General features: G+C 46.8%; 1 protein-coding gene across 1 annotated transcript; it reads left to right on the plus strand.

Moving 5' to 3' along the window:
* The first annotated feature begins 14,038 nt into the window (after window positions 1-14,038).
* LOC146194804 (chymotrypsinogen A-like) lies at window positions 14,039-33,135 on the plus strand. Its single transcript, XM_084596643.1, has 5 exons — window positions 14,039-14,337; window positions 14,627-14,741; window positions 20,679-20,814; window positions 22,586-22,725; window positions 32,902-33,135. The coding sequence occupies exons 1-5, from the start codon at window positions 14,039-14,041 to the stop codon at window positions 33,133-33,135; spliced, it is 924 nt and encodes a 307-aa protein (XP_084452769.1).
* Window positions 33,136-72,089: the final 38,954 nt, after the last annotated feature.

Genomic DNA, 72,089 nt, shown 5'->3' on the forward strand with positions numbered 1-72,089 from the left:
CTAATTAGGAATAAAATTGACCAGGGATAATAACGAGTAAGACAGTATAAAACGATACTAACTGAAAAAGCTAAGCGAACAAAGAGGAAAGAAATATTGAGAAATACTTTATACAAATAATAATGCGAAAGAAAGTTATCAAAATCGTTATTGCACTCATCAAGAATATAAAAGTGAAGTTAAAGAGGTGATTTGATTTGCATCTGCTTCCCATCCTTCCAGTTGATGGCCTCTATTGTTTTCTCATAATCGACGGACAATGCGTTCTGTGCAGCCATTGCTCTTTTTTTTTTAACTCATTTTACGTAGTTTCACACATGTTCACCTTCAGTGATTTCGCAGACAAGACTATTTCTGCGGGAAACAGAAGTTTGCTTTCTTTTCTTTCACATTTTTTTCTCGACTGCTGCCTGTGAGTTTTGTTACGTTGGAGTACTCAGTGATAAAAAAGACTAAAAAAATATGAGTACGACATGCTAGTTATTTGAAACGCGATTGGGGGAGACGAACATCGGGAGCACTGTTCTCGCAACTTGCAGTGATTTTTTCCAGAAAATATACAAACTATCGGAAACCTGCATTGATGGCCTAATGGAAAGTAGCACGCAGAAAAGTGTCACGACGAAAAGAGGTGTGTTGTTCTAGCTCGTAGCAGTCTTAACACATATTCACCATTCTTGTTGTCACGATCAGGGACACCAAGTTTCCTTGCAATAACTGATCCTTAAGCAAGTGATTTTTAAATCTCGAAATTCTCATAGGCGCTCAAGCGTGTTACTTTGGTCTTACTTTGGAAGTTCGTTATTTTTTTCAGACTCTGTGTGGTGGACAGAAATCGTCATATTTACCTGAGTTGACAGTTGATAGTATTTACTGTAATCGCCTCCGCTGTATTGCTTTCTGTTGGTGTGTATGAGCTCGCTCAATAAGCTGCTTTTACAGTCGATCCAACCCGGCTTGTCGCCTTTGTGCCCTTAATGACGAAACTACTACGTAACACAAGCCAGCAACAACTGGTGCAGTTATTGATATTGGGTATTGCAACTTCAAAAATTGTACCCAATGGGTAAATTAACCCTCCATAAGTAGCGTCCTTGTTTGCCTTCTGGGCATATTCATTCTGTAATATCAATTAAAGCTCTCAATTCAATATGCCCGTTGCGTATTTTAAAGTGCTTAGATTCGGGGGAGACATGTTTTGATATAGTCTATGCGGTTTAGCCTCCCAAGGAGACTCAGGATATGGAGGGGCTCCGTATGGAGGGCCCGGAGAATTTTCAGCACCTGAGGGTTTTAATGTTCACTGATGTCGAACAGCACAGGGGCGCCTTGCTTTTCGCCTCCATCCAAAAGCGGCCGCCGTGGCCAGGATTTGATCGCGCATCCTTGGGAACAGTAGTGGAGCACCCTAACCTGTGAGCCGCCACGGTGTGCGGTCAAACATGCAGTATAGAGTGCAGTTAAACTGGATTCATTTCATTTCCCTTCGTGGTACAATTGATGGAGGAAGCTCGTAGTAAAAGCTACCATTTGGAAGCTTGGCACACCATGGGCCCCCAGCTTGGAAGGAGAACAGTAGTCAGGGATATGAAAACAAAATTGAATGGCATGACTATATTAAGGGACGAAACAAGAAACAGGCGTGACAAAAGTGCTCTGCTCAGTTTAAGTTCAGCACCGTGACAACAATTTCGCAATAAAAACAAGCATAAAGAAGCAGTTATGACGCGTAAAACAAGAAGCAGGTTAAATCAGTCACGAACAAAAGCAAAAAGTTTTCTTTACTGTTTTCAATACCAATTGACATTAACATGCAAGCATAAACCGCCCTTTTCACTTCGTCCCTTCTTTACCAAGCTAAATTAGGGCGGGGAAAAGTTACGGCAAAGTTTCATCGTACCTAGACAAGATGCTGCACAAATAAAGTAGAATAATTTATGCATCAATTGAAGTCGTCAGCTTTAAACGATGTGTGTTCTCTATTGAAATCTAAATTTTTTGAGTAAGAGCGCAGTTCCGGGCTAGATTAGTGTGAAAATAAGCGTCATTGTCTTGATTTACCTTCGGATGATATATGCGGTTGTCAGCCGCTGATAAACAATTTCAAAATTACTATCTGACGTTCTGTGTACCTTTGCTTCTCTTGAACATCCCCTGCCTTTTAACTCTCTCAAACGGGCTCTCATTTCAGCGTATATCAGCGGCCAGCGTTGGTTTACGACGCGGCTCGAATGCTAGCTCGGTTTTCTAACTACTGCTTTCGCACGTTATGTCATGCGAATTCATCGGGGCAACCAGTAATTTTGAACTAATCTCACTTTTGCTGACAACTGAAGTGGTAGCGCATGTTACTCAGGAAGATTTATTTACGCTGAACTTTTGTTAGCCTCTAAAATGTTGTGATGCCAATGCTTAACGTCACATATAATTTTAGACACTCATTCAGGAGTGTCAACCTAGAAAGTAGAGAGACTGATGTCTTGGGTTTTGAGACAAAAGCGAGTGGTTGACCGCCGCCGGTAGCCGGAAAGTATATTTGGTCATGCAAATGCGACCTCACCAAAGCGTGGTGGGTGGTGAGAAAAGTTTATATTCAAAGACCATACAAAAGTTCTCTATTCTCTTGACCCCAAACGGCCAGGATGGGGCTACAGCGATGTCGAACGGACCACTTGGTTATAGCCCTTAGAGAGAGATGAAAGCTGTGCTCTTTTCGCCAACAATGTGCGCCGCATCAGTGACCGACCTTCCGGAACTACTAAACTGCGGATACAACTGTTGCACCTTGCAGAGATATGAGTAGCAGTTACAAAATAATTCAAAGGAAAATCTTCGAAGAACAGATTCATCCCGAACAGCGGCAAAAGAATTTTACGAATGTAAGTGTTATCTAAGCCGCGCACTCTACAAATATGGTTGAAACGTGAGTGAACGAACAAGTGTAATGAACGGCAAGGAGCGTTGAACGCCTGCCATTGATGCATTTTCTCGCGCAGTTGCTTGTGTATTCGAGGTATGAAGAACTCACTTAAAGGAGAAATATGCGGAACACGAACCAAAACTGCAAGTCGTGCCTTCAGTTTAGTAGCACCCCGAAATATGTGTGCAATATGAAGCTATGAGAAAATTGCTTAGGAATGTTATGCTGGTGTACAAAACGTAGGTTGCTGTTAGCGTCAAATGTCATTTGCTTCAGATCTACTCTAAGAAAGAGCAGCAAAAATAACTAAAACATAGATTTCCTCCCTTTTAACACCGCTACTCAAACGAAGCAGTGCTACGATTTCAGTGCACTACAGATTTGCACACGGAAGTGAACTCGCACTTGCTGATGCACTATGAAGGAACGCTAGGAAAGGAAAAGAGCAAGGTCTACCTGATTATATTAGAAGTCAAACAGATTGGGCGGATGTTCTTACTCTAGAGCATCACCAAACATGAAAAATTGACGATAAAAGCATTTCTGTGGATTTCTTGAGATGGCACATGTCCCACAAAACAATTCCCACTGATTGCAATGCATTGCATAGTTTTAAAGGTCATATTCAGGAGCTTGACTTTGGCACTTTTTGAAATGCAGCCTTCTGAAAGACACTACTTGATTCCTTTGCTCAAATTAATATAACAGGGTTTAAAGGGCTGAAGTCTCTTTTATTCTCATTTTTTTTGAGCAAAATGTTTTCAGCATTTTTGAGTTGCCTTCGCATTTTTAACGGATTAGCGTTTATACAAATGTTCGCCCTCTCTACCTTCCCTTCCTTCCCTCCGGTTAGAGATAAAGACAAGAGGTGACAGTAAAGCTACCGGTGACGCTACGGTGGGAACGAAGTGATGTCTCGCAGGACACGCGTCCAAACGCTAGCCTTTGTCGGAAAACCTATTATGGCTCCATTGCAATTACTCCAGACAAGCACTTCTTTTGCGGAGAGCATCTATTTTTCGCTGATTCCCAAGAAAGGTACTTCATTCGTGTGTGCTTCACGTGCGTTGAAAAATATGCAACTGTGGTGCACAAATAAAACGCATACAATGAATAAGGCTTATCTCTCACTCTTTGGATCCTACCTCAAAGCATCCCCGTCATTGTTATCTCTGAAAGCATGTGCCAGCAGTGAGGAGTCATTGGCGCACATTGTTCGAATGACCGTGTTCTTGAACATCTTATCACCTATCACATTCATGCGGCGTTGGTAAAGGGAGGGCTGCAAAGGTGGCGCATATAATCGGGCTGGACATTTTTTGTATATAATGGCGGGAGCTCCTGAACGAAAGGACTTCGAAATTTTCCACCTTGTGACACAGGCTGCTGTCAAGATACGTGGCACCAGGTAAGTAGAATTCGTCCGCTGAAAGTCTGGTCCTTTCATATTTTGGCAGTGCCGTTCCGACAAACACCGCGAATACCTGACGACGCTAAGAATTAAAAAAAAATGCATTTTATGCAAAAAAAAAGGCGAAATAGAGATCATCTTTTAATTACGTTTATTGAAAAAAGACATTCCTGACAAGTATTTAAATGGAAACCTTAATCGCAGAAGAACCAGTTGAATGTCATGTATTCCGAATCTAGTGCTAATTTGATTGCTATGTGGTGTCAGCGTATAGTTTAGCTTTTTGCTGTTAAAGAAATGTGCGAAGTCCATTTATACACGCTTTTGCACAGTAAAGGCAAGTGATAAAACGAGAGTCTAAGCATTCGTTTTTGTCGCACAATCTTGAAGGAACGTTCTGTCAAGCCAGGCTTCAAGTAGTGGCGTCGCGTACAGGCAAGACACGTCAATAGCAGGAACTTTCCATATGACAGTTGACAGCTCATATTAGATGTGACAGAGGTTTGGAATTCTAGCTATGGGGGTGATTTGAACTCATCTTTTCTAGCGCTTTTTTAACACACAAGGGACATTAGATGAAGGAGGAACACATAAGAACAGGACGGATCTCCATGTGTTCCTCCTTCATCTAATGTCCCTTGTGTGTTAAAAAAGCGCTAGAAAAGATGAGTTCAAATGCTTTCCAACTCGCCCAAGTTTCCGCCTTATTAGGGGGTGATTTGGTTTTGCATGTGACTGCTTCATTTGGATGAACTTATCCGAAACTAAATTAACTTCGAAGGAAAGCCTTTTTTGTTCCTAAGTTTGCTTTAGTAGCTTCAGTGCACTTCTACCAAATGTAATTCCTAATGTAGCTTTAATAATATGTGATTTTAACAAAAAGAATATAGTTTGACGCATTAATCTACGGTCAGTTTAAACTGTAGAGCACAGGGGGTCTGCTTCTGAGCCATTTTAGTGGGGCTTGGTTAACATTACTGAAGGTCCTTCCCATTGAAGAAGGTGGGAAAAAATTCGTACCATCAAAATATTCGGAACACTGGAAATGTATTACAAGCCGCACGAATGTGCTAAGAAACAGACCCTATGAATTCTACACTTTTGACAATGAATGAACGTTTCGCGCTAGGGACACCCCGAGTTTATGCGCTGATGTTTCAACTATAAAATGCGAGACATAAGATTATCAATGGTTAACTCAGCCCAGCTTTGTCCAAACTATTTATTTACCATTTATTGAAATTGTGAGTTAAATTAAAGGTAAGCACAATATCGGTACGCTGAGATAGGCAGTTACTGTATTACATAACAGGAAACTACGTTAATAAACTGTTGTTTGGAAATGAGTGATATAAAGGTGCAATTCATAACCTATTTGATAAGTGCGTCTCTATTGTCTTTCCAACTTCTATGACAATCTCAATATCAGTTTTAATTGAGGTCAGAGCAATATCATTTCTTAAAATTAAAAGATCTTAATATCTTCCACGTAGTACTGCGGATTTTTGTTGTTATTTATTTATCCCAAATTATACTTCCATACCTGGTGAATAGGGTAGTGCGGAAGAGTACACACATGGCAAGGGAGAATATATTATATGTTACAAATAAACACATAACTATATTGAGACAGCACGTAAAAAAATTGCTGAAACAAACACAGCCACTTGAAAATAAAGTTGAATGATCTTACAGGTGGCTTTCACAAGCTTGGAGGTGGTTGATATCCTTAAGAAATTTGTAAATAATTTAAGTGTAAGTATATTCCACGGATCATTGAACACGGGTAAAACGTAAATGCTTAGATCTTTTCAAAAGCATTTCGTCCTTTCAGGGACCTTCACGCGTTAACTTTTATCATTCATGGCCGGCTCAAACGCGTTTTCTGGAATGAAAAAGTTAAGTACATCACACGAGAAATATTTTCAGCGCCTTTACAATCTAAAACTACAAATATTACACAAGGTTACAGTAAACGATAAGCTCCGCTACATCAGGCATACCGTTCTGAGCTACTGATGCTTCAGGATATTTTTCACCGGACAGATGCACATAAAAAGACAAAGCAAGTTTGCATGAAATGAACTCTCCTCGATGGCTGATATGCACTCCTTCGTTTATGATTAAATATTTCTACGTAGATTTAACAAGTTATTGGAGATAAACTTGTGTATAGAAAAAGAACTGCGCGAACTACAAAACAATGCACTCGAATAGCAGCACGAGAAAAAATTGGTGGTGGCTTAGCTTGGTTGGGCCTGGATATCAGAAGCGAAAAGTTTTGGCGATGCCATGGCTTAGCTTGTGGTTCCTTGACGTAGTTGTGGCTTACCTTGTTGCTCACAGTTGCACCTTATAGATATTATATGGCTTATCATCACGGTGAAACATTGATTGCAACCGTACATCACATAAGAGAAGCGCGCGGCAGCGGCTGAAGGTCAACCGGCGGAGTCACGTTAGCGGTTGCGGCGGCAGTGGCGGCTCCAACCACCTGCGCCTCTCTTGTGACGTCCCGTAGTTTGCGCATGCGCAGCTGTGTCTTTTTCTAACGACGCATCACACGCGAGACTCGGAGGTGACTAGCCTAGTGAAGCTTTTCGCTTCAAAATTTACAAGTATCAAAAGAAATAGTTAAAATGAACAAAACCATCAGTACATAAGTATGAAAAATAAAAAGCAAATGTGCAGTCTGAATAAAGATCTCTGTCGTTGGTACTAGTTTAGATATGAGAAAAGAGATATCAGGTTTGGCAGGAACGTGACACCTTCAGCACGGCTACTGGAAGCATTATTCTCATAGCGAATAAAATCGCAGAACAATTGTGTTACTTGACAAAGCATTATTACAGCGTAGCAGTTGTGGGGTTTCTGGCAGTGGAATAAACAAATCTCTTAAAAGAAATCTAACCCAATACTATTAAGTAGGTTTATCCTCAAGATAGAAATGATTTTCTGCTTATTTTTTAATATTATTACGCGGTGGCATGACAAGCGATGGAACACGGCGACACAACAGAAACAGTACGACGTGATGACATGACGATGGAATATGCTTTAATGGCCAGCGGGCCTGGCGCGAGCGCTCCGTCCTGTGCCACTGCCCGCTTTGTCATCTTCGTAGCAATATATTTGTCATGGTTTAAATCATGCCTTCTTTTTGAAGAATGTTCTCTAAACTGAGAAAAACCGCCCTCTATATTGTGAATAAACGCATATGTTCTCCAAATGAAACAAGGGTACTTGCTGACTCCAAGGTAAAAAAAAAAAAATGTGCATCGAAATGCCCATGTTGCCCCTCTTGTGCGCCGCTGATGACGAGTAAAAATTTTGGAGAACCGACATTAGTTTAGGATAGTAACTTGAGTGACTACCTACAGCTTTCAAAACAATTTATAAGCTTCATTTCATTCATGAGGCCACCGAAGTATTGGTCTTCAGGATCCGTCAGAGGCGTCAGCAATCTCACGTGATCGTGCCCACGGTCACACTGCCTTGGTCGTACAGTCGACAAAGGAGGGATAGTTGCTCGGTTAAAATAAAGTTTATAAGAACTACTATGTGAGCATTATGCTAAAACAGTGCTAGAACACGAACAGATGGGAATAGACTAACGCACATTGCGCCGTTCGTGTTCAAGCACTGTTTTTATATATTGTTCAGCCAACTCGCCCAACAAGCCACTCCGCATAATTAACTTTTGTGAGTGCAAGAATGTTATAACTTATCCTGGCCTTTGCCTTCTGGCATGCGCAGATGAGGAGGGGCTTACTTTAGGGAGGCCTAGCTTGAATGTCCGACTGTTACCTGAAACAAGTGATGCGAAAAGTCATGATACAAACTTAGAACATATACAGCTCCAAATGTTAAGACGAAACTTTTCCCCTTTCTCGTGTTTTGCGTGCATCAACGTATAAAGGTGATTTGTCACTATCGCTTTAAAATCAGCGCTCCGGCTCAAGCAATTTAGACAGATGTCCTCGCCATCGTTTTGCACGATTGCTTATTGTAGCTGGCGCGTTCGCGTTATGGCGCAATCGTTGTGAGAATACCTTCTCGAGCCGGTGCCCACGTGTGCTTTTCCGTTTTTTGGAGTGTTACGAAAAGTGATTGTAAGCTTTTGGGATGAGGAAATTTTAGGGCGGAAGCTTTATTGCCTCATTGTTGTCGACAGAAGGTTGTCAGCAGAAGATTGTCAACAGAGGTGTCACGCTTTCGACAGCGAGAGTCAAAAATAAATTAATAAACCTTGTCTTCACTGCGAATAATATCTACATCCCTTGGATCGCCAGCCAAGCTCTTTACCAATCGCGCCACGCCCCGGATCGTGAAGCGCTCTTCATAATTCCTCTTGTCTACAGTGAGAATGATAGCGGGATTCCACGAGTGACAGATACTGCGGCTTTCCTTTCCTGTACACAAATTATAGAACGCCGGTGAACTTTCACGCGTTCAATAAAATGATGGTTGTGTTCGATCAGGGGCGTGCTTTGTACCGTCACGGCAGGTCATGACGTCACCAGGCGAGTCATGCATATACGAAGCTGACCCCGCCGGGCGTCCGATGCAGACGTGCGTGCGGCGCCTTTCATTTGGCATTTCCTCGAACGCCGCACCAAACAGCAAATTGAAGCAGACCCCGATGTCTTGGAGGCGTTAGTACAGCAGGCATCAGCGGCGTTTGAAATTAATTTACAGAATAGAAAAGGCGGACTATCGGTCACAATTCTCCGCTGAAACTGATTTATTTATAGGAAGGGGAAAGGCACGGTAACTGTCTCACTTGTTTTTCTGTGGACACCGCAACCGCGCCGTAAGGGAAGGGAGGAAGATGGGAGAGAAAGTGGAAAGAGAGAAAGAGGAGCCGTAGTGGAGGGCTACGGAGTAATTTCGACCACCTGGGGATCTTTAGCGTGCGCTGACATCTCCGCTGAAACGCTGAAACATGTACCGTGCCATAAAAGAAGGGAGGAAGGTGGGAGTTAAAGAAGAGAGTAAGATGGAGGTGCCTTAGGGGAGGGCTACAATCCACCGCGCTATAATGGCTTTTGCCTCACCGCACTTTAGTTGTCCAAAGTGCCCCCTATAAAATTTCTACCTTGGGGAGCGAAAGTTCCTTCCTCAATGATCTTGGCCTTTTGTTGCCATGTCGGACGCACTTGTCCGGTTGGTTTTAACTCACCTTGCTACATGTAACTTAATCTAAATATCTATGTCACTTCACAGCTGTAACATCACGCCACAGCTGTGCAAATTACGATACACTGTGTATACCTTCATGAACATTGCCATTTAAAACTGTATATTGCTATCATCATCACCATCGCCAGCTTGAATTTGTCTTTTCTATGTAATAGCCATTTGTGACGTGTTTCCTCGTTATGAGGGGCGTTATGTGTGCGGTTCCCTGTTATTAACCATGTGCGTTTTCGGCTTTATCATTTGTCACCGCTTATGTCAGTGCCTAATGTCTAAAAAAACGTTTTCTAAACTCAAGCGAGAAGAAGCTGCAGACGTTAAGTATAGATACGGGAGATCGTATGAAACCCTTCAAAGGGCAAAGCATGCTTCCCGAGCACCCCTCCTTCCGCCTCCACATCCGTGATGCGGAAAGCCTTGCCCTTGTTTGCCATGGAATGATGATGTTTGCTGTGAGGTCTTTATCGGTGTGGATTTCCGTTTTACACGAGAAGCGAAGTAAGGCGGCCATGACAAGTGCCGTAGAATGCCTATTCCATAGAGCTGCTACCTTGTACACGCGGTTTTCTTCGCCTGAATACGATATCGTACTCATACAACGCGTCCGAATTTTCTGGATTTTGCGTTTCCTTCATTCTGCTGTGAGTTAGGCTTTTGCGGAGGTCGCAGGGAAATGGTGTGTAGGAGCTTTCCGCAACAGGTAGCCCCCATGTGTAAACACTGCTCAACTCCGGCCACTCTCATACACATGGCGTGGACTTGTAAACACTACAACACAGACAACTCAAACACCCCAGAGACATGAGAGTCTCTCCTGCGTACTTCCGAGCGCGTGTTGAAGGCCGCGACATCTCAAGGGATCCCCGCAGACCTCCTTGGGTAATTTTTGTTGACTTTGTTCTCGTGAAATGTAATGTGTCAAGACCAGGTAATATAAAAAAAAACCAGTACAACCGGCACTTTTACTGGTCCCCTGTTTTTGGATGTACCGTGGACCACCGTGGATGCTTTTGGACCACCGTGAGCCATTCGGCCAGCCTGGTTGGAAGGGTGTGGTCGCTTCGGCGACCACCCAGCTTGTAGGAAAATTGGAAAGAAAAAGCAAAACAAAAGTGCCAAGTGGCTCACGAGCAAGTTTGTAAGATAATGTGACACAAAATCTCTGAAGTGAACTTGTAGGATAACCTGACACCACAGAACAAGCGCCTGCTTTGTTGGCACGTGCACGCACTGAAGAGATGGGTTATCAGTTCACACGGCAAAACGACGGTAGAGTGTTTGTTCGAAGGGCTCCCGGTGGATTGACATTGCCCATCGCCAGTGAAGCTGACTTATCTAAGGTGCGCCCGCTATCTGTAGCTCCGGATGCCATTCAGAATGTAGGAGTTGCGTAGGACACTTGTTGAAAGTAAATCCGCAATTCGTGCACAAAATGGAAATGCGCCATCATAGCCTGCCTTTAAATAAAATGTATTATAGCGTCGATGATTTTAAACCCTTTTACTACCGGTTGCTTCAAAAGAAGGACGCTATTCCATATTTTGCATTAATTCTCTAAGCCTAAGGAACAAAGTTGATGTCTCCACCTGCATAAATCTTCTTGAACACAAATTTGATGTTTTAGCCTTTACTGAAACTTTGTTCACAAACAGCTTAGAAAGAATTAATACAGATGACTACTCTGAATTCTCCATTTACAGAAAGAACAAGAAAGGGGATGGTGTGTCATTGTATTTTCGCCATGGGATGCCCTATGCTTTATTGAAAAAATAATGATACGTTCACGAGAATTACGAAATTCCGGTCGTGCATTCATAATGTGGATTCATAATGTGTTCTAACCCCGCAATTGTGCAGGAATTAGAGAAAATCGGGAAGGTACGATCTAGCCACCACAGGATGGTAAGGTCTCGAATTAGTCTAAATCTGAAAAAGCAACGAAACAGATTAGTAAGAAAAAAGTTCGTCAACGAATTAGCGCTGAGGGGGAGGGCAGAAGAGTTGAAAATCTCGCTACAGAATAGATATTTAGCTCTAACCGAGGATGAAGACATTAGCCTAGAAGCAGTGAACAATAATTTCAGAGATACCATTACGGAGCGCGCAGTAGAAGTAGGTGGCACGACAGTTACAGAGGATATCGGTACGCTGTCCAAGCGGACGAAGGATTTGAATAAGAAACGCCAAAGTGTAAAAGTTTCAAATCCTACAGATCAGATAGAATTGACAGAGATAACAAATCTAATCAATAAGAGCAAAGTTGCCGATATAAGAAAGTATAACATGGAGAAAATTGAGCATGCTGTAAAGAACAGGGAAAGCCTTAAAGCAACGAAGAAGAAATTGGGCACAGGCAAAATCAGATGAATTCGTTAAGGGACAAGGCAGGCAATGTCCTCACGAATATGGATAATAGTCTAAAAAACCGAGGTTTTCTATACTGATCTCTACAGTAGCCAAAGAAGCCAGGACAATAATGAGATTGGTGGCCGGGAAATGCAGTCAGACTTTCCGCCAGTGACGAAGGATGAAGTTAAGCAAGCATTAGAAACTATGAAAGGGGGAAAGCAGCTGGAGAGGATCAGGTAACTATAAATTTGTTGAAGGACGATGGGATTATCGTGCTAAAAAAACCGGCCACCTGTATACGCAGTGCCTGGTGTCATCGACGGTACCGGAACAATGGAAGAACACAAAAATTATCTTAATTCATAAGAAAGATGACACTAAGAACTTGAAAAATTACAGACCAATCGGCTTACTTTTCGTTACGTATAAGGTATTTACTAAGGTAATCGCTAATAAAATCAGGACACCCTTAGACTGCAATCAAGTAAAAGACCAAGCAGGTTTTCAGACAGGGTACTCTATATCAATTATATCCCTACCGTCAACCATGTGATAGAAAAAGTCTCGGAATATAACCAGCCCTCATACATAGCATTCATTGATTACAAAAAAGCATTGGACTCAGTAGAAACCTCGGCGGTCATGCAAGCATTGCGAAATCAGGGTGTAGACGAGCCGTACGGGAAAGTGCTTGAAGATATATATAGAGGCTGCACAGCAGTCATAGTTCTGCAGAAAGAAAGCAACACAATTCCTATAAACAAAGGAATTAAGCAAGGAGATACGATCTCCTCACTATTATTCACAGCTTGCTTAGAAGAAGTATTCAGAGACTTGGAATAAGAGCATTTAGGGGCAAGCGTAGATGGAGAATACCTCCGTAATCTGCGATTTGCTGATGGCATTGCCTTGTTAGGTAACTCAGGGGATTAATTTCAAAGAATGTTTGATGACCAAGACAAGAAACGTAAACAGGGAGGCTTGAAAATCAATATGCACAAATATAAGGTAATGTTCAATAGCCTAGGGAAGGAACAGAAGTTTACGTTACGTAGCGAAGAACTGGAAATAGTAGGCGATGACGTCTACTTAGGACAGATAGTAACGGCAGACCCAGACCATGAAAGGGAAATAACAAGGAGAATAAGATTGAGATGGAGAGAATTTGGCAGTCACTCGCAGATTATGATTAGCAGCTTACCGGTAGTGCTAAAGAGGAAAGTATAAGATAGTTGCGTCCTAACAGTACTTAGCTATGGGGCTGAAACGTGGAGGCTAACAAAGAGAATTCTACTTAAGTTGAGAACAACGCAGAGGGCTACGGAAAGAAAAATGGTAGGGATAACGTTACGAGATCGGAAACGTGCAGGAAGGGCCGGAGAAATAACTCAAGTCACTGACAGTCTAGTAGAAATCAAGAAGAAATGGGCATGGGTAGGACACGTAGCACGAAGAAAGGATAACCGACGGTTGTTTAGGGTAACAAAATGATTTCGAAGGAAAGGAAAGCGTAGCAGGGAGTGGAAGAAAGTTAGGTCGGCGGATAAGGTTAAGAAGTTCGCAGTGCTCAAGTGGATGCAGCTAGCACAGGTCCGGGTTAATTGGAAGAATATGGGAGAGACCTTCACCCTGCAGTGTGCATTGTCAGGCGGATGATGATGAGGCTAATGAAGTGGGTGCAGCAGCTAGCACAAGACTTGGTTAGTATAAGTAATATCGGATAGGGCTTCGCCCTGCAGTGAGTATAACCCCACTGATGAGGGCGATGATGATGCTAACCATTTGATATAGCCTTTTACGAGCGCACTGCGCGCCAACAAACGTGATTTCAAGAGATATAGGTACAAAAAGCACCACTGGCTTTATGTTCTGTCCTTTGTTAAAAGTGGGTTGATATAGATAAGCAGTGAAGTAGGGAGGTGTTGGATAATAATGGTTTTAGGGCTAGACATGCTAAAGCGACTAAGGCTATGAGCGTCGCCTTAGTGAAGGGCTGCGTTAATTTCAGCAACCTTGGACTTTTGAACGTGCAGTCACATCGCAGTGTATGCGGGTGCCTTGCTTTTCGAGATATGTGAGAGAGAAGTCTGTCATGGAGTGTGAGTTAGGCAAGTGCGGCTTCTGATGATGATATTGTTCTTCCAAGCAACGCTTTAGCGATGACCGCTAGCAGACGTCGTGGGTGCTCTGCAATCAGCGCTACAACAGCTGCCATCATTGTCCTGTTGACGACGAATGACGTGTTTGCGTGGACCAATCCTGAGGAGTGCGGTAGGACGCCAATAGCGCCCGTGCTGGAGAGCAAGGAAGACCGTGTGCTGGGCGGCAAGGAAGCCGTGCCGGGAAGCTGGCCGTGGCACGCCGGTTTGCACGAGAGCCCCTTTTATGAAAGGATGTACTTCTGCGGTGGCGTGCTCATCTCAGACCGGCTCGTGCTCACCGCTGCACACTGCATCATGTGAGCAACGGGAGTCTTGTGTTGTACTCACTTTGAACTATGCAATCATCTAGCGTTGAGGTAAAGCCGGTGTAGGGAAACGGAAAGCAAGCACGCAAAATGAACAAAAGTATAAAACGAAATGTCATTACGAACTGAAGCTGCATTATATGTGTTGTCAATGTGTATAATGAGAAGGATTGATGTTGAGCACGTAAAAAATGACCTGCCCGCGTTTTATTCTTCTTGTCGAAATTGTACATGATTGTAAGGTCTGCTGTCAAACATTTTAGTTTGGATCATATTGCAGGTTCTACCGTCCAAATGCAACATACGTCCACTTGGGTTCACACAGCCGAGTGAGCCGTGAGTATACAGAGCAGTACGTGCAGGCCGAACATCTCTGCATGAACACCGATGCCACGGTGAGTATGAATATTAGAAACTTCTTCTAGGCATGGCCAAGAGTAAACAAGCTATGGCGAAAGTTGAGTCTGCATTCTGTGACCGGCGGTCATGAGGGTTCCACACTACTGCAGCGTGAAAAAACACCGGTACAAAGAGAGGAAAAACACACACGACACGGTCAATAATTTCCGCTGTTAGTTTATGCTCGTCCGTTTTTAGCGCCGCAGTAATGTGAAAGCAATGTAACCAAATTGCTCAAAAGCTCATTTTATTAAAGTCATGAGGACGCACCTTAAAAGGTGTGAAAAACTTGCACCTCTTCGTGTAGAGGATAGAGATCTGTATATATTCTGTTAGTTACAAAAAAGGCTCACGCCGTATGTAAAAGCAAAAAAACAACAAACTTTTACTTTTGGCAATAAAAGGCAGCACAATGAATGAAATGAAAGAAAGGACAGAAGCTGTACCCTCTCTTGATGTGCGCCATCATTTACTACAATTCATCAACTAGGCTAATTGCCATTTGGGGCACATAGTTGCACAAGGTGCCATAAAACCATGACCCTACTTGCGTGCGAGAGCTGAATGATCTTAAGGCAGAAACTAAGAAAAACGCTTCAGAGCTAGGCATAGCTGAAGATGGGCCGAGAAGTAAAGAGTTTCGAAAATTGGCCGTTGAAGTGTCGTAATAAAAACTGTTTGATGGAAATTAGCTGGCAGCGTATTAAATGGATTCAGCTTGAAGTGAAACGGAAAATCTGAATGGAATTTTGCATACTACTTGCGATTAGTTTTTTATTTGGGCAAGCATGCATTCTCTTCGCAAAGTGGACTGGATGCAGGGTCCGAAAATTCAGTTTTGAGAGTACAATTGGTAATGATGCCCTGCGAGCACAGTTGCTTTGTTCAAAAGGTTATAATTTCTTAGCTATTTTGTTTGTTTTTGTTGCAATATAGTTGCCACCTAGGAACGGTCTTTATAAAATCTCAGTGAATCTAGGAGCTTCAGTGTAGTTATGCCTATGCAAAAGGCATTGACATCTGCGGAACATTTTATTTTGGTTTCACTTTATAGTCACTGAGAACACTGTATATACACCGAACGATGCTTTACAGACAAGGAATATAACGTCACCGGAAACTTCTATATTTTATGTAGAAGTGACCAGGACAAAAGAGAAAAAAAAGAGTCATTTTCAAACCCGCTGATACTAAAATAAGGCTTATTTTCTTAAAATTCCTCTATGAACAGTCTAGAAATGAAATATTGACTTGCACAGAAAATGTTAAAAATCGAGCCCTGAACGCTACCAAGTTTAGGTTAACCATGGTCAGAAACAATGATTCAGGAGTTCGCGAATACCTAAATGTAAATATTTTCTCAAAGGGTAGTTTAAAACTATAACAACTTACTTTTTGACTTTGTAAGCATTACCTTCATTTAGGAGGACTTTAAAACACCTTATGAATATACTGCAAAACTTGTGAAGTATACACCGTTACCAATAAGGAAATGCACTAGAGGATGTAGCTTTCGATTTGTTTTCCCTTATTAGGTTATCTGTGTTTACAGACTATGGGGTCATAAAGGTGCCATTGTCGACACAAGCAAACAATTTGATCTTTTTAATATACAGGCTACTCGTATTTCGTGGCCAGATTTTGTTTGGCAGCTTAAAATCAATCGACAAAAAACTAGGGACCGTGTAATTGATACCATACAGCATCAGATATTACAAGTTAGGTTAGTTTTCAGAATCGCTTGCCGTGGTGTTATAGCGGAAGACGAAGAATGAAGAAAAATGAAGCTGCCAGTGTTTATGCTGGTACTGTTTGTTATCTAGAGCGTGGCTGTGGTCTCGTTTAATTTATGCTTCTAAGTATCATTTGGACGCAGCATTTCGGGAGATTACAAACTGTGTTTGTTTCACCTTCATATCCCGTTTCAACTTTATGTCTAGTTTATGATAATTTTGGGCGTAGTTTGACAAAAATAGGAGAAAAAGCATTGCCATGGTTACTATAAAACGACTGAGATTTGTTAGACGTTTACTTGTGTACCAAGTAGTGAACCTCATGGTGGAACACTAAGCTTTCCAATCCTGACTTGCAATAAGGATTTGCTCTGCAGGGATTTTGCAGGGACATCAAGAACTGTTGGAAGAAAACCTTTTAATTTAAATTCATGATTCTTTCTTGATCACAAACACATTATTGGTGTGCGAATTAATGCTTGTCAGAGAAGTTGATTTTTCGACTGATTAGATAAGATTTGCAATAAACTATTTATACAGGCACATCGGCACTTGGTTCCTACTCGAGAAACGTAGAAACGCCAAAAATGGAATAATCATTGATATAGGATAAAATACAATCGCCCTTGGCGCTAGCCGGTAGAAATTTGCATTGTCGTGACGCATCGAAGGCGTAAGCGGTGGCTACATGGTGGCTACAGAGGCAATGTGGCCCCAGCCACAATGTGACGCACTTATGAGGGGACACTGTGGAGAATTTTGACTTTTTGCCTCTGGCTCCTGAAGAGATTATACGCGGCTCTTGAACAGACTAGAGAGTGAGTGAGTGAACTTTAATAATTGCTCGGAGATCTTTTTCTTCGCCTTTTCAACCGAGGCTGACGAGCGGTTGGCGCCCCCAGTCCAGGGCACCACTGGCTTTCGCCAGTTTGCGAGCTCTTGTGACCAGGTAGAGCTGAGCCTCCGGGTCAGAGCTGGCCAGCAAAGCCTCCCACTGTCTTTCATTTGGGTCTTAAATTTTTTGCAGTTGATGTGAGCTGCATTCCCATGTTATGTGGTACAGGGTAGGGGTCTTCCCGCCCCACGGGCACTCGTCTCTGAATGTTGTGGGATGCATCATGTGTAATATGTGTAAATTAATGAAGGTGCCCATCTGTAGCCGCCTCAGATCTATGGCCTCCTCGTTGCTGAGCTTTTTATGCGGCTCCGGATATACTTTCCGCAAGCCTCTGTAGTGTTGTAGTATTGTGGTGTAGTCAGGGTCAAGCGGAATCAGGTCCTCTGTCCCGAGACTGTTGGGCGCACGGTAGGTTGCATGTCCTCGTGCTACCCTGTCTGCGTACAAATTCCCCGTGATCCCTGCATGCCCCGGAATCCACACTAGTGTTTGAGTGTATTGTTTTGTTGGCTCGCTTGTGGAAGAAAGGATTTGGTGCGCTACCTTAGATAATTTACCCCGTTGAAAATTTCTGCATGCGGATTGAGAGTCTGACAGTATCGTCAGACTCTCTCCAGTTTCTTTTCCTTGCCTAATGGCCAGTGCGATAGCCACTTCCTCTGCCTCCGTGACTGTACAGTTTTGGATCGAGGCGCAAACTACCTCCCGGCCTTCGCAGTCTGTGACCGTGGCTATCGCCCTCTTTGCGTTGGTTTCGTATAAGGCTGCGTCGGTGAACCTTGACGTGTCTTGTTGGCCGAATGTTTTTTCATAATACTCTGCCCTTGCCTGCCTTCTTCCCAGGTGTAGGCGGGGGTCCATGTTTCTTGGTATGGGCCGAACTCGGTACCAATTTCTGACTTCCGTGATACCTCTCTTGTCTTGTTATAAGCCTGTAGGTGTGTGCTATATCCCAGTGTTTCCAACACCCGTCTTCCCGTCCTCGTTTGTAGAAGTCTGTTTAGCTGTGACTTGATTTGGGCTTCTGCTCATTCTTGTATTGTATTGTGCAGACCCAGAGCTGCTAGTTTGTGGTTCGGTGTGTTCTTGGGGAGCTTGAGTGCGGTCTTGATAGCCATTTTGATGATGGCGTCCGCTCTGTCTTCCTCTCCTTTGGTCATATTGAAGTAGGGTAGAGCATACGCTACTCTGCTAATAACGAGGCTCCGGACCAGTTTGAGTGTGTCGGGCTCCTTCATCCCCATCTGTTTGCTGGTCACCCGTGCTATCATTCGGGCGACCTGCTGGGTCGAGGTCTTGAGCAGATTAAGTGTGTGTTGACACCTTTGATTCGATTGGAGCCACATCCCCAGGATCCTCACGGTTGTCATTTCGGGTACTGTCTCCCCTTGCAGCCGGATCTCGAGCTTGTGGCCTTGATCTGTGGGAGCAGAGCGGTTGCCCTTCCCTCGCCAGAATCTGATCAGTTCTGATTTTCTTGATGAGCACTCCAAGCCCCTTTGCTTTAGATATTCTTCGATGACAGATGCTGCTTCTTGCAATTTCGCTTCCTTCTCCCCGAGTGATCCTGTGGTCGTCCAGATGGTGACGTCATCAGCATACATAGCGTGCTGTATGCCCTCCACCTTCTCGAGGCGCCTGGCCAGGCCAATCATTGCCACGTTGAACAGCGTGGGCGAAATGACTGCTCCTTGAGGTGTCCCTTTGTCGGGCGGGGAGAAGGTCTCTGTTTCTATATTGCCAATCTTGATTTCGGCCGTCCGGTTACTCAGAAAGCTCCTAACGTACTCGTAGACTCTGGTTCCACAATTCGTGTCTGCCAGACCATCTAAGATCGCCTTGTGACTAACATTATCAAATGCACCTTTAATGTCCACTGCCAAAACTACGTGTTCTGCCGAGCGTGGGATACCTGTCAAGACCTCTTCTTTAATCTGCAGGAGAACGTCCTGGGCTGATAGCTTTTCTCTGAAGCCAAACATGGTGTCCGGCATATGAGCGCTATCCTCTAAGTAATTTTTCAGTCTGTTATTGACAACCCTCTTGAAAATCTTTCCCAGGCACGAAGTTAAAGAAATGGGCCGCAAATTCTCTATTGCCAATTTTTTCCCGGGTAGGCATGACTATACTACTTTTTGGCCTGCGTGCGCTATTTTGCCTAGGTTGAAAATTCATGCAGTTTACACAACTGACTGTGGGTGCCCTGGCAACCCACGAAACAAATATTCAATTGGAACTGAGCGTCCAATCTACAGAATAAACACGAGGTAATTTATAGATTTTGAAGAAATACGTTTTGATCTCACCTCACAAGTTTGATGGCATCTGCCAGTAATGTCGCTATAGCGATCACAAAACAAGCGTCATTATATTGCAAAATAATATGTTCGCACCTGTTTTCCTTTGAACACTGAGTATTTTAATGAAACCATAGGAACGCAAGTACGAGTTTCTTCTTTTCTACTAAGGCAGTCGCAGAACTTTGAGTAAGAACGCCAAACCAAAATTCTTGTGCATGCTGATTAAAGTGTAAGAAATAGCTTCATAGGTAGATATATCACTAAAGTTTTGTATAAGAGAACAGGTAAAGAATCGATATTGAAATAGAATAAAAAATATTTTCTGTGGCACTAATTAAACCTTTCACTTAGGACTTATGACGTGACACGTCTAATTCACTTTCTTCTGCGGCTAACTCAGGCTTGTCGATCGAGGTTTGGTTGGTTGGTTGGTTGGTTGGTTGGTTGGTTGGTTGGTTCATAGGAAGGGAAAGGCGCAGTATCTGTCACACTTACTCTGTGGACACCTGAACCGCGCCGTAAGGGAAGGGATGAAGGTGGGTGTGAAAGTGGATAGAGAGAAAGGGGGGCCGTAGTGGAGGGCTACGGAGTAATTTCGACCACCTGGGGATCTTTAACGTGCGCTGACATCGCACAGCACACGGACGCCACTTCGTTTCGCCTCCATCGAAACGCAGCCGCCGAGGCCGGGATTCGATCCCGGGAACTCCGGCACAGTAGTCGGGCGTCTTACCACTGCACCACCCCGGCGGGGCTCGATCGAGGTTTGCGTATATCGTTTGGGTGCTCGCTGAAGCCTTATATCGTTTGGGTGCTCGCTGAAGCCTTATTTACAAATCTTGCTTAAAATTATATGATCGAAAGAAAGTGATATCGATGGCCGAACGCATGCATAGAATACAATTGAGGACAGTGTAAAGTAGCCTTCCTTTCGGACGCGCATTGGTCGGATAGTCCATTTGAAATGAACAAAAACATGTGGGCTTGCTTGGAAACATGCAGAGAGACATCGCAATCATCAAGCTCTCCAGCAGCGTGAACTTCACGGACGCAATTCAACCGGCTTGCCTACCGAAGCCCAATTCCGAGCTGCCAGACAATACTACCCTCTACGTCACTGGCTGGGGACAAGCGAACGGTGAGGCTGATTCCCTGTGCAGTATTAAGTCTTAGCACCTGAGTGTAGAGTACTGTACGGGGCGCAGACTGAGGCCCGAGCCCGTGCAAAGCCTACCAAATCATCGATCTACTGCAGCCGATTCAGTCTGCAGACCTCGAAATAAAGCCAAACTAGGCCAGGCTCGAGTCCGGCCCGAGCCCTTTCTCACGGCAACGTATGCGGTAGAGCTATCACCATGACCAAGTAAACTCCTACTACGCGAATAGAAAACTCGCCACCATAGAAGGTAAAATATCAGTATCGCTTGAGGAAATGTGTTTTATTAAGCACGAAAGGAAGTTAATACGAGGCATATTTGACCAGTAAGTTCCTTGAATGCAGACGTAAATGCGCAAAGAAAAAAAAAATTAGCGTATTGTAACTCAGCAATTAAAAGAGCATTAGGAAATTATTTTCACACGTAAGACACTATATTGCATTGGCTAGGTTTTTAATCAGTCGTAATTCCTGTTCTGCAATGTCTAAAGTAGAAAACGCATTCCTAGTGAACGGAATAATTTTTTTTGTAAGGAACTCGACTTAACGGGTTGAACTGATAGATTGTGAAATGGTCACCCTTCAAAAAAACTAAGACTAAAAGGGATTGCGTATCGCCGTGCGGCTGCTGAGTGTGTGAGCTTCGTCGTAGTGGAGGGCTCCGGATTGCTGCTTTCCCCTGAGATTCGTAAGCGTTCACTGGCGCCGTACAGTACATGGGTACCATGCCCTCTGCCCTAATCAAAGCACGGCCGCCTCGGCCCTGATCAAACCCGAGTAAAGATCCTTAACCACTTAGCCACCGTGGCGGGGTGTTAAGAAAGTAAGTTCATAAACATTTGTTTCTTTTATATTTCAGCAAGCTTCTTGGCTTTGATACACTTGTGCCGCTGTTGTATGTGGCTAACTCCCGACGTCTACTTCACTGCCTAATAGTGAATTAAAAGTTAGACATTGGCCGTCTATTTATGGACCCAAGCCCGACTCGGATGACAAATATGAATCTGAGTCCCGGCCTTTTCCGCACCATCAGGCCCGGACTCGGCACTGGCCTGTTGAAACAATTCATGCCCCAGCCCAGCCCGGTCCGAGGTTGTCTCAGGCGCGTATAGGCTTTCGAGATGTGCCAGGTTGCAGGGCTCATTCTTAACCGTTAAATATTTGAGACTTCGACGTTTTAATAAGTTGTTCATGCAGGACGCGTAAAATTAAAGCCAATTCATGTGATATGTGCATGTGAAGCGCTAGGTTCGGTAGAGACTTAAAATTTACGAAGAGGACGGGACGTAAAGAAGATGCGCAAAACGAGAGCTCGCGGTGTCTATGCTTCTCCAGTCCCATACTTTGCGTGAATTTTCAGCCCTTGCCACACCTCCTAGACCAACTTGATGCTCTCGCACAGACCTTGCAGTATTTTATGAGCATCAAACATAAACTAACAAAGTGGTACAGTATTGTCATAAACCTGTTTGCCAAATATAATCGTTATTTCACACGTGTTAGCGAACTTGGAAAGCCCACTAAAAAGCAACGAATCCAAAAGTGGTACAACGGCATCTAAAATGTACGCAATCAAGTTTTGTTGCAAGCAGATCGAGTTGCACTCAGTGCGGTCGTAAGCTTTGCGTGGAAAATTTAACTCTGGGTTCAAGGTTCTAAAAAACACGACAAATCTTCGATCTATTGCGCGGCACTCTAAAATATGGAAGAGAGTGACATTTCATTTTCTGTGACATTGAGCTTACCGTTGCAGAGTTGGATGAGGAGTCGCGACCGGAACGTCTCCAGCAGCTGATGACGAGGAGTGTTTCTGACAAACGTTGTGAAAGGGAGTTCCGCCCGGTACCGGACCACCTTCTCTGCAGATCCTATGACGAAGGCACGCCCTGCCAGGTGACGTATATCCGAGGTTGCGCTTCGGTGAGATTAAGATTTTTGACGGAATATCCCATGGGTTGAATCACGGCACCTATTTGAATCTACGTATTATATTAGAAAAAATGTTCCTGACCCGCTTTGGTTATATCAGTCGGCGCGATATCCTATATGAGGCTATATTTATATCTCTCAAATACAAGGACTACCAAAGAAAACATCTTCTTACCACTTCATAACAAATTACCATATTTTCTCTCGTGTTGCCAGCTCCTTCTTAATGGCGCTTCGAGGGAAAAACTTTGAGAAGGATAGAATAGACTTTTAAATCGGATATGGCCAACCAACGCAGCTTCCGAGTGCAAAATATATTAGTAATGTAAGTGGCGCAGCGTGTTTCGTTTTGACGTTGAATCAACATCGTGGAAGACCTCTGAACACAGCGTACGAGCGCGCACTGCGCTCGTATGCTCCAGTTGTAATTCCGCTGATTTGCGATAACTATCGCGTTGTTTACAACGTTGTTGATATAAACAGCGCGAACACGAAAACAAGGGACAAGAAACACGAAAGCCACAGTACATGCGCTGACTCACAACTAAGCCTAAGCCGTTTACTGCAAGGCCCAAAAAAACAAACATGAAGAAAAACGAAACAGTCACGTGAAAAACCCCTGGGTTCACCTGCTGCATAAAAATTACTTTAAAAAATCACTTAAAAAAGACACTTTTTTCCTTGAAAGAGCAAGAGACGTCTTGCTGATACACTTATTGTCCGTTGAAATAAAATACGCTTCCACTATCTCTCTCGTTATCTTCTCTTTGTGGCGATATAAAATCTTAACACTGTCAAACTTAGGAGTGCATTTCTTCTTCTCCTTCTTCATTATTTCACATGACTGGCAATGGGATACTAGAAACGTTTTGTCCTTTCCAATTTCCAAGTTGTTACAGTGTTCCTGTAGTCTCTTATTTATACACCGTCCGGTTTGTCCTATATAACTGGCCCCACAAGAGAGTGGAAGTCTATACACGACACCTGTCTTGCATCCAACATAGGGGTTTCTATGTTTCACCCCACATTCCTTCTTCTTCTCTTCTCTTTCCCTTTGAACAGCCGGGCAGATCCTCTTCATCTTGAGCGGGGCGGTCAGTGCGACGTCCACATTATACCTCTTGCCTACATTTTTGAGGCTATGCGAAATCCTGTGCACATACGGCACCACGGCAACCTTCCTCTTCCTCTCACCCATGCTAGGCAGGGATTTCAGTCTGTGCGTTCTTTTAAGGTTCTTCAGTACCCGGCAACTGGCCTCAATAATAACTGACTCGCGATAACCGGCCTTTGCAATTCTCCTCACTTGTCTTTCAAAACTCTTGGCCATGCCGTGGTAACAAGATTTCGTCAACGCACTTAACAAGCAAGTGTTTATCATCCCATTCTTCACTAACTTGGAATGTCCTGAACTGGAGCCTAGCAACGGCTTCATCGATCTCGGGTTGTATTCTCAACAAACATGATCATCACCGAATTGAATCAAAATATTTAAATACTGTAACTGATCGTCCACTGGATTCTCAACAGTAAATTCCAGGCCGGATCCACACTCAGTAAAAACATCCATAATGTCCTTCATTCTTTGATTGAATCCCTCACGGCCTGTTAATACTAAAAAGTCGTCCACATTCCTGAAGGTGGAATAATGCAAGCCCTCCAAGTTATCCTTCAGGTGTCTGTCCACGTACATTAAGAAGATATCACTCAAGACCGGTGCAACACTCGATCCGATGCACACACCAGCCTTCTGTGTATGAAGCTTGTTCTTCCATCCTATGAAGGTGGATTCCAGGTAGAACCTCAAAAGTTCAAGGAAACTTTCAACACTAACACCTGAGGCGTCAATGAAGTCACATTCATTATTGTCTTCTGTAATGCACATTTGTACTCGCTTAAGGAGGCAGTCATGGGGAAGGCTATAATATAAATCCTTGACATCCATGCTGAAGCCGACACAATTTCTTGGGTTGTGTTCTTTGAGGAACACGACAAGGGCTTCAGAGTTAGGTAGCCTTAGAGGGTCTGATAAAGTCAACGAGGAAAGGTGCTTCTGCAAATATTTGGACACCAGGTGCTGCCACGTGCTCTTCTCAGATACGATGGCTCTGAATGGAACATCTGGTTTGTGGGTTTTTGCCGAAAAGAATACTTCCAAATGTAGTTGCTTGCATTTCTTCACCTGTTCACGTATTCGTTCAAGCCCCAGATCATCTAGAAGAGCCATAGCCCTCTCTTTTATCTTGGTCGCTTCCATAGGAAACCTTTTGAAATTCTTCTCAACAGCAGCCTCGGCTTTTTCTTGAAACTGATTCTCAGAAAAAATAGTAAAATACCCTTCTTTATCTGATAGTATAACTCTGAGGTCTCTTGAGGCCATCCATTTAGCAATATAGTTAATAGGGCACCGTTTCCCTTTTAATCCTTCTTTTGTGTGCTCTAGCACTTCCATGCACTCATGGATGCACCGCGACCTTTCAGAATCTTCAACTCTATTTGCAATACAGCGTGACATGGTCACCTGTTCAGCCTCATCAACTCTATGTTCAAAAGCATGTTTAGGACCCAGCCTCAGCATCTTATCAATACCTAGAGGTATATCTTCATCAGCGAAATTCAATACCTTGCCTTGCTGATCATTGTTCATCTTCTTCTTCCGTGGAAGCAGAGGTAGAACCACCTTCCAAAGGAATTCCGTCAATCTTTCACTCAGGGCACACCACTCTGTGTACTTGCGAAACGCACGCTGCTTGCTATACATGCACTCACACACGAGTCGTAGACAATCCTTGAAATGGCGGGCTTGCCTCCACATCTCAGACACCATTATACGGCAGAGTCTCCTGCAATGACTAGTAGACGGCCTCAGGAACCCAAAGGTCTTCAGGAACTCCGGAGGCACTGTGCCGAGCTTGAGGTACCAAGAGGCCTTTCTTGCTTGGCAGATACAAACTGCGATGGCAGGCGCTAACACCTCAGGGTCATTAAACGAAAGGTTCTGTAGGACACACGAAGAGCCCGTTGCACAAGAAATATGGCTTACCAAGATACTTTGTTGGGTGAGTTGGTACTTATTCATTATTGATATAAACAGCGCGAACACGAAAACAAGGGACAAGAAACACGAAAGCCACAGTACATGCGCTGACTCACAACTAAGCCTAAGCCGTTTACTGCAAGGCTCAAAAAAACAAACATGAAGAAAAACGAAACAGTCACGTGAAAAACCCCTGGGTTCACCTGCTGCATAAAAATTACTTTAAAAAATCACTTAAAAAAGACACTTCTTTCCTTGAAAGAGCAAGAGACGTCTTGCTGATACACTTATTGTCCGTTGAAATAAAAGACGCTTCCACTATCTCTCTCGTTATCTTCTCTTTGTGGCGATATAAAATCTTAACACTGTCAAACTTAGGAGTGCATTTCTTCTTCTCCTTCTTCATTATTTCACATGACTGGCAATGGGATACTAGAAACGTTTTGTCCTTTCCAATTTCCAAGTTGTTACAGTGTTCCTGTAGTCTCTTATTTATACACCGTCCGGTTTGTCCTATATAACTGGCCCCACAAGAGAGTGGAAGTCTATACACTTCGGGAGGTACCGGGTTCGATCCCTGGTGCCGCCGGTTACCCACCGGTTTTTAAATGGGTACAAGCTTTCCCCCGGCCTGGTGCTCGGCTCTTCTGGGGTGAAATGCTTGGGAAAAGGGGTCACGGCCCAAATAGTTGCGCCGATGTGGCAGTGATTCGTTCCGCCATCGGACAACAATAAGTCCGCCTTGCGCGGCAACAGCCCATTATGTGGCCCTTTTTTTTTTTTTTTTTTTAGGACTGCTGCAGCTGAGGCTCTAAGAGAGCACTTCAGGTGAGGGGTCAAAGGAAGTACCTTTGAAAGACAAACAGAACCACCTTTGCAGGCTGCGAGGTTCGAAACTGGGTTTGGGCCCACTGCGGAGGAGGGGCGCGCAGCGGGGTTTACGGAGCTTCTCCCAAACGCACACCCCTGGAAAAGCCGAGCGCCAGGCCGGGGGACGCTTGTACCCATTTTTACCGGTGGGTGTCCGGCGGTGGGTTTCGAACTAACCACCCTCTAAGGCTACCTAACTCTGAAGCCCTTGTCGTGTTCCTCAAAGAACACAACCCAAGAAATTGTGTCGGCTTCAGCATGGATGTCAAGGATTTATATTATAGCCTTCCCCATGACTGCCTCCTTAAGCGAGTACAAATGTGCATTACAGAAGACAATAATGAATGTGACTTCATTGACGCCTCAGGTGTTAGTGTTGAAAGTTTCCTTGAACTTTTGAGGTTCTACCTGGAATCCACCTTCATAGGATGGAAGAACAAGCTTTATACACAGAAGGCTGGAGTGTGCATTGGATCGAGTGTTGCACCGGTCTTGAGTGATATCTTCTTAATGTACGTGGACAGACACCTGAAGGATAACTTGGAGGGCTTGCATTATTCCACCTTCAGGTATGTGGACGACTTTTTAGTATTAACAGGCCGTGAGGGATTCAATCAAAGAATGAAGGACATTATGGATGTTTTTACTGAGTGTGGATCCGGCCTGGAATTTACTGTTGAGAATCCAGTGGACGATCAGTTACAGTATTTAGATATTTTGATTCAATTCGGTGATGATCATGTTTGTTGGGAATACAACCCGAGATCGATGAAGCCGTTGCTAGGCTCCAATTCAGGACATTCCAAGTTAGTGAAGAATGGGATGATAAACACTTGCTTGTTAAGTGCGTTGACGAAATCTTGTTACCACGGCATGGCCAAGAGTTTTGAAAGACAAGTGAGGAGAATTTCAAAGGCCGGTTATCGCGAGTCAGTTATTATTGAGGCCAGTTGCCGGGTACTGAAGAACCTTAAAAGAACGCACAGACTGAAATCCCTGCCTAGCATGGGTGAGAGGAAGAGGAAGGTTGCCGTGGTGCCGTATGTGCACAGGATTTCGCATGGCCTCAAAAATGTAGGCAAGAGGTATAATGTGGACGTCGCACTGACCGCCCCGCTCAAGATGAAGAGGATCTGCCCGGCTGTTCAAAGGGAAAGAGAAGAGAAGAAGAAGGAATGTGGGGTGAAACATAGAAACCCCTATGTTGGATGCAAGACAGGTGTTGTGTATAGACTTCCACTCTCTTGTGGGGCCAGTTATATAGGACAAACCGGACGGTGTATAAATAAGAGACTACAGAAACACTGTAACAACTTGGAAATTGGAAAGGACAAAACGTTTCTAGTATCCCATTGCCAGTCATGTGAAATAATGAAGAAGGAGAAGAAGAAATGCACTCCTAAGTTTGACAGTGTTAAGATTTTATATCGCCACAAAGAGAAGATAACGAGAGAGATAGTGGAAGCGTATTTTATTTCAACGGACAATAAGTGTATCAGCAAGACGTCTCTTGCTCTTTCAAGGAAAGAAGTGTCTTTTTTAAGTGATTTTTTAAAGTATTTTTTATGCAGCAGGTGAACCCAGGGGGTTTTTCACGTGACTGTTTCGTTTTTCTTCATGTTTGTTTTTTTGGGCCTTGCAGTAAACGGCTTAGGCTTAGTTGTGAGTCAGCGCATGTACTGTGGCTTTCGTGTTTCTTGTCCCTTGTTTTCGTGTTCGCGCTGTTTATATCAACAATGAATAAGTACCAACTCGCCCAACAAAGTATCTTGGTTTACAACGTTGTAATTCTATGCCAGTAATTTCTGCAGTGTGAACGGTAATCACTTCTCTTTCGCCGTAATACGACGAACTTGTTGTAGGCATTACGTTCGTGGCGACTGCCTTAACTCAACCGCGAACGGTCACGAAGGCACGATACGAATGCCTCACCGGTTGAACCAGCCTGCTGAGCTTTTAAAGGAGTATCGACATGACTTCTCTGGTCATGAACAGTAAATGCATGATGATCATGATGGTTTAATGCTCAGCAGACTCGTCTACTTGTTGAGTCATATCCATGCCTTTGTTTTGTTTTTGTTTTGTGGGGTTTAACGTCTTAAAGTTACTCAGGCTTGAGAGACGCCGTAGTGGAGGTCTTCGGAAATGTCGACCACCTGGGGTTCTTTAACGTGCGCTGACATCGCACAGTACACGGGCGCCTTGCTTTTCGCCCCATCGAAAAGCGGCCACCGAGGCCGTGATTCAATCCCGCGTCATTAGGCACAGTAGCCGAGCGCCGTAACCACTGCGCCACTCCGGCGCGGTATATCCATGTATTTCGGTGTGCAACAAGGTACACCTGACCATATTCAGGGACACATGTGCCTGGTGCGGAGTGAAGCCTGCACTCTATCCCGCAGCATGAGCATTTCAGAAAAAAAGATACAGTGCCAATAATCGCCAAAACCACGCCGTAACAGTGGAAGGCTACGCTGTCCAGCAGCGACTCCGAAAACCTGCTTTGGCTTGTGAAACGGGCCTGCTGGGCAGCGAAGGCCGCGGGAGTACTGGAATAATAACCCAACTACCAGAGATCTGTTTTTGAAGTTATCAAGTTTATCTATCTCTTTTCTACGAGGCTGCTTCTCTACTTTGCCTAGAGAGTATCAGCATAACCAGGGATTAGAAGTAGAGGCAAATTTGTAAATATCGATCTTAAGTAGCGAGGTATCGAAGCTTTGTCGTTGTGGCATCGTTACCTTCGAGTCTCTCGCAGTGCCCGTGAATGCTGTGAACCTGTGACCTTTTTGTTCTAGTTTGTGGAGGTTCACAGGCTGCTGAAAGGCAACATTTGTTCCGTAGTAGCATCGTTGCCTCCCTTCGCTCTTTATATTAAGCCGCGGGTTTGCATCTTTTCTCTTATAATTTGTGTTTTCTTGAGCACCAGTCGACCGTGGCTAGAAACAGCAAATGTGGTTTAGCCTTCTCGCTTTGTTAAGGCTGAAAATGTGTTACCACCAGATTGAATCACATTTGAGACAGTTTGAAAAACGACTACGTTCGTATAGCGTATACTAATATCAATTTGCCGTCTCCTTTAGTATTGGCTCTATTTCTAGTAACTTGTCGCTGCACTAACTGGCTATCGACTGACTAAAAAACAAGTAATAAAGGAGTTATTTCCGATCTGCAGGAATTATGGTGATATTTGTGTTCCTGGGCAGTTGGCTATAGAAGCGATTTCTAACGATGTAGGATAGACATTGAAACTCAGGTGTGGCAATGCAAGGCTAGCCATCGTTTGCTGCTGTAGCTGCTTGCACATAACCTTTAAAATGAGGTCACTCAATTATTGCATGCAAATATTACAAACTTAATGGTTTCTTCTGTTTTGTCACATTCAATGTACCTTAGAAACAGAGACAATCATGAACACCGTAAGGGAAGGCACCGCAATTTATACTAGCTGGTACTCCTTAACGTGCACTGATATCGCGCTGTGCCCAGATTCCTTGCGTTTCACCCGCACTGAAACGTAGGAGCCGCGGCCAGGATCGAATTCGGGTTCCTGCCGTAGTGCTCGAACGCAGTGGGCCACCATGGCGGTTTTACAAATACATTTATGGCAATTGTATAACCGTCCGATTCGTGACAAATTTTTCAGTTTAAGACTTGTCCTCGTCTCGCGCCTAGCAGTCATTACAGCCGTAGACAATGACTGGGGTACGTGTTTGACGATGAATTGTAGAAAATGACAGGATCCTCGATTACATATCTGCGGATCTTTAGATTTTAGTGTAAAGCTATTAGGCTACAAGAGGGCGAATGCGGGCCGGTTGGTGCATGTTGAAGGGAATAAACCAGCTCGAGGCAGACGTCTCCATGTCCCTCACTTGTTCCGCTTGACTCGCGCTGTTTTATTCCCTTCTTGAGCTATGAAGTGGCAGTTTCTGGCTTAATTTGCGTGGCTGCCAGCCTTGGTTTGAGCTTTAGGCTGGCTTAAGGGGCCATGATATCACAATTCTCAGTGGCAACCTGAGGGGCAAGAGTCTACCCGGACTCAAGCAGCCTTGAATGCCCATCTGGAACACTGACGTCTGGGACACTCTGGGTAATTACAGATTAGGGATCCTGAGGAACCTGTCTGCAAAATCGTGCCTTACACATGAAGGCGGAGCTTAAGCGTACCCAGGATCCCTTCTCCAAGTTGTCGCCATTTTGAAACCGGCAATCTTGCTTAGCCTCGAACAGCTTTCCTTGGTCATACTGAGCATTGACGTCCCAGACAATTTGGTGACCCCAGCGTAGAGATTCTGAGGGACCTGAATGGTGTCCTGACCTTAAGGGCGAAGCTTAATGTTTTGTTGCACGTTCAGAAAAAAAAGGTCAATTTGAGTAAAAAAAATACAGAGCAGAAAACAAAACTAGTGATTTCGAACCATCATTTTTCGCATTCGAACATGTAGTGCAATATTTTGTGCCATGGAGCAGTAGGAATGTAGCTCGTTTTGTTTCCGCTCACTGGTTCCCATACAGTTTCTCCAATGAGGGGAGGTGTCTCAACTGAGCAAGAAGTTGTGGAAATCGTGTTGTAATTTTTCTTGGTAAAATTTCACCTAATAACCGCTAGTTAACTCTGCTCAACTAGAAGGATTATGGACTGTGCGTTTGAAGTGATGAAAGATCGCATTCATCCTTCGTTTTTGCCATGTTCCTTACCTTGGAGCATAAAAGAGATATGTATGAAGGATAAAAGATGTGGTAAAATAAAAAAAAACAAATGTTGGATGATGTAATGTTGTTCAGGAGGGAACACTGGTGCGGTGCCTGCATCCAAGCGGAAGATAAGGTTGCTGATAATGCTGATACTGACACTGCTGGAAACAAAGTTAGCCAATTTTCGGCAACGGTAAAGGGCGCTCAAATTTACATCACCGGATATCGTAATTTTTAAATTTTTTTACGTTGGAATCTAATATTAGGCTTACAGTTGCGTCTATAAGAATTCTGTTCAATAATGCGATCGATCAGAATTTCTTGAGATTACTGTTATCACGGCAGCACTTTATGCTGAATAGCCAGGATACGACTCCAAAGAAAAGCTCCTATTGAACTCCTGGTGTTTAAAAATTTTGTTTTCCGATACTGGGAAATGTAGACTGTCGTTTTGTAGCGTGGTGTATGACTGGTCCACCCTAGAGATTTCAAGAACGTATCTTACTGGACTCACTGCCAAGGAGCAAATAATTTGAAACGGCAGATATCTGTTATGAAAATGGACATTATCCACGACCAGAACTCTTATAGATCCATAAAATAAGATTTCCTATTAGTGCTGCGCCGCTATTATAGCCCAGTTCGCCGCATTGCTGCATGAAAATCGCATCCGTATTAAAAAGGTGTTTCATTTTATCAGTGTACTTTATGCTGCTGTAAATACTTGTTATAAGTTTGCAACAATTTTGTTGCTTCGAACCTAACAAAACGCAAGTTCAGTTGCTGCATTCCTGTGTAAAAGCGATACGTTAAAGTCATCATTGCATAATTGCTTCATGCTGTTTGGGATGACACCAAACACGGGTGCTTAAACTTAAAAAAAAAACTTGCGTAGCAAAGCAGTCATTAGAAAGGTTGTTCAAATTACAGCTTTGTTTTTATTTATATCTGTAATAGAGGTACACTGTCTATTAAATATACTGCAGCACTAAGTACATTAAGTAAATGCATCCTCCAAATGGAATGGCGCTGGTTGAGAAGGTATAAAAGTGATCAATAAATGCCTCATACGAAAAACTCATACGTGAAACTCTGGATGAGTGAATGATTGAAGTATTCATATACATCAATAAATGAAGAGCTTTATACTGCTCAGTTAACGCATTTACTAAATTGTTTAATAGAGCCCCCAGTGGAGGGTCCCTGAGGCTGCTGTAGGTGAAGCAGATTTGGTCTGTCTATTTTTGTTGGCGTTCCGCTGTGCACAGCAATGTCTCGCATTGCTATTTGGTAGCGATCGGCGCCTGATGGAGTGCCGGTATTATGTTGGCAGCCTCATGAAGCATGCAGACAGCTGGTCTATTCCTGCCGCAACGGCAAGCATTGTGGTATTGGCTGCAGTGAATTTTGGGCAAAATAAAGAGGTTTGGAAATGTGCTGGTTTGTAGTTATCATTGACAAAAAGATTTATACAGGTTAAATTATCAAATCGAACATGTCCTGAATTATGTTCCGTCAACTATTTTTAATTCCAGGGTGACAGCGGAGGCCCCCTTGTGCGCAAGGATGACAGTGGTTCCTGGTTCCTCGAAGGGATCGTGCACATGGGTGGAAAGTTGTGCTATTCGAGTAGGTTCTTCAAGGCAAAGCGTTACATCAAAGTGTCGCACTTCATTGACTGGATCGACGACTACCTGCGTGCTGACGCCGAAGGACGCGCCGACAGCTTCTGCGATATGGCGCCTAATTTCAACAGGGCTGCTCCATAGGCCGCCAGAGTGTCGAGACACGGACATGGTGGCTCAAGATTGGGAGCGGCAACGCTGCTCTTGGGCGTGGAAGAATGAACGCATAGAGCATGTGATTTGAAAAAGTGCAGCCTGCAAGCTCACACAACGCTGATCATTATTTAACCTTTCTTCTCTTCGAACGCCTTTAGATTTGATAGTTGTAATATATTCTCTTTTGGGTGTTATTTTCTGTGCCGCATCGACTGACGGTTACGAAGCTCACCCCGAACAACCAATTAATCTTCTTTGCACATATGAATGACTGCGCAGTGGCCATGAAGTTTTATACCTTTTGATAGTTGCAGAGATAGCGAAATCGCTAAAGCAAAGATAAACGAAAACCGTCATTTTGAGGTTTCATGAGAAATGGCGTGAAGCTATGGGAAACATTTTTATTTGCCAAGTAAAACGTCTACAGGATACATAGAATATGGCAGTCTTTCATGAACGGCGTCATCTTTTCCAATCTCCAGGGATAGTCAAGTATGCCACAGGAAATATATGGAGCGCTGGAGACGAATGTTAGCATCAATAGTCTCTAAAATAATTATTGAGCGCTTAAGGGCCTTAGGAACGATAAGACCAAGCCTTTAGGGCTCGTTAAGCGGAACGAAAAAAAAAGATAAAACAGGCGACAAATAGTGGATTAGAAACCGACCAACGCATTGGTAAAACAGGAAAAACTAAAAATCAAAAGGAACTACAATATATCACTGTTTCAGAAGTAAAATATTGAAAACAGGTACGTACGGTCGTGAGACAAAGTGGTATACAACACTCAGCCGCTGGCTGAGCTCGAGAAAACTGCATGCCAACATCATCTAGCAACACGCTATCAAAGATCGAGACAATACTGCCCTATTTTATCCACAGGCATGTGTCACTGTCGCTGGCGATCAGCCCCTGCATGAAATTAACTAAACGAACGCACCATCCGTCTCAAAGGGATCGAAGCTTTCAACAGGCACAAGCAAATTGTAGTGAACCCCAGAGACGCGAAATCAGAAGACTCTAAACCCGCCCCCTCCCTCCCCCCCCCTTCCTCTTGTGTGCTGGCTCTGGGTCGGAGCCTGAAAACCCCCATCTCTCACTTCCGTTCCTAATCATGGCAGAATGGCTTAACACACGCTCCTCTCCTTCCAAAGCTCAGTTCGGTAACCGTAACGTAGTGGAACTGTAGAGGCTTTAGGGCTTGGCAGAAACGCGCGAACCTGCGTCTCTACCTCTAAACATTCGAGGCTTTGCCTGCCGTGGTGACCCTCCAGGAGCGGCAGCCAAGTTGAATAAATACGCGACGTTCCAGCAAGACCCTTTGTCGGGCCTTCTCGTGCACAAGTCATACACAGCCACCCAAACTGATGTCGGTCTGATAACCTATTCCTACATCAAGGTGAGGATCCTCCGTCTTCGGCGATCGGATCCTTCAATGCGCATTCTTAAAGGAGTCATGACAGCTAACAACTGAGCATAAACTGGTTGTTGCGTTTCACTCCTCCCACGTTAAATTATAAATCTTCGAAATTTGAACTCATTCCGTGCTGTATATATATTTAAAATTACTTTTGTTATTAATATCGGAATCAGCTTTCTGGTCCGGCAACCATTGGCCGCTGACGTCCCAACGTCAACACTGACGTCTCCGTGTAGCCTCTTATTCAAGGTGCCAGCTGCACTCTTCCATGCACTTCGTGGGTGGTGGCCACTGAGTCACTACGTCTTCAGCAAAAATATGTTATTCACATATCTTTTCTTTGAGAAGCTTTCACTGTAATATGCGACCTCAGAGATATTCGGACTTAATTTGGCTTCGTCTAGAGATTGCCGAGGAGGCCGAATTCGACGGGCTCATATGCTGTATAAATTCGATATGCAATCACAAGCATATTTTGCTAATGTTATGAGAACATGTTTTAGCAACAAGTGATTCCCCATATAAAAAGGCACTCCCCAATTTTTCCTTCGGCCGTGTACATGTGCCGTGAAAGTGGGCAGGGGATAGCGTTATGTTCCTGATTGTTGACCTATTGTCATTGCTCTTTTGGTACAAAAACTAAGAGTAAATCTCAAACTAGCATACCTTGACGCGAGAGCATACCTTGCGAATTTAAAAGAGCAGCCAAAACTTTTGAACGAGTTGCTGCATCGTGAATTGCTGTCATATGCGCGTGCTAGTCAGACTTAATTATTTTCGCCTGGCAAAGCCTATTTGCAAAACTATGTTCAGTCTGCCCACGGCCAGCTCACGAAAGCGTGGCGCCGCCACTTTAGTCCCGCCATCGCAAAACCCAACGAGATTCGATTACTCTTCACTGCAAGCCCACACCGAACAAGAGCCTCTCAGTCGCCGCCGTCTCCGTCCCGCCTTCCCCGCGTCCTCGCGCGCGATAGCGACGGACTCCCGAGCCTCACCTTCCATTTTCCTAGTGCTTCTCCAGCAAATGACTTGTGTGTGCTTCAACGTAAGCATACACTATTTAGCATTTAGTGTGTGAACCCTAAACTCCCGCAGGAATGCCCCAATTCACGCATTACGACTGTGCCTCTAGCGTGTTTGTTTAGATGGCTTTTGCAATGACCGGATGTATGCTGCTCGTTCACACGGCATAAAATGCAAGCTGAGTTAGCAGTACCAAAACTATCCACTTCTTTTCTCATCAGTTGCAACTTTTTTTGTTCACAAACTACAACTGCGCTGCGAGAAGCGCCGTGGATGCTACGTCGCCTGCTTGCACTGGGTTACACACAAGCGGCTCTGACTGCTGCCGGCTGCGCTCGCTTGACAGGGTTAAATTTATCGACGCTTCCCACTCAATGTGCACTCGCTTTGTGATGTAAGCAGTCGTCGACTTGGGGTCACTACTGCCAGAACTACACTCGATGACCACATGCGACCGCTAAAGCTTGTGAATGCACGCTCCGTAACCGCCGAAACTCTAGACCCGAACGCGCGTTCTCACGCTAGGCCTATTCGTCGCGGAACAAGACGGCAGTTAAGCGCCGACTAAAATTTCTGGCCAAGGTCCTTGCTGATGACAAGGGGTAACATATTAAGTGTAACTTCTTGTTTTCCTTTTTCTAACTCGGTTAAGCTACAGACAAGCGCAGCTGTTCAGGCCGTTCACTCGAGTATCGGGTGTCAAGTTCTCGCTCGACCTCCGATCTGACCAAAACAGATCGGACGACCGCCCGCAGATCAGTCCCGTCGGCGTGGCGGGGCCGAACACCTCACACTACACTGATAGGTGACCATTCACTGAGCTGGCGTCGTTGCCGGTCAATGGGAAAGATCCCTGCGTCGATATGCTAAGGAACTGGGCAGCCCACTGACTGTGAGCGTGCCTTATTCTGAAAAAAACATGCGTTTATCGGAACCGTCTTGGAGAATTTTCCGGCCGGTCGAGGTGGGAAAATCTTCAAAGATGGTTCCAATAAATTTGCAGAACACTGTATATAGCTTTCGTGCGGTAACATCTTCAGGAAGCACTTCTGAACGAGGGACGACCACTGTGTCAATCGTCCCAAGAAAAAAAAATGATAAAAAGACGTGTCCTTTGATATTGCAGCCTGCATTGCAGACCGCTCTCTGCCGCGTATCCTCTGTGACGTCATCAGAGAATTTCAAAATGGCGGTCACTCTCGGTAGGAGGAGCTTCTCAATTCTCAATGTAATATGCGCCGCGCGCGAGGCACTAAAACTTTGCGAGTAGAATCACATACCTGTATATTATTCACAGAAGTATAAAACGGCAATACATCGAACGACCCTTTCATCGCGCCTGTCACGTATATACTGCTCCCGGAAACTGAAGCGAGTGACCTTCGCGGGCCTCTTTAAGGTGGGTTCAGACGAAAGGACCGAAGCGCGGACGGTCCGCGCGCATCAGCACGGATCTGCTGCCACGTGACCACGCGTCACGTGTCCATCCGGCCGTCGAGCATTCACACGAAGCCAGCGGACCATCTGCGTGTACCCTCCTCCCGCGCTGTTCGCGCGCGCTGCCGAAAACCTTTCTACCGAGAGTTTCAACGTGGACGCCGAGCGAAACCATCGTCTGTCTGCTCTGGCTGTGCTACGTGAAGTGTGCGAGGACGACAAGGAAGCGAAAAAGTATTCATTTATTGCAAGCGTTCTTTATTGCAAGCATCTTCAATATTCCATATCGGTGGGCAGCTCCCTACGAGCGCTAAAAACATGACTGCTGCTCTATCACTGGGTGCTTTTTTTGCTACTTTACCCATAATAAGCACTAGAAACCGAGTAAAGCTACAACTCTGGCACACCCACAAGCCCAAACGCACAAAAAACGATGCACTGCAGAGAACACAGAGTGAACGACGGAGCGCATGCACAACAAACTATATCCCGCTCGAACTGAATACGAGACGAAAAGCGCGGGCGTAGCAACGCGGAGGTAGCAGCGATAAAGCAAAAAGAGCAAAAACAATCTCGGTCCGTGGCGGACGCTCGGTCCGTGCGGACTGAAAAAGGCGCTTGGCATATTTAGTCCGCTCCGCCCGGACGGCCACGTCGCTCTCTCGCTGTCACTCAGAGCAGTGACGTGGGCGCCACGTGGGGCGCGGGTAGCGATGACGCGCGCTGATCATCCGCGCTCCGGTCCTCCCGTCTGAACCCACCTTTAGCCGTGCGATTAAAGAGGTGGGCCGCGGTCACGTGTTGATTATGGGTGCCTTCAATGCCCCTAGCCAGCAATGGGGTTATCGTAAAGAGGAAGTGCGTGGACGCATACTGGGATAACTGGCGTCCACATTGGGCCTCGCCCTCTACGCCGACACAGCATTTCGCACTCGCGGTGGCAACTGAATGACCCGAGACACATGTCCGGACCTCCCCTTCACTCGCAACATAAGACACGCAGACTATATCAACACTGAGGAGACCCTCGGTAGCGACCATTGTATCCTCAACACAACCGTTTACACACGCCTCCTGAAGCGCCTCACAACGAAAGCCTGCATCCCTAATTGAACCACCCTTGGCCAAAATTTCAAAACAGAAATAACCACGAACATCATAAAGCAGGGCTACACGACCTGGTCCAAGTCAGTCATGGCGCACCTTCCCTCCCACGAGAAACAAATGCAGCTCACAGAGGTAGTAACTGACGTGGTCAACCACCTCCGGCATCTCCGAGAAGCACGCCGTGGCCTCACGCGCCGCTGGAAGCATTAGAAACACAAGAAGCTCAACGCGCATTGTGGATCTCACCCAGTACGCGGCCCAACTCGACTCCAATTGGGTGGACAGTTGCAATACGTTGGCGAGTCAAATGTCGAGTCGCAACATGTGGCGGCTCTTCCGAGCAATAATAAATCCAACACAGACATGAACGGAAACACAGAAACTATTACACAAAGCCATGCACTCATTCCAAGGAAACGCAATGCAACTGGCAGTGGCGCTATGCGATCGCTACCTGTGCACAACTCGGGACTTCCACAGATTGGCGTATTTATATGCAGCCAGGAAAAACTCTTGAGTTGGACAACCCATTTCGGCTCCACGATAATGAAGGGCACTGTGCCGTGCAGGGACAAAGTCAACATCAAACTTCTGGCAATCCTCCCTGACTTGGCGCACCAGTACCTTCTTGACTATATCCCTGCGATCTGGATGGTAAAACCCCCTTCCCATTGAATGGATGACGGCTCTTGTCACCTTATTCCCAAAGCCGGGAAACCAGTCGACACGGATTACCTCCGACAAGTTTCTCTCTCCTCATGTGCGGGAAAATTGATGCAGACGATGGTGCAGGATCGGCTGTCTGAATACCTTGAACAGCACAACACTTTAGCGGGCACCATGTTCGGATTTGGCCCGCACAGATCCGCACAAGATGTTCTGTTCGAACTCGACCGCGAAATACTAAGCCCCATCACATGCACAAGAAACGACAAAATCGTCCTCGCCCTGAATCTCAAAGGCGCGTTCGACAACGTAACACACGAGGTCATAATCACGCACTTGAGTGAAAAGGTACGATCATTTGAAGTACATCAAACTATCTCTCACAGTCAGATTGTCTGATATCCGAATACAGGTTGAAGAACACGGAGCTTTTTTGCTCGGCATGAGGGACACTCCGCAAGGAGCAGTGCTGTCCCCTCTGCTATTCAACGTTGCAATGATGCGCTTGCTTGCTCTGTTGGACACAGTCGAAGAGGTGCAGCACGCGCTTTACGCTGACGACATCACCCGCTGGGCCACGCAAGGGCATCTGGGGGACATGGAGACCAGCCTGCAAACGGCTGCTAGCATAGTTGACCGCTATGCCTGCGGCTGTAGTCTGAAGTGCTCACCGCAGAAATCTGAATTAGGGCATCTGCGCCCCTCGCGCTCATGCTCCACGCAAAACAATCTCTTCTTGCAAAGCGGTCTCATTTAAGAATTTAAGGAAATCAGAGTTCTTGGACTATTCAGACACAACCAGCGACGATGCGACACAATACTTGTCAAGCTATGGCAGGTGGCGGACCAGAGGGGCCGAATGACCCGCCGGGTTTCCAACAAGCGCGGAGGGTTACGACTCATAGACGCGTTGCGGTTGGCGAACGCGATCGCGGCCATTCGAATCTTGTATTCGACTCCCTACGTTCACCTACGGAAACAGGATGATGATACTCTAGGCGTTATCCTCCGAAAAATCATGAAACGAGCACTGAACCTTTTTGTCTCCACCTCTACCATTTGTCTCATGGCGCCAGGTGTGGTGAATATTTTCAAGGAGCTTCCGGAGACCCACCTCACCAATCAGTACACGTGTCTGACAAAGACAGAGTCGGGTCGCCGTCTTCTTGCCCGACTTCAAATCCAGCCCACCAAACTCACAAAGGTGAGATATCGCATTTCCTAAAAATTGAGATACGCCCTCCACGTGTGGCCTCTCGCCGCCATGTCCAAAGAGGGCCATTATGGTCAGCGCCTGGGGCGGACAGAAGTCTTGAACCGTCATTATGGAAGCAAACCAAGAGTTGTCTACGTGCACGTCTCCGGCCCGAACCCTAGGGGGTGGTACACAGCCGCGGTCATCCAACAAGGCAAACGAGTATACGGCCTTACGTTCAAGGCCCAGTCACCACGTTACGCAAACGACTTTACCATCGCCTTCGCAGCCTCTGACTCCTCCTCCAAATACATCATAACCGACTCGAGAGGGGCGTGTCCGAACGTCCAGCAAGGGTGGAATGCTCCCCTAGCTTACCGCATCTACCAAAAGTGTAGTCGATGTTCGAATCACGCCTACCGATCTCTAGTTTGAGCTCCATGTCTCCAAGGTTTCCAAGGGAATGAGGCAGCCGACGCCGACGCCCGCGAACTCTCTTTCCGGTCATTTCCCTACGGTACATAACGCGGACCAGGATTGTGATTTCAGTCCAGCTTACAAATTTAAAGAACTATGCGAATATTGCAGATCCTAGCACCACACTGTTCTCACCTCGTGCAAAGGGCTAACGAATAGGGCTCCTGCGCCTGCTCATCAATACAATGTTGTGCCCGGCTGCTCTTAAACATTTTAGTCCCCAATTTGACGGGCTGCGCTCGCACTGTGGGGAGGTGTCTGAAATCTACCACATGGAGTGGGTCTGCCAGAAAAACCCATTCTTGCCCCTTATCCCCAACCACACTCGAGAGAGCTGGGATGCGACCCGGTTCGAATTCTGCACTCTCGAGGCCCAGGCCTTAACGCAGCGCGCCCGGGCTGCAGCAAACGCCAATAAAGTGCCTGTCTAGGAGTCACATCTGGTGACTATACCTCTCTGTAAATAACACACACACACACACACACACACACACACACACACACACACACACACACACACACACACACACACACACACACACACACACACACACACACACACACACACACACACACACACACACACACACACACACACACACACACACACACACACACACACACACACACACACACACACACACACACACACACACACACACACACACACACACACACACACACACACACACACACACACACACACACACACACACACACACACACACACACACACACACACACACACACACACACACACACACACACACACACACACACACACACACACACACACACACACACACACACACACACACACACACACACACACACACACACACACACACACACACACACACACACACACACACACACACACACACACACACACACACACACACACACACACACACACACACACACACACACACACACACACACACACACACACACACACACACACACACACACACACACACACACACACACACACACACACACACACACACACACACACACACACACACACACACACACACACACACACACACACACACACACACACACACACACACATGAAGGAAAGAAGCCAACAGTCGGCGAGGCCAAGGAAAGCGTTGGGGATGGTACTTTATGTATTTTCTTCAAAGTTTACTTGGATAATCACAGAAATTAGTAATGTATACTGTTTAGGGGAAGGATAATTAAACACAAAGTAGAAGGAAAAACAACGTGCTGATGGTGGGAAACGAACCCACGACCTCCGAATATCGCGTCCGGTGCTCTTCCAACTGAGCTACATCGACCACTGTCCCCCCTGCTACTTGCTTGGGTATGTATGTTGTCTGTATACGAACCTTGAGAGTGTTCACCAGCGCCACCCTCAACCATATCGGCGGACGTGGAACGTCCTTTGTTACCGCCAGCGTCCCGTAGAACGTGATCAAGAGCGAGGGCGAAAGCTGTGCTGGAACCCTCTTACGCTACCTATGGCTTCATGACTGCCAGAACCGAGACCCTCGTAAGCTAAAAGCAGATCAATTGAGGGGAAATGAGGGTGCTCGTTATAATACATGAAGGTTTCCAAGGGAATGAGGCAGCCGACGCCGAGCCCGCGCGCTCTCTTTCCGGTCATTTCCCTACGGGACATAACGCGGACCAGGATTGTGATTTCAGCCCAGCTTACAAATTCAAAGAACTCTGCGAATATTGCAGATCCTAGCACCACACTCTTCTCACCTCGTGCAAAGGGCTGGAAAGGCTAATGAGTAGGGCTCCTGCGCCTGCTCATCAATACAATGTTGTGCCCGGCTGCGCTTAAACTTGTTAGTCCCCAATTTGATGGGCTGCGCTCGCACTGTGGGGAGGTGTCTGAAATCTAACACATGGTGTGGGTCTGCCAGAAAAAAACCATTCTTGCCCCATATCCCCAACCACACTCGAGAGAACTGGGAGGCGACCCTGTTCGAATTCTGCACTCTCGAGGCCAAGGCCTTAATGCAGCGCGCCCGGGCTGCAGCAAACGCCAATAAAGTGCCTGTCTAGGAGTCACATCTGGTGACTATCAAACACACACACACACACACACACACACACACACACACACACACACACACACACACACACACACACACACACACACACACACACACACACACACACACACACACACACACACACACACACACACACACACACACACACACACACACACACACACACACACACACACACACACACACACACACACACACATGTAGGAAAGAAGCCAACAGTCGGCGAGGCCAAGGAAAGCGTTGGGGATGGTACTTTGTGTATTTTTTTCAATGTTTACTTGGATAATTACAGAAATTAGTAATGTATACTGTTTAGGGGAAGGATAATTAAACACAAAGTAGAAGAAAAAACAACGTGCCGATGGTGGGAAACGAACCCACGACCTCCGAATATCGCGTCCGGTGCTCTTCCAACTGAGCTACATCGACCACTGTCCCCCCTGCTACTTGCTTGGGTATGTATGTTGTCTATACGAACCTTGAGTGTGTTCACCAGCGCCACCCTCAACCATATCGGCGGACGTGGAACGTCTTTTGTTACCGCCAGCGTCACGTAGAACGTGATCAAAAGCGAGGGCGAAAGCTGTGCTGGAACCCTCTTACGCTACCTATGGCTTCAAAACTGCCAGAACCGAGACTCTCGTAAACTACTAGCAGATCAACTGAGGGGAAATGAGGGGGCTCATTAAAGTACATGAAGGAAAGAAGCCAACAGTCGGCGAGGCCAAGGAAAGTGTTGGGGATGGTACTTTATGTATTGTTTTAATGTTTACTTGGATAATCACAGAAATTAGTATTGTAATCTGTTTAGGGAAAGGATAATTAAACACAAAGTATAAGAAAAAACAACGTGCCGATTGTGAGAAACGAACCCATGACCTCTTGTGAGTGTTTAATTATCCTTCCCCTAAACAGATTACATTACTAATTTTCGTGATTATCCAAGTAAACATTAAAAAAATACATAAAGTACCATCCCCAACGCTTTCCTTGGCCTCGCCGACTGTTGGCTTCTTTCCTTCATGTATTATAACGAGCACCCTCAATTCCCCTCAATTGATCTCTCTCTCTCTATATATATATATACTATATATAAATAAATCTAAAGGAGGTGACACATGGTGGAAAAAACTTTTTAATCCGACATTCGGCCGGGGTCTGGCCTTTGTCAAAGAATATTCCTTGAAGAAAGGTGTTAGGCAAGGAGATACAATCTCCCCAGTACTATTCACAGCTTGCTTAGTGGAAGTATTCAGAGACTTGGAATGCGAGCAGTTAGGGATAAGGGTTGATGGAGAATACCTTAATAATCTGCGATTTGCTGATGACATTGACTTGCCAAGCAACTCGGGGGATGAACTGCAAATAATGATTGATGACCTAGACAGGAAAAAGTAGAAAGGTAGGCTTGAACATCAATATGTAGAAGACTAAGGTAATGTTCAACAGCCTCAGGGAGGAACAGCAGTTTACATTAGGTAGCGAAGTTCTGGAAATAGTATGCGATTATGTCTACTTAGGAGAGGTAGTAACCGCAGATCGGGACCATGAAAAGGAAATAACAAGAAGAATAAGATTGGGATGGAGCGCATTTGGCAAGCCCTCGCACATTATGACTAGCAGCTTACCGGTATCGCTCAAGAGGAAAGTATACAATAGCTGCATCTTACCGGTACTCACCTAAGGGGCTGAAACGTGGAGGCTAACCAAGAGGGTTCTACTTAAGTTGAGTACAACCCAGAGGGCTATGGAACGAAAATGGTAGGGGTAACATTAAGAGATAGAACGCATGCTGAGTGGGTCAGAGAAATAACTCAAGTTACCGACATTCTAGTGAAAATTAAGAAAAAGAAATGGGCATGGACAGGACATGTAGTGCGAAGAGAGGATACACGATGGTCGCTTAGGGTAACAAACTGGATTGCAAGAGAAAGAAAGCGTAGCAGGGGGCGGCAGAAAGTTAGGTGGGCGGATGAGGTTAAGAAGTTCGCGGGGGTCAAGTGGATGCAGCTAGCACTGAACTGGGTTAAGTGGAGAAATATGGGAGAGGCCTTTGTACTGCAGTGGATATAGTGAGGCTGCTGTTGATGATGATGATGATGATGATGATTCCTTGACAATGGCCAGACCCCGGCCGAAACGTCCGATTAAAGTGTTGTTTTTTCCACCGTGTGTCACCTCCTTTAAGTTTATCCCCTACCGGATCTATTCGAGCTTCAACCCCCTTGACCCGCGTGCTGTGCGCCGAACTTTTTTTTTAGTCGATATTTATTGCCTCAGGGCATCAGTAGGATATGAGATGAAGGATGAATGAATGATTAAATGAATGGGAAAAGGTTGCCTGATTTTATGAAGTCCAGAAGTGAGCGATGATGAGGTCCCTGCATCCAAGTGACGTATGAGGCAGGTTTGGTTGCTGAGAGGCGAGCTATGCTTAGGTGCCGAATTCGTGTTGGTTTGAGTGCTGGGCAGCCCCACAGCAAGTGGTGGATGTCGGCCTCGACATCTTCGTTTTTACAGATCGGGCATCCTGGGAGAGGATATAAGTGTTGGAAGTGTGACCACGTCCTAGTTACAGCTGGTGTAAGGGCAACACCGACCCGGATCCTCATAAGCGCAACCTCCTCTGCACGGGTGAGACCGCGGGGAAGGAATATCGAACACGGAGGGATAGATGCAAGTGTGCGGCGCCGGAGGTGCTCCTTTCTTGACAAAAGAAGGGTAGCGTCGTCCACTTCGAGAAGCCGTGGTATTGATGCGTCTTGGTTCACGAGGCGGGTTCCTAAATGAGCTTTACTTTGGGAAGGCAGCAGATCCCGTGGGACCCGCTCAATGCATATTGATTGTGGGATGCGCGCCGCAAGATGGTGGATGTTTTGGAATATTTAGTGCAGCGGCTGACACGTCGGAGCAGACGTACTGCTTGAAGTGCGTCAGTGCGGATAACAACGTGTGCTGTAGGAAGCATGGTTATAGAAGCCACGGAGCAGAGTGCCCCCTGAACTGCCACGAGCTCAGCGCAGAAATATGTAAGTGGTTCTCAAAGCTGAAACGTAGTTGTCTGTTTCAGGCTAGGTCTCCGTGGAGAGTAGATTGCCGTTTTGGCTTCACAGCCTTGCAGGCTTCCATCTAAGTACACTACTATGGAGTCTTGAGGCAGGTGAGTATTGTGATCTTGAAATATCTGGCGTAGCAACGATGCTGAGTTGGCAGACGTTGGTCTGCGGATGTCAGTTGGCTTGTTGTCTCCTAACTGTATAAGTGTCCAGGGAGGGAGAACTGGCCCAGGTGGCTGAAGAATAATGTGTGACGTTGCATACCCTCTCAGTGCTTGCGTGGAATGTGACAAAGTGGCCTTGAGTCTGCGAGCATCACGGCGCTGCTGCACCAGGCCATCGATGGTGTTGAGCTGCGCATTCTACTGTAACGCTACGACCGGTGTGAGTCGTAGAAGGCACGTTAGGGTCCTCATAGCTTCTCAATTTACGGCTTCAAGGCGATTCCATTGTTTTCTTGTAAGATGCTGGAACTGGGCGTGATAAACAATACGTGGCTTCAGAACCGCGCTCACTAACTGGCGTGCAACAGACGAGCCAGCGCCACCCATTTTAGGTGCAGTTAGTCTTGTTAAACTCATAGTTTGAAGTTCTTGCTTTTTTGCCTGAGAAAGCCAAGCAGTCGCTGATCCTGGTTAGTGAATTGTTAACCCCAGAATTTTCAGGCTCGAACTTTCTTGTATTGGGGTGCCTGATAGAGAGACGGTTTGGATTTGAGGTAAGTTTACGGCGTCCCCAGTGGTTGGGGACTGACGTGTATGAAGTTGTACACACAAAGTTGAAGGTTACGTCTAATGCTGACTGAAGGGCGGCCTCTTGAGTGTGAAGATCATGGTGAGTGCTCCATACCGTGATATCATCTGTGTATTGCAAAAACTTGATTTCAGGGATGTCATGTAAGTGCCACGCCAATGGGATGAAAGTAATATTGAACAACGTCGGAGACAATACTGATCCCTGGGGCACGCCACGCTGTGAAATGAATGAATCAACAGTGTCACCGCTGAGGCGTATTGCAAATGTTCTTCCGTTCAAAAATGATGCGACAAAAGTGCGTACTCTCGGAGGGAGGTGAAGCATGTTAATGACATTCAGGATTGCAGCATGACTAATGTTGTCATATGCCTTTTCAACGTCCATTGCTAATATGGTACCTACATTGCGGCTGCGGGTAGATGATAGAACTGCTGATGCCAAGACAGCCAACCCGTCCTCTGTACCTATGTACGGAAGAAATCCGATTTGAGCAGGGTGAAAAAAACCGTGCTGTTTAAGCCACCAAGAAAGTCGTGTGGCTAGCATTTTCTCTGCCAGCTTGCAAGGCGTTGATGTTAAGGAGATTGGTCGTAAGTTGGGGAGGTCTGTTGGAGCTTCCCAGGTTTGGGAATAGGGATCACGACCGCGGTTTTCCAGCTCTCGGGTACGACACCATCAAGCCACACTTTGTTTAAGGTGTCTAGTAGTTGAGGAAGTGCAGCAGTACTGAGGTTCTTGTAAACCTCATACTGAATTTTGTCCAGGCCGGGCGCTGTTTTCCGTTTCGCATCGTCAATTACAGCCAGCAGCTCACACATCAAAAAGGGGCTCGCAATTCCACCTGCGTCGACAGCAGATGGTATTTTCCATGCGTCTGCAGGGATACCTGCCAAATTAAGATTTGCAGCTAAAGGAGGCAGTATATCGTGTTTTGGGAAAAATGTTCGAGCAGCTTCTCTGGCGAAATCGCCCGGCGACAGATTAGCCGCAAAGTATGCTCTTGCTGCTGCGTCAGTAGAACGACGAAACGTTCGCCAGAGTGAGGCATTCAATGATTTATCAGAAAATTATTCAGACCATGCATGCCACTGGCGTCGCGATAGATCGCGTTCATATCTCCGACCCTTCGCAGTAAGATAATTCAGTCGTGTACGTGCCTGCCCTGAAGTAGGGTCTCGCGTAGCAGCCAGCTCAGCTTGACGGCGGGCTGCCCACAAGTTAAGCAGGCCGAGATCTGGTGCCGGTCGACCTACATTAATCCAGGTAGTAGTCGTAGCGCTGTTTAGTGCTCTCTGTATACGGTCAACAAGGAGTGATGGCGAATCTGAAGGCATACTGTCGAGACATGAGCGAAAGGTGTCCCAGTTTATCACAGAACATTTGCGGCGTAAAGGGCGGAGACAGGAGGGATGGAGACCGATGAGGATAGGGTGGTGATCACTTCCCCAGCAGTCTGGCTCCACGTGCCATGAGAGATATTCCGCGCCCAACCACCACGTCAAGTCTGGAGCATAGGCAGCACTACGTATGTGACGCACAGGCCGTGTTGCTGTCCCAGGGTGATTAAGCAGAACAAACAGGGCATCAGGGAAGGCGTCCCGCACACGCCTAACACGAGGGCTTGCAGTCGGATACCCCCAATCCGGGTGAGGAGCGTTAAAGTCGCCTCCGACTAAAATTGGACACCTGGGGTATTGCCGACGAACACTTAATAACCAGCCAGGATTATTACGGGAAGAGGCGCCTCCAGCTGGTCGGTCGTAATATATAACAAGAACAACGGTTCCTTTCAGAAATTTCGCAGCAACTGCTACTACCTCTTGGTGTGATGTGCACCAGTTTTCGAGAGAAAGGCGCATATGGAGGAATATGCGTTTCAGTCTATACCGCCGCCTTTCCCGGGGGAGAAGCAGTCTGCACGCGACGGTCGGTCATTGAAGGAGACACGTAGCCATTGAAACCCGGAATTGATGGCAAGGCTTTCGTTTCCTGAAGCAACATAGCCCACACCCGAAGCTTGTTAAATCGCAGTCGGGTCTTGAGCTCGGCCACCTTCGTAAAAATTCCTCTACAGTTCCACTGTAGTACACCAGGACGAGCGGATTTCGCCATTTTCGTGTGCTATAGATAGTCCAAGCCCTGCAGTATCAGAGACGTCAGGTTGGACAACTGGTTGACCATATAGCGGAGTAGCGATATTCCAGAGTTATCATTGGGCGTGTGGTACACTGGGAAGATGCAGCAAATGGCCCTGTTCCGCGGGATGAAGGCTGCGGTGTTGGGCAATTACTAGATTTGGCGGTTACTTCTGCAGCTCGCCGACGTCGAGCAAGCGTTTCGTGGTGTTGTCGGAGCTTAGAGACCTCTGCTAAGAGACGATCGATTTGCTCATCCACTACAGCCATATCGTCGTCTGGTAGATCAGTACGCTGCCGTATTGGCTGTTGTCGACGGCGTTTCTTGAGCACCGTAACGTTAGACTGTCTTACCTGAAGGTGCATTCGAAGCGGGCTCAGGAAGATCTGGCCTGTCGTCATCATCCCACTGGAGAGCTGCAAAGCGAGTGGATGTCTGCACTGGTGTCATGTCTTCTATTGGCCAATGCTTAGCGTTCCGAAGACGAGCCCTCTGCGTTGCCGTTTGCTTTGTCGGGCAACTTGGAGATGATATCTCGCGGCCGTTCGATTTGCAGAGGCCACATCGGTACGTAACTTTTCCTTCACACGCACCTTCATCGGCAGTAGCAAAAGGGCAAGATTTGCGCATGTGCACTGCCCGAAAAAAGTTGTAACAGTAAACCACACTCGGTTTATACGGCCGCGGCCTTAATATGCAGCCGTAGTAGTACAGACAGGCTGGGAGTGTCGGTGGGCCTTGCAAGGTGATCATGCAGGAACGCCCCTTTCCTATGTGTCGGGCCTGTATGACTCGGTGCGTTGGGAAGTACAGCTCACGTTGAAGGGTGGTTTGACCTTCGTTTATGTCGACGTTGTAAACGACGCAACGCTGCAAGTCGGAGCCTTCAACTACATACACTTGCACAGGCACTGTGACCTCACTTATGACTGAAATATAACTAAGCGTTTGGATACGTTCCACCGCAGTACGTGTCGGGAGCCACACAGCTATAGGGTTTGACTTCTTCCTTGCCGTGAAGCCCCGAAAACCTCTGGTTCCGAAACACGCGTCCAGATTGGACTGGATGATCCTGTTGGGTATATCAATGAGGCTTTTGTTGGCTAGAGATTTAATCGCCACTTTGTAAGATGATCCCGGTGTAGGTGCAACCTGGTTTTTGATAATAGTTAAACAGGAGCGCTTTCCTTTATAGCCACCACTTGCCGAGGACGAATTTGGTTGATTATCTTCCGAAGGACGCTAGTGAGGGGCACGGGTGCTCGTTGACACGGATGGTGGAGCCGATAAGTCCATTGGAGAACACGTCTCCTCAGGTCGCACTGTTGGATATCTATTTCGGCGTCTTAGCTGGGTGGCCATAGCCGTGCTCCGCCCAGAGAACAGTTCACTTACGGGCTGTTGTGCATTTTGGAAAGGTTGAATGGGCGCCGGTGCTGAAGAACCTGGAGCACCAAGCTGGCCGATGGTCAGGTTGAGCTGTCGACGGCAGGGCAGGAGTTGCAGCGACCAACTCCGGCGCTCCACGCTGGAAACTGCCAGCGTGGCAGCGGCAGCACTAGGTCTAGCCTCCGTGCCGACCTAAGCTGCAATCATGCATGGGTACATGCTGGTACAGCTTCGTCCCGTCATTTTGGTCACGTATAGCCCTGTTGTCCGCGACATATTTTGGTGGAGGTGCTGGGTGTCGATACCAATATATGTCCCGCACTCCTCCGCATACCCAGGATTCAGGTCCTGTGCCAGTCGACACTCCTGTTCACCGTGCTAGCCGGAGGAACCTAGGCCTACCACCTGAGCACGGGCCGTTGGAATTAACCACCGCAGCCGCCCCTCGACCTGTCATGCAAACTCCAACGTATTACACTCTACAGAACCAGCGACTGCCTAAGGCTTTCCACAGCTGTCAGACAGAAGACATTGAAGAGGCTCGCCCAGTTTGAACGGGTCGCCGCATTTAATCAGTGGGACGACGCCACGAAGCTCAGGAACGTCTTCTGTAGCCAGGAAGATGGCACTCGTACGTGATACGAGAATCGCGAATGCGCCCTAACATCGTGACGCGAGTTCTACCGCTGCATCCTGGACACCTACCCGGATGCTCGTTCTCGGCCCGGGTCGCCGAGAACGAGCGGAAAGGGCTTTACGCTCTCGCATACAAGTGCCAAACGACACCATAACCATGTACGTTTAGGACATGACTAGGCTGTTCCGACGATCTGACCCGGCCATGCCCGAAGAGAAAAAGGTGCGCCATCTCATGCACGGCGTTAAGGAACAACTGTTCGCTGGGCTCGTGCGCAATCCGCCGAGTACAGTTACCGAGTTTCTTTCGGAGGCAATCGCGATGGAAAGGATGCTCCAGCAGCGGTCTGCGACCTATTACAGGCCGGTACTCGCCGCTTCACTCACGCAGGCGCATTCGGCCTTCGGGGCTAGCGAGTTACAAATCATACGCGGGACGAGATGACAACACGCGAGTGGTCACCCTTGTCAAAAGGAATATAACGGTGCTGCAGCATAATACCGGGACAACAAATGTTGACCATGTACTAATCGAGATAATCCCACAAAAAAGAAAATTCAAAAGTCTATTCATCCTCAATGTATATAGCCCGCCTCGACAAAAACGTCAATGCAACTTCAATGAGCTATTCGCCAAAGCGCGAGTGATCGCGAAAGGAGGACCCCTGTTGATAGTAGGGGACTTTAACGCGCATCACACGGCATGGGGGTATAGATACACGCAGGTAAAAGGACGCGAACTATGGAACAGCATTCAGCAGAATGGGTTATTGCTTCTGACGGATCCCCTGAAACCAACCCGCTCGGGTAACAGCATTTCGATAGACACATCTCCGGACTTAACTCTAACCGGAGGCTGCATTTACGCCACGTGGTGCAACACAGGTGAAAACTTAGGCAGCGACCATAAAATTATAGAAATCGTAGTAGATAACGGCCCACCGGTCGTCCGCACCAAAAAGGCAACGTTGGTGAACTGGGAGGCTTTCCGAAATGGCCGCACAGGTGACGAGGAAGGCATAAGTAACATTGACGATTGGAATAAAAAGGTCATTCAGTCGGTCAACGAAGCAACGGAGGAGGTGGAGGTTGACGAGGACATTGAAGGAGTAGGGCGTCACATGGTCAGGCTCTGGCGTAAAAAGAAGGATCTAGAAACGAGACTCACACAGAAAAGAGGGAATAGGAACTTGCGCAGAGAATTGGCAGTGCTTAACAAAGAAATTGAAGAATATGCGCTTGTTTTAACGAAACAAAACTGGGGCAGCATTTGTGAAAAACTGGACAAGAATATCGGGAACGCAAGTACGTGGCACTTACTTCGGCATCTTCTAGATCCCGACAAATCTAAACTGGAGGCCAGGCAGCAAATTCACAGGCTAATACATACCTTTGATGGGACCACGGCTACTCTCATAGCCCAAGTCCGAGACCGGTATTTGAACTGTGCAGAGGGTATAGGCCAACAAATGCCTGATTACAAGAGGCAGGAAAACCCGGAGCTAGATAGTCCGATAACGGTTGCCGAAGTCCGGGCAGAAATAAATAGACTGAGAACAAAGACTGCTGCAGGTCCGGACAGAGTCAACAATCGAATGCTAAGAAACTTGGACGACGCGTCGATACGACACCTCGCCGCATTCATGCAGGAGTGTTGGGAGGCCGGTCGGCTGCTGGCGACATGGAAGGCCGCAAATCTCGTATTTCTCCCGAAGCCGGGGAAGCGGCCGGGTTTCGAACACTTGCGTCTGATCTCGCTCACGTCATGCGTGGGGAAACTAATGGAGCATGTTGTTCAGGCCCGGCTGGACAGGTTTTTGGAGGACAACGATATCTATCCGAACACCATGATAGGATTTAGACCGCATTTGGCCGCATGCGATGTCATGCTGCAGCTAAAAGAACAGATCATACACAATTCAACAGTAGACACCAGGGTGATCGTTGGTCTAGACGTGTCAAAAGCTTTTCACAACGTGAAACACTCGGCTATTCTGCAGAATCTCAGTGCATTAGATGTTGGAGTTCGCACGTACAAATACATACGCGACTTCCTCAGCGATAGAACGGCAACTATCAGTTTGGGGGGACACACAGTAGAAGGTATTCGACTGGGAAACAAAGCCACACCACAGGGATCGGTGTTGTCCCCGACGCTGTTTAATATCGCCATGATTGGTCTCCCCCCAAAACTAGATGAAATTCAAGGGCTACACCATACATTATATGCAGATGACCTGACTCTGTGGATGTGCAGGGGCAGTGACGGTGAAATTGAACAGACACTCCAGCGGGCAATCGAAGTTATAGAAAGATACTTAGAACCGATCGGGCTCAGATGTTCGGCCGAGAAATTGGAAGCGCTCGTTCTCACGTCAATGCGATCGCCCTATCGTCGACGTATAAAGCAGGATAACCCGAAAATAACACTCAGGGTCAACGGTAACGTTATACCAACGGTGGCAACCATTAGAGTTCTGGGATTACGAATTCAGGCCAACGGCAGGAACTCGGAAACGATACAGAGGCTAGGCGCTAGCACGAGTCAAACCTGTAGACTCCTGAAGCGGATCGCAAACAAACATGCGGGAATGAAAGAAGCTAACCTCCTTAGGCTAGTCCAGTCTTTTATAATCAGTAGGATAGTCTACGTGGCGCCGTATTTACGGCTTCACAAGGCAGAAAAGGAGAAACTTGACGTTCTCATTCGTAAAGGGATAAAAACTGCACTAGGCTTACCACCCAATACATCGACAAACAAGATTATGAGACTAGGGGTGTCCAATACCCTCGAAGAGCTCATTGAAGCTGCAAGGACTTCACAATACCAGAGACTGCTGCGCAGTCGTACTGGTCGGAGCATTTTGGAAAAACTGGGGTATGAGCCGCAAGCATGTTCCAGACGTACAGAAAAAGTACCTAGACAGGTTAGAGACAAATTAAAAATACCTCCGCTCCCCAAAAACATGCACCCCGTTTACCATGAGAGTCGGAGGAGTGATAGAGCAACAGCGCTGCAAGCCCGTTTTGAGGGAAGACAGGACGTCTTATATACAGATGCCGCACAATGCGCGAACGGTAGGGGACGTGTTTCAGTAGCAACTAGAGAAGACGGGGGCTCGGTAGTATGCTGCAGCACCAGAAATTCGACCACAACGGAGGCGGAAGAGGTGGCCATCGCGCTAGCTCTAACACAACAACAGGTCAAAATTATAGTTACAGACTCGAAGTCAGCGATTAGAAACTTTGACGCGGGCCGCATTTCGGCCATAGCAGCAAGAGTGTTGGCCAGTGGTTCACCACCGGCAGAGCAGGTCGCGCTCATTTGGACACCGGCGCACCAGGGGTTGAGGGGGAACGAGAAAGCGCACGTACTGGCCCGAGGATTAGCTACATTCCGGGATTCCAGTGACGACTTATGCGCAACTCCGTACCCCTTGCGCAATGAGGAGCCCCTGCAGTTCGACGATGACCTTAACACCTACCAAGATATCCTAAATCATTGCAAATTAGGCAGATCAGTACTACCAAAAGCGTGCAAGCAACTCAACAAAAGCGAGGAGGTTATGTGGCGTAAGCTACAGACTGGAGTATTCCCGAACCCCCAGCTTTACAGCAAGTGGCACCCGGAAATTTTTAGCCCCAGGTGCAAACGTTGCGATGGCACAGCAGACATGATCCATATGATATGGACGTGTCCTAGATTTGGGGAACCTGACCGAACAGATGAGTCCTGGGAGGCACTACTTCTCAAGCAGGACGAAAAAGGGCAACGAGAAGTCATCCGTCTTGCCCTGGCCGCTGCTAAGATCCAAGGGATCCAGGTCGACGCTGAGGGGGAGGACATGGTTGGGACAGAGCTTCGCCTCGGATCCTCACCAGCCTTTTGACGGGTGCAATAAATGTTATTTCTCTCTCTCTCTCTCGGGGCTAGTCCGGATCTTCGCGACATCATCCGCTCCATTTTGCGTGAAGAGCTCCACACGCTTTTCGGTGCTCCCAGCCGACGGTCGGCTCAGTCGCCAGTATTGTCCGAGAAGAGCTCCAGCAAGCATTTCGGCCTTCGGTACCATCTGCTAACCCGCCATCCTTTTCCAGCGAGTCCTGTCGGCCCCCAACGTATGTTATATATATAACAATAAATGTTATCACCACTACCATCCTTACTCTGTCGCTAGATGGCATTTTATGCAAGTTTCTCAAGCCCTGTCAGTGGTTGAGTGTTGTATACTACTTTTGCTCATGAGATTTCAGCATGTCCTTTAATTTAAAAAAAAATCGGCAGTCGTTAAAGCCATGTCAGAAAAGCCATTCCAATCGTTTTCTTTGCGGGTATTATAGGGCTGCGTAAATAATAATATAATAATAATAATAAATGGTTCACAGGAAGGGAAAGGCGCAGTATATGTCACATTTGTTTCACTGGACAGTTGAGCCGCGCCGTAAGGGAAGGGAGGAAGGTTGGACTTAAAGTGGAAAGAGGGAAAGAGGAGCCGTAGTAGAGGGCTACGGAGTAATTTCGACCACCTGGGGATCTTTAACGTGCGCTGACATCGCACAGCACACGGACGCCACTTCGTTGCGCCTCCATCGGAACGCAGTCGCCGTGGTCGGGATCGAGCCCGGATACTCCGGCATAGTAGTCGGGCGTCTTACCATTGCACCACCACGGCGGGGCTAAAAGATTCTTTTTTTTGGTTAAGGGTATGATATAAGTTAACTTTATATATATATATATATATATATATATATATATATATATATATATATATATATATATATATATATATATATATATATATATATATATGGATGATGTGGTGTTCCAGATGGTCCGTTGATCCGGGGACACGCTGCGGGAAACGGACGGGACAACTTTTCGAGCGCTACGGGCACTTTATTGAACGGGTCAAAAAACATTTTGCTTTCGCGAACACAGTTCGCGACTTCCTGCCACCAGTCGTAAGTCGGCAGTCAGTCTCCCCTTTTTTGCGCCCAAACACCCCTCTTAAGTATACATTCTCAACATCCTGGGGACCAACCTTGTGGCCAATCGGAGGAAAAGAGCTTTTTCGAGGCAATCAGAATGACAAAGCCACATTTTAAATAGCCAGTGCAACATCGGCACCTTAGAGATTGGTCCCCCGCGTGCCTCCCACCATATGTTCGCCCTTTCCCCCAGTGGAGACGACGCACAGATACTCTCTCAAAATCAAGGGCGTGACAAAACAACTGAGCAAAGACACATGAACGCCCTTTTACTTTCACCAGCAATGCATACACGTGAGAGGGCACACAGGGCTTCGCCCTTTACCCCCTGTGGAAACGACGCACAGATACTGTCTCAAAATCAGGGGCGAGACAAAACAAATTAGCAAAGACACGTGAATGCCACTTTCACTTTCACCAGCAATGCAACACGTGCAAGGGCACACAGGGCAGCAATAAATACGATGGTAGTGTCCGGACCCCGCTGGCCGTAAGCAGAGCGGGAAAAATAAGAGAATTTATTGCTACCACGCTCATCAACACGAGCGCCGTGTCCTGCGGCGATGTTTCCGTCAACTTTAGAACCGACAGCACCGGATGTGCCCTACTGTTCTCCAGCGTCTTGGCCGACTCGGCGAGAGCGCCGCGGGGATATTTATGTTCACGCGAGAGTCGACAGCTCGACGGCGCAGTGCGCGCCTTTCCGCTCGAATACTACGAAGGCATCGCATTAGAAACGGCACCCCCGGCTTGCACAGCCAGAAACAGGAGACCGCTTGTGTGTAAACGTCGCGCTTCTCGAGCTACCCTCCGTTTTCGTGTTTTGTTTTGCCAGCTTGCGATTTCGTCGGTGCCGCCCCATTGGTAATGCGCTGAGCAGGGAAGATAATAAACCTTCGTCCGTTATGGTCTGAGCTGATAGGTTAAACGACGACGCGGAGATGGCTTCGCTCTCCGCAGTCTCCGCGTCGCCGGCACGCCTGACTTGTACGGATCTGTCTTTGAAACTGAAACGTGTGCTACCCGTAAGACGACCCTGGGTTTCCCACGCGGCTGCAACAGCAACCAGCACACTCCTCCGGTCGCACAGGCCAATGGTCACTGCAGCGTGCACATTTGCAGGCCCTTTAAGTGGTACGAGCGGCAAATGGGGCGCAGGTTGTTTCTCCGTGAGTCACAATTCCCGCGTCTGGCGCCGAGATGCCTATTCTGTCTCACGGTCCGACCACCACCTCCCAAGGTCTCAGCCTCGAACTCCCGGTCAAATAACTATTCCTCGCCTATTTCAAGTTCAACGGGCGCCCGGGCGCGTACCCATAAAAAAACCGTGACAACAAAGTTAACCACAAAGAAAAGACAAACAGAAGAAGCGAGCCGGCTGTTTTGGAGTGCTTCCCTCCTCCACAACGGCCCAGCAACTTAACAGTATCCCTTGACTGTTTTTGTGGCGAGCTGAAAATAAGCACTATTCTCTAAGGCAGGTGCTTGATGGGAGAGGGAGAGAAAACCTTTATTAGACGTAGGAAATCAGGGCGCGCAGACCCCCGGGTCCCCGCACGACCCCACTGAAATTCAAGTGTTCATGCCCCTCAGTTCATAACACTGGCAGCCCGGACGGTGGCGATGGTCTGCATGGCCGGGTCCTCTCAACGCAGCAGGGCCGCCCTGTCTTCCCAGGTCCTCAGTTGTCCTAGGCCCCGCGGGGGAGGTCCGCCGGGCAGAGGGATAGGATGTGAAGGGAAGAGACAATAAACACGCAACCCTATGGCGCAGACTGCAAACACACTCTCTTCCTTCATCCCTTACCCTTTCCCACTACCAACCCTCCTTACACACTCCTGCTAGCACCTTTTGCCCAGAACCCTTTGCATGATGGGAGTGAAAATTTTCAACTAAAAATAGCTAAATTGCCCGAGCGACCAGCGTTGGCACATGCCTAAGTACGTGCAACCAACGATGGCACCAACATAAGCAGGTCGGCCAAATTTGCTCCGCTTCGCCGCTTTTTCGTACCCCTCACTGCTCGTCCGCCAACATGAGGCCGTGGTAGCAGATCCTAATGGTGAACCACACTAGAAACACAGATATAGCCCGCCATCTGGCCAGGAAATTGATGGTGCAGCCGCCAGGCACATAGCTCGTCGTGGCAGCCACGGCGGACCGTGGCGCAGTCGCAGCGGCGCTAGCTGCCGCGAGGTAGGCGGGCGTGTGCCGCCTCATCTCGGATTTCAGCTTTCTGAAGAAATGCGCCTTCTCGACGATGAAGCTGTTGCGACGGGTGGCAATGAACAGCACGTCTTCAGCGCGCTTGAGTGATGGAGGCAAAACAGAGGCGTCCGTGTGCTCTACGATGTCAGCGCACATTAAAAATGCCCAGGTGGTCGAAGTTACTCCGTAGCCCTCCACTACAGCCCCTCTTTCTCTCTTTCCCTTTTCAGTGCCACCTTCCTTCCTTCCCTTATGGCGTGGTTGCGGTGTCCACAGAAAACAAGTGAGACAGTTACCGCGCCTTTCCCTTCCTATCAGCGCGCTTGAGCTGCCACGTAGTGAGAACCCGGCACGGAGACCCCTGCGAAGTGAATGAATGAACGAAAAACTTTATTTAGCGGAAGGGAATTCTTCCGGCGTTGGTGGGACCCTCAGTCTAGGGCTCCAGTAGCCTTTGCCATGTTGCGCGCTCTGTCCATCAGCTTGAGCCGGTCGTCAGGTGTCGAGCAGAACAGCGCAGCCTCCCACTGCTCCGGTGTTGGTGTAACGGGGTGTCGCCCGTATTCAGTAAATTTAGAGTAAGATACCCAAACTTCCAACCTGCTACCGCTGTCATAATAATCATTACAATCATCATCATTATGACGGGACCAGTTATGGGCATTGCTCTATAACGAACTACCTCACTGTAATTTAGCTATCCCTCGTCTGCATCAGCTCCTGGTGCCCCTCACTTAAAACCCTTCTTTTATCAATAACCCATTTCTTGCTGCGTTTTACTTCGATGGCGGTATTTTTGTTATACTAAATGGTCGCCAATCACTTATTTTTTGCATCGCATGTTTTACTCTGGCTCATTTGCTTGCTTTTCGGCGTTTCGATTTGTTATCGTTACAATCTTGTTGGCGCCCTAACCCTTGAGGCTGTTATCGTTAGGTGCCACAATTAACATACCTAACCGTACGGGAAACAAAGGATGTACGGATGAGTGCATGACTTCGAGAAGCAACCCAGTATGCTACACGGTGGGGCATTGATGCGAAGTGGTGACATCGAGAAGCAACACCTACAGGTGCCTGTTCGCCTTTTCCTTTCGGCTTCATTGCGCGGTCGTGTTGCACGTAACTGCGCTTGGAAGAGCCTGGTCGCACGTCCAACAGTTCACTGGAAGAGTTCGTACGTGCGACTCATGTTACAACACGGCCTTCGAATAGATTTAATATCGCGCCCAAATCTAAAAGTAACATTACCAGGAGTGTTCTGATCTTTATAGCTACGTTTATGCGTGGACAACTCGAAAAGAAGGAAAATTTCAGAACTGAGAGCGAGGACTGGACCGTGACATGAATATGCCATCAACGGGAATGTTCGGTACTCGTTCAAAAGGAAAAGGTACAAGGCGTGGCAGCTATCTTGTTTGCAGATTTTGGGAACGCTTTGAGCATTAGGAATTCTAAATTCGTTTGTTGAAGAAACTCAAATGTTACCATTTAATTATACTGCAGCTCAGAACCCGTGGTTTCGATTATGAAGCGAAGTATATCGCCAGTGACTTTTCGTAATGGTTTTTGCGAATGAAGGAAGGAAGGAAAGGAGGAAGGAAAGAAAACCTTTTGGGACATCTTCAGAGATGTCCATTTGTTGCATCCACTAGAGTCTTCTCCGTCGACCTTCACTTCTACCCAATGGTCGGTTGCCCTAAGTTTAGGGCTCCGCTAGCCCCTGCCGCCCGTTGAGCTCGCTGTACCAGACCTTACTGGTCTTCGCAGCGGTCAACAAATTGCAACGGCGGCTTGAACTTGACGGCACTTTTTAATTCATCTCACAGTTTCAGCGCAAAGGAACGAACTCGTAAAAAAGCAGGAACAACTGCAGTAATAGACACCGAATATGTCCCACTTACTTCGTGATGACCAGTTATATATTTGCACTTGCAGACGGCAGAGTCACATGTACCTGGAGTACGTGACTGCAGCTTCAAGCTGCTATTTTTTTTCCTAAAAGAGCGCCTACAACTATAAATCAAATTTGAAAACATGACAGAGGCGATGCGAGGCAGTCCTGCGTTCTATCGTTTATTCTGTTTGGCAAATACGTTCATGGCAAATGTATGATACACTATAACGATACTAAAGACTAACGAGAAGCGTTCCACCGTTCGAACATTAGATAAGTATCTGAAAGGTAGGCATCCAACTGGCCTCAACGTGGGCTCTTCATCGTACTCAGTTCTGGAATGTGCGTTCTAAGTCAGCTTAGACGGTCTAGACAAAGCATTCAGTTTGCATCGCAGCCAGCAGATGTTGCTTGTCTCTGTCACTCGTTAATAATCATAGTGTTATTAAGTATGCGCCACTATTGGTGCGCAAACTCCCAAACCCCCAATGACTGGGGGTAGCTGCTCCGGTCTCAAAGGAGATGCCCTCGACTTGCTTGGCAAGCTCAGCAGGAAGTCAACTACGTGCAGCGACAGAAGTGGGTGGTCGTTCGGTGCCCAGATTTAGCTGGTTCAAGCCATTGTAAAGATTGTAGTCAGAACAAACAAAAACAAACTTTATACAGAGCAAAAGACGATACAGAGGAATACACACGAACACTGAAAATACACAGACGAGAGGTTCACAGAAGACAATGCAAAACATGCAGCCTAAGAGGCATTCAATAACACAGAGGCTTTACAACACTGAACGATACGCCAGATAGTCAAAGAAACAAATAAACACAAAATTTTTCCCAGCACACTGTCGCAGACCAACATCCGGAGAGCCACGATGTGGCCGCCATGTAAGACGAGCGCCGCTCCCTCGAAGATCAGTGGGCTCGCCGAGCAGCGGATTCAATTCAATTCAATTCATTTTTGAGAAAGCTTCTCAAGGGTCACCTGGGCTAAAAGCTGTCAGGTCAGGTTGACCCCGGGAGCCGAGCAGTAGCACTTGCAGCCGAGCAGTAGCAGTAGTAATACGCACTAACGCTATATCTCCGTCAACGCCGAGTGAGGAGGAGGCGCGATTGATGCAGATGCATGCAAGGATACTGGCTCTCCTTGCTCTCATCGCGCCGAGAAGCAGATGCTTCTCGCATGGGTTGGAACACTCGAGGCAGCCGCCGCGCGGGCTTATTCCGCGCATCTCTGACTCCGCAGACATGTGCGCCATTTTGTGACAGCCTAAACTATCCGTGATTACTTAGGTAAGTTTGGGCATTTGTTGCAGCGCACTGAGTTTCTAAGCACTTGAAATCCAGCATGTCCGAACCGAGCGGGTCAGAGCATGTTTTAAAAGTCAGGTTAAGCAGCGCGTAGAATGCGTAAGTCATTTGCTGCTGATAGCAGAAGCTATAAATCGCCAACTATGAACCGGCGAAGGCACCGATCTTTTCATTCATTCTTTCCATCGCTCTTCTGGCTATATAATACCCCTTGATCCCAAAATAAACGGACATTCTTTGGCCACGGTGTCTGATGCATCACCGGGAGTGATGCGTCCTCCGACCACGCCTTCACTACAGTGGCGACGGGGCTGAAGCAAGCAGGACAGCGCCAGACATGGGTCACAAGCTACCAAACTTCGATGATGAAAAAGATAAGTGGCAAGCACCCCTGGTGAAAGTAGAAGCTTACTTCGAGGCCATTGAAATCACAGGTGACTCAAAGAAGAGGACTTTACTCGTAACCGCCCTTGGGACAAAGACAGTTCAAGTTTTATGCGGTAAAGTAGCGCCAGCAAAAAAAGTTCGTTCAGCTATGACGAGATAGCCCAAACCTTGAACAGCTACTGTGATCCTACACCAAAAGAAATAGCAGAAAATTTCAAATTCTTCAAACGCTATCATAAAGAAGAGTAGCATTTATTGTAGCTATACGACAAATAGGACCGAAATGCAATTTTTTGTCTATGCTAGACAGAATGATCAGAGATCGCATCGTGTGACGTCCGATCGAAAAAAATTAACAAATGGAGCTTCCGGCGATGAATGACCTGTCGCTAAAGGAGGCTGAGGCTTTAGCACTAGCTGCAAAAAGCGCCGAACTTAATGCGTGAGGCGTAACCGGGCAGGCTGAGGATACAAACATGTTCAAAGTAACTAGTAGGCGTCAACCAGATATAAAAAAGGCCAAGTTCAAAGCACAAACACAATTCTAGTGCTGCGGGAACAACGACCACAAGACTGCAGTGTGTCTTCTTAACAGACGCCAATGTTTCAAATGCAGACGATACGGGCATCTAGCAAGAATATGCTCATCGCCTGGCAGCGTTAACAGAACTGGTACCATGGAAACACAAAAGCGGCAGGAATCGGAAGACAGTGATAACAATACATCGCAGATTTGGTCCCTCCATATGGCACAAACGCTGCTACTACTCATTCAGAAAGCATTAACATGGAACTGCGTTGCCGAAAAATAGACATTGGTACCAGATCCCCAGTCCTGCGTCGTTTCAAAGGCTATTCATGACATCATCGTAAAGAATGGCCTTCGCTCACGAAATCCCCGATAAAGTTGTCGTGCTATCTCTGGAAGTTACCTGTGCTTGGCGTAATGAACATGGACGTGTGTCATCAAGCGGTGACAGTTGAATGTAACTTGTTGGTGTTAAGCTGCAAAGCCCCAGTCTTTGTGGTCGGGACCTAATGCAGGAACTGGTTGACTCTGGAATGGCTCTCCAGGACGTGAAAGCGCAGACCAACATGGCCAGCATGGTTCCGCTAGCTGCCCATCAACCTGCCTGGGAACTACTGAGCAGCTAGGCCGATATTTTTCACAAGAGCACCGGACTCTTGAAGGGCCCGCCAGCACGCATTTATCTAAAAAGTGGAGCAACCCCCAAGTTTCAAGGCAAGCAAGGCTCCCTTTGCCTACAAAGAATAGGTTTCGAAGGAGTTGGATAGGCTTACGGAAGCGGAGATATCTCCAGTACCATATTCGGAATGACCCACGCTCATTGTTTCCATCTTGAAGAAGGATGACTCAGTGCAGCTTTCCGGAGATTTTAAAGCCACACCAGTGTGTGAGATTGAGCAATACCCGATACTAGTTACTGACGATATGTTTACCAATTTAGCCAGAGAACGGTTGAGTGTGCTAGACCTGCGGGATGCCTATAGCCAGGTCGCGTTGGATGATGACTCCCGAAACCTGGCCGTCATTAACACTACCATTTTAAACCTATTGGACACCAGCAATCTTACAGCGGAAAATTAAATCCGTGCTCCAAGGGTTGTGCAGGACTACTTTGGTGATGTGAGGATAACTGACAAGACCCACGATGACGCAAACTTGAAAGCAGTACTACAGCGTTTCAGGGAAAATGGCATTAAGCTGCACGTTGACAAATGTCGCTTCGCCGAGCAAGCAGTGATATATCTTGGTCACCACATTGATAGAAACTGGTTGCACCCATTTGAAAAGAACGTAGATGCTATCAGACTATCCCTTTCTTCGCGTAATGGTACAGATTTGCGTGATGCTATTTGGTTTATCACATTCTACCATAAGTTTCCCTCTAATCTGTCCACCTTACTTGCGCCTTTGTACAAGTTACTGGCGAAAGGAGCCAAAGGAGCGATAAAGAACAAGCAGCATTCAAGCTGGAGAAAAAGGCGCCTTACGCAGCCCCTGTGTTGACGTATGACAGCGGCACTGTTCCCTTGCATTATTGGAGAAAGGAGGTCCATTGGATTTCGGTCCCGGACCTTTACTTCGGCCGAACAAAGTATTCTAAGATTAGACGTGAAGCGTGCTCTTGTCTTTGGTGTTTCACGTTTCCGTGACAACCTCTTTAGCAGGAAGTTCAGCCTGGGGACGGATCATCGGCCACTGCTCAGCCTTCTACGAATGAATCGTCAGAACATACGTCATGGCTGCCGCGAGATTACAAAGATGGGCTCTTCTGTTGGGAGCGTACAAATACAAGCTGTTTTGCGAATCCGGTAAAATAATGATTAACGCGGACATCCAAGCCGTTTACCTCCAACCTTGCAAGAAACGGACACTGCACAGGAAGGCGACGCCGAATTTGTCCTCGCCATCGACTTGTGGGACCAGTCGGCCATCACTATAGAGGAACTGTTGTCACCTCAGGTACGTGCATGAGGGTTGGTCCACCGCTTGTTGCACCGGTAACCCAGAGGTTGCATTAATATAAAAAGGGGTATGAGTTGAGTTATCTGTCCAGGATGCCCTTGTACTGTGGGGACGTCGTGTAATAGTCCTCAAACAGGCGTGCGGTAGACTGCTGATGATATTGCACGAAGTTCATCAGGGCGTCTGCACCATGAAAAAAGTAGCACGGTCCAAATTTTGGTGGCCGGAGATCGGCCACCAGATTGCCGATGAAGGCAGAAACTGTGTCGAGGCTTTACCAATGGCTCCAGCCCGTGAGCCAGTAAAGTGGCCAGCTACCGAAGAAAAGTGGTCCTGATTGCACTTCGATTTCGCTGAACCTGTCACAGACAAAATGCTGCTAATCGTGGTATATTAGACAGCAAATGGGTCGACGCCATTCCACTACCGCGTGCAACGTCAAACAGCATAGTAAACGCGGACTACCACGCACTGTAGTAACTGATGACGGCACGCCCTTTACAGGGTCAGATTTCGCCGAATTCATGAAGAGAAACACCATTGCCCACATTAGAACACCGCTCTACCACCCACAAAGCAATGGGCTCGCTAAACGCGCAATCAGAACGGTTAATGATGAGTTAAAGAAGATGTCTCGCACGAGTTTTGTGTCTCTACAGGAATGCCTAAGGCAGTCGAGCCTATCACCTTCAGAATTACTCTTAGGTTATCGACTACACACCAGAGTCGCACCAGGAACAAACCTGCCCAGAGTAGCTACGTCAACTTTGGACGACGCCAGCTGGAGTGCTCCGGGAGACTGGATATTATTACGCAACTACGGTGTTGGTGACTAGTGGACACCTGGAAAGGTGAAGCCGACAACAAGCGCTCGACTAGCCACCGTCAAGACGGAAGATAATGTGGTGGTTCGTCATCATGCTGATAAAATCCGCAAGTGCTACGTCGACGGATGCACACTCACGGGTACAAACCGTCCAGCAGCAGGACCAGTGGACAATTCGCTGGCTATGCGGAACACCCAAGTCAGCACCCACTAACCCTGCTCCCCAGGAGGAACAGCTGCGCAGGCCAACCCGGGTCAAGAAACCTGTGGATCACTATTGTTATTAGGAGGAAGGGATGCAGCTGATAACAGAAGCAATAAATCGCCAACTATGAGCCGTCGACGGCACCGATCTCTTCATTCTTCCTTTTCCTCTTTCCCGCCCCTCCGGCTATATAATACTCCTTGATCCGAAACTAAACCGACATTATTTGGCCTGGCACGCTGTCTGATGCATCACCCAGGGGCGACGTGTCCACCGACCACGCCTTCACTACATCCTTACTTCTCGCATGTCCGCGGAGCATCTTATCGCTATGGGCAATCAGCAAGTCAATCAGAAATGAGAACAATCATACCGAGTAATGTCGTGTTTGCAAGGGTCTTTGCCAGGTGGCGTTACTTTGTCGTGTTTAGGAAACGGGCGGTAGTACGGGCTTGTCGTCAACCACCAACAATCCTGAGCATCCGCTTTTATGTGTGCGTCCCTGGACACTGTACGCAGAGCGATGCCGTATCTTGAGTAGGTAGTGTGAGTAGGCGTTGGACACAGTGGGTACCAGTAGGAGCAGCCGGGTGGTCTGCCAGCTCAGCTCGGTGGCGGCCACCTGCGGCATCAGCCTCACGCCCGTTGCAGTGGCCATAAGGGGTCAGACGCGTTCATCTCCGGGTGTGTGTGTGTGTGTGTAAAAACTTTATTCGGAGGAAGCTTGAGGTAGCCGGAGCAACCTCACGCATACACTCGGTGGGCTCCTCATTACAGGAGCCCATTGGCGACCGCTGCGGCTCGGGCTCGGGCACGGGGACCAGGGCCTTCTGGCTTGCCAGATCGGAGCAGCCGAGCAGGGCTGCCGCCCAGTTTTCCCGAGTGGGGTTGGGTTTGGGGTGAGGTTCGGGGTTGACTGACATGCCCACACCATGTGGAAGATGTTCGAAGACTTCTCCGCACAGTGCGGGCACGTTCCTGTACAGGTAGGATCAAAGTGTTTTAAAACTGCCGGCACAGCAGCGTTTCGGTGTAAAGGCGGAGGAGTGTGCGTTCCTCCACCTTTGTAAGGCCCTTACAAGTCTTAGGATAAATTGCATGGCCGAATTGAAATAATTCAGTAATTTCTCGAAAAGTGAGAGCCGGATTGGGTTCGAGATCCGTATCATAAGGGTCTGAAGCCGTTGCCCGGAGGGTGAGCGCGCGGGCAGCGGCGTCGGCCGTTTCATTGCCTTCTAGGCCAATACAATCGTTCGAGACGCGGGGGCCCCGAGATAGTCACTGTTTTGAAGGATGCGGTGCGCAAAGAGAGGAATGTACCCCTGTTTAATATTTCTGCAGGCCCCTCTCGAGTCGGTGATGATGACTCGTGAGCCACTGTCTGTGGCGGCTAACGCGATGGCAACTTCTTCCGCATGTGTTATGTCTTGAGCTCGGAACGTTAGACCATTCAACGTGATTATTTGATGGACGACTGCGGCTGTGTACCACCTCCCATGGTGAGGGCCGGAGGCGTCCACGTAGAAAATTCCGTGTTTGTTCCCATAGTGACGGGCCAGTGCCTCCGCCCGCGCAAGGCGCCTGCCACTGTGGTTGTCACGTGTCATGTCGGCCGGAAGAGGGCGTACGTGCAGGGCGTATCTCCAGATTTCAGGAATGCGTACGCGCTCTTATCTCCAGATTTCAGGAATGCGTACGCGCTCTTCCGTAAATGTTGGGTGGTGGATGTGCAGTCGGGCTAATAGGCAGCGTCCCGAAAGCGTTTTCGGGGCTTGATACCTCGTACAGCAGGCTGAAGCTCAGCACCTGATAAGGACATTAGTAGTCAGCACAAAACGCAGCGGATAAGCCCCAGCGAGGCCGACGCTGAGCACAGCCGACCGTAGTCGATTAAAGTCAACAGGACACCAGAGAAAGGACAAGCACACACACAAAAAAATAAGCTTCTTGATACCGAGACACTAAGCCATACGCCTCGGCTCTGCTATTCTTCGAGCATGCCAACTATTTCGCTGCTGCATGTATTTTGCCTATTTCCGTCTGTCTGGCATCCCTTACATATTGCAGTCATCAAAAGAATCTAACCATGGCGGAAGGAGAATATGGGTAAGAACCAAGACCTTTGCGCAGACACTTGATAGATGGAAAAATAATTATGTACACAGTATTGTTAGAACATGTGGAGGGCCGGGCCGCTCAGTCCGGCAGTCAGCTAGTCATCGCTGCCACGTTTGCTCTCCCCATGAGGCAAAGCGGATGATCAGGATAATTGCTCAGAAGAATCGCCTAGCACTGACCTTCCTAGGGGTTCGGAACGGGGTCAGTTTTGGGGTTAAATTAGCATTCCCAGAAAATGTGGTATAAGTTAGGTACCAATCCACAGAAATTTGAAGATTTGAAACGAAGTACGGGCCAAGGTTATGTGCTTGGCAACACCTGAGCGACACTACGCTCAAAACATAGCGTGAAAAAGATAAACATGATGGATAAAATACAACTACAACTTATGAAATACAAGGTACAGATTGCGTTACAGTGCCCGCCACTCTGCCTGTAAGCCGCCTTTATTTAGTTAGGACAATGTCAGCTTGACTGCGAACCATTCCGATAAGTCCTTTGTTCTGCTTTAGTTGTTGTCGGGTGATGTTCGGTGATGAATAGCACTAATCGTCGATTTTGTGGTGCAGTTGTTAGATAGCGCTCTGTTGCAACGGTAGGAGTGATATAGCAGATGCTTTTGGAGGATACGGCAGGGATGGGGAGCGTACGTAAACGCTCCATTTTCTTTTGCTGGTGACTGCTGAGGATACAAACTTTAGAAGTATCATAGATGTCCGCCCATGGTGCGCAGACCATGAACAGGAAGTAAGGGTCGCAGGACAAAAGGCGCATTCTTTGGAGTTTGCGACTTTGTGAAAACAGGAGAGCATATAGCATAATTTGTGCCGAAATGCGAAAACACTCCAAGTTTCGAGCCTATTTGCGTCCTATAGCTCGTTCGGAGCTTCGCTGCTTTGTCGACGCCTGCAAATTAACGTTAGAAATTTTCTTTTCAAATCTATGTTATTTTTATTTGTATAGCTTTTTATGTAGTTATTATTGATGCTTGAATATTTCTTTTTTGATATTGTAATTTTGTATACCTTGAAATTGTTTTCTGCATTGGCTCCAACGCCCTCCGACGTCCTTAGGCTCGACAAGAAGATTTCGATAAGTTCTCCGGAAGTAGATGTAGAGTAGATCTTAAAGGCGCCCTTTTAACACGCTGCAGTTGATTCTTGAAGGCCTTCAAAATGCAACAAAGTGCACACAAAAGGATAGGCATCATGTTTCGAGCTGTCTGCGTAGCTTTTTCACTGTTATAGAGACTAAATACTCCAATAAAAAACGTTCGTACAGTATTTTAAAGCAAAAGTAACTTCTCGATAACACCCAGTTATTTTATGACAGATAAGAGTGAATGTAGATGTGAAAAGTTCGAGAAATGCTTTTGGCATTATTGCCTGAATGAGAGTAATGCGAAAAGCATTCATTTCACTATGCAGGAAAAATAAAAGCGCGATATGATATGCCGTAAGAACGAGAGAGCCGAAGCTCTCCATCACGAATTATTGGAAACGCATTTGAACGAATATTCCGTTCCAAATTGTATTTTCACATAAAGACTGCAAACACACGATACCCCATTTGATCGCACACGTGTCACATGAACATAATTAGCAGTGTATTAGCAATCAGAAAGAGTCTGGAAGCTGCAGCTGGTACGAATACTGAAAATGCTCCGTCTTTCGCGCTTTTCTTTTATCTTCCATCATCTCAGTTCGTTTACTCCAAAACTGCTTCAGATATCAAAAGTACTGAAGAGAACTGCGTAGAAAAAATACAGGCATTGTAATTCATTACATAGGGGGGCAATAAGGGGGGCGGCAATCTTTTTTTTTTTCAGTTTACTGGGCTGCCGTATGCTAGCAGTAAGCAGTAACTACTAAAATATCTTTTAGTTTCATTCTGACACGCATACTGCTAAGAGATGGCCTGAGCAGAAAGAAATGTTTCTACCATTAACGATTGACTATTTACTATATAATAGACCTGAAGCAGGTAAACATATACCTTCATTATTTGTTTCGAGGCGACAATCTTTTATTGGGGCATTCTACAGTATGCTCCAAAAAGCCTTCCATAGAACCATATTGAATTTGATACCTCGCAGGTGAAAGTGAAGATGGTTAACTGTTTTATATGTTTATGGTCGAGGGCCTTCACAGTTTCTGCAAGACGAGGATGACTCTTCGTCATGCAGATCTCAATGTGTGGAAGGCGCATGGGAATTCACTGGAACTGCGCTTTGTGCAGGTGTGTCGCCGCTGTCCTGTCTTATTAGCGCAGTTTTCAAGATAGGCAAGTTGATGGAGTCCAAAGCGTACCCTCTGGGGCGCATTTTTGATGACTTTGCACGCTTGAGAAATTGTTAATATAGCTACGTATATTCTTGTGTGGTGCAGGTAGATTGTAGATAAATGGTACTTGTGTGGTGTTGACCTAGCAAGCCATAGAGAAAAATAGTCGGCAAGAGTAATGGTTCGTGCGCTCAGCTGGGAAACGGAGGGATGTCGGTTGGAGTCCTGGCGTGGGCTCGATTGGCTGATTAATACAGCAATGAATGAAACAGCTACTTTTCCAACCCCATTGTACGTCACGCTTTCGTCCACCAAGGAAAAATTTTGCCAGGTGCACTAGCTGGTTTGGTTTCTTTTGTGGGGTTTAACCTCTCAAAGCGACTCAGGCTATGAGAGACACCGTAGTGGAGGACTAAGGAAATTTCTACCAGCTGGGGTTCTTTAACGCGCACTGACATCGCACACCACACGGGCGCCTTGTTTTTCGCCACCAGCTATAAGCGGCCGCCGAGGCCGGGATTCGATCTCGCAACCCTTGGGAACAGTAGCCGAGCGCCGTAACCACTGCGCCACCCTGGTGCTACTATAACATGGTTTTTTTTTAATCGGCTATGTGGTGTAGCAGTGAGTGACTTCAAAATAACTTCACATAAAGGTAATACAGGTGAATTCACTGTGAACAATTCACTGTGAACAATTCACTGGGAGTAGGTTTCCTTGTCAATAAGTACATAGCGGGCAATATAGATGAATTCTATAGTATTAATGAGAGGGTTGCAGGCATCGTAATTAGGCTTAATAAGCGGTATGAACTGAAGGTTGTACAGGCCTATGCCCCTACATGTAGTTATGATGACCAGGCAGTTGAAGGCTTCTATGAAGATGTAGAATCGGCAATGCGAAAATTAAAGACGCAGTATACTGTTCTAATGGGCGATTTCAATGCCAAGGTAGGGAAAAAACAGGCAGGAGACCAGGCAGTAGGTGACTATGGCATTGGTTCTAGGAATAGCAGGGGGGAGTTACTAGTTGAGTTTGCAGAGCGCAATAACTTACGAATCATGAATACCTTCTTCAGCAAACGGAAGAACCAGAAATGGATATGGAAAAGTCCTAACGGAGAGACTAAAAATGAAATCGACTTCATAATGTGTTCTACCCCCGCCATTATGCAAGATGTAGAGGTAATCGGGAAAGTGCGATGCAGTGACCACAGGATGGGGAGGTCCCGAATTAGCCTAAATCTGAAAAAGGAACAATATGTTTTACTTACTACTTCCATAATGAAATTGCCAATACAGAAGATTGTTAGCTTGTGACAATTTCGCAACAGGTTCTAGAACAAGTGGCGCCATCGGGCACTACTTGTCCGCGCACCGCATGATTTGCAAAAATGCCGCTAGGTGACGTCAGTTGTCCAAAACTCTGCTAGTGCTAGGAGGACCATTCTGCCCTATTAGATATCCCATTCAACTGCAACCCGGTATGAATCCATGTAATGGGGTCGTCTGCGGCAGAATATTTAATGAGTGCTGCTGCAGAACTCTGAGAACACGACCGCCTTTGTAAGTGCCCAGCGCAAGCGTTGACAACACAAGACGACCAAGAGCAACAACTACTTCAAAAACAAGTGAAAGATTCGAACCTCAAAGAGCAACGCGAGGAACACCACCTTCGGAACTAAAAGGCGAAGCTTCTATTTCAGATGTCCATGGTCAGCGAGAATGAAAACGCAATCGCAAGATGCAGGAGAGAGCCCCCAGGAGGCAGATAAGCGAGTATGGACAAAAAACACTGCTCAAGTAGGTCATGCTGCCCTCATTTGTGACGTCTTTAAATAAAGTCGACACCGAAAAATTAGTGGGTTGGCAGTATTCATGTTCGAGCTAGCTGAGGTCGCACTTGTTAACAATTCACTTCAAGCCGCTGTAAAAAGAACATCTTACATTGATTCCATGGAGGTGCATAAGTTGAGATGCTTACTAGTGCGCCGGAGTACCAGCGTTCGATCCCGACTTATGGCGGCTGCGTTTCGATGGAGACGAATCAAAGAAAGATCCGTGTGTTGTTGTGGCTGTAAGAAGGAAAAGAAAACGCAATAGGCCTGCTACTGACTCTGCAGCTGAGCCACCTTTGCTGCCTCGTGCGGACAGAAGAAAGTTGAGAAGGAAAGAAAAAATTGCCGACGATTACGTTACTTCCTAATGCGAATTTTGAGCGCAGCTCATCAGCTGTTCCACCTTTTCTATAGAGACAAATATTTCGAGCAAGACACGTATGTACAATTACAGGCAACTTTGCTTTAATTTTTCACACGTACTCCTTCAAGAAACACTCCTCTAACAGCTCTTGGCTGTCATGAAAAACTTTGTGGTCGGAGAAATGAAGAGAGCAACTACGTTATCAGGAGGTTTCAGGAGGCAGCGCGCAGACCCATAGCACGGTGTAATTATTCTTACACCGTGGCCCATAGGAACGTTGCGCGACGAACAGATAGCAGCGACTGACTGGTGCCGCTGACGCCGCTTGCGTCAGTGGCATCCGTGGCGTCCGTGTGGCGTATTGCCATTCCCTGAAAACTGCAGCAAAGGAAGTGCCGAGTGGCGTCACTAAAAAATAAAACACAACCTTACGTTTTATTGTCCGTGTGCTGTGCGATGTCAGCGTTGTTGTTGCTGAAGGAAGAAAGAAACGGCAATGCACGGGCCTGCTACTGGCTCTGTAGCTGAGCCACGTCAGCTGCCTCGTGCGGGCAGAAGGGAAAAAACTGATTTAGACAAGAAAGAAAAGAAGAGGGAGAGAAAGACGCGCGCCGCAACAACAGCCGTCGTCCACCACCACCGAAGCGGTGGCGGGTGCAATGACGGCCTA

This window comes from Amblyomma maculatum, chromosome 3, assembly GCF_055883805.1.
Source record: "Amblyomma maculatum isolate TAMU_Amacu chromosome 3, ASM5588380v1, whole genome shotgun sequence".
Lineage (NCBI taxonomy): Eukaryota > Metazoa > Arthropoda > Arachnida > Ixodida > Ixodidae > Amblyomma > Amblyomma maculatum.

What these genes read in the sequence shown, in the direction of transcription:
- LOC146194804 (XM_084596643.1), top strand. Translation starts at nt 14,039, where the DNA reads ATGACCGCTAGCAGACGTCGTGGGTGCTCTGCAATCAGCGCTACAACA. An exon ending in GCATGAACACCGATGCCACG is followed by an intron (nt 14,742 to 20,678) that starts GTGAGTATGAAT and finishes GGAAACATGCAG; the next exon opens with AGAGACATCGCAATCATCAA. An exon ending in ACGAAGGCACGCCCTGCCAG is followed by an intron (nt 22,726 to 32,901) that starts GTGACGTATATC and finishes TTTTAATTCCAG; the next exon opens with GGTGACAGCGGAGGCCCCCT.